This window comes from Pyrus communis, chromosome 3, assembly GCF_963583255.1.
Source record: "Pyrus communis chromosome 3, drPyrComm1.1, whole genome shotgun sequence".
Lineage (NCBI taxonomy): Eukaryota > Viridiplantae > Streptophyta > Magnoliopsida > Rosales > Rosaceae > Pyrus > Pyrus communis.
Window position 1 is genome coordinate 8416222 of NC_084805.1, and position 70672 is coordinate 8486893.

At 38.6% G+C, this 70672-nt stretch overlaps 5 protein-coding genes and 1 long non-coding RNA gene across 7 annotated transcripts; 5 read left to right on the forward strand and 1 right to left on the reverse strand.

Moving 5' to 3' along the window:
- Positions 1-2229: 2229 nt before the first annotated feature.
- LOC137727385 (kinesin-like protein KIN-12D) lies at positions 2230-16282 on the forward strand. Its single transcript, XM_068466252.1, has 38 exons — positions 2230-2363; positions 2473-3157; positions 3348-3503; positions 3605-3688; positions 4059-4178; positions 4289-4402; positions 4485-4577; positions 4690-4850; positions 4987-5061; positions 5150-5237; positions 5323-5381; positions 5493-5556; positions 5654-5719; positions 5803-5991; positions 6362-6466; positions 6562-6797; positions 6873-6942; positions 7040-7105; positions 7288-7332; positions 7420-7499; positions 7637-7715; positions 7830-9470; positions 9571-10041; positions 10318-12924; positions 13024-13131; positions 13214-13335; positions 13441-13528; positions 13677-13751; positions 13900-14142; positions 14237-14335; positions 14590-14664; positions 14748-14806; positions 14889-15000; positions 15085-15195; positions 15310-15480; positions 15589-15654; positions 15757-15876; positions 15998-16282. The coding sequence occupies exons 2-38, from the start codon at positions 2474-2476 to the stop codon at positions 16136-16138; spliced, it is 8943 nt and encodes a 2980-aa protein (XP_068322353.1). The 5' UTR covers positions 2230-2363; position 2473; the 3' UTR covers positions 16139-16282.
- Positions 16283-17695: 1413 nt separating this feature from the next.
- LOC137729355 (probable N-acetyl-gamma-glutamyl-phosphate reductase, chloroplastic) lies at positions 17696-22395 on the forward strand. Of its 2 annotated transcripts, none has more exons than XM_068468287.1 (14): positions 17696-17924; positions 18165-18314; positions 18634-18741; positions 19013-19099; positions 19194-19244; positions 19353-19424; positions 19679-19798; positions 20055-20115; positions 20216-20296; positions 20506-20585; positions 20681-20770; positions 21386-21514; positions 21631-21760; positions 22189-22395. In XM_068468287.1, the coding sequence occupies exons 1-13, from the start codon at positions 17871-17873 to the stop codon at positions 21736-21738; spliced, it is 1191 nt and encodes a 396-aa protein (XP_068324388.1). In that variant the 5' UTR covers positions 17696-17870; the 3' UTR covers positions 21739-21760; positions 22189-22395. The 2 variants fall into 2 exon arrangements, with proteins under 2 accessions (XP_068324388.1, XP_068324389.1); XM_068468288.1 differs by having other exon boundaries at positions 18165-18218.
- A 1322-nt stretch (positions 22396-23717) lies between these two features.
- Positions 23718-28825, forward strand: LOC137728723 (uncharacterized). The gene is made up of 7 exons (XM_068467472.1): positions 23718-24139; positions 24899-24972; positions 25063-25248; positions 25354-25443; positions 25528-25599; positions 26717-26833; positions 27718-28825. Exons 1-7 carry the CDS (start codon positions 23929-23931, stop codon positions 28555-28557), a joined length of 1590 nt encoding a protein of 529 aa, XP_068323573.1. The 5' UTR covers positions 23718-23928; the 3' UTR covers positions 28558-28825.
- A 43-nt stretch (positions 28826-28868) lies between these two features.
- On the reverse strand, positions 28869-33293 carry LOC137728725 (serine/threonine-protein kinase SRK2E-like). Its single transcript, XM_068467474.1, has 9 exons — positions 32603-33293; positions 31390-31464; positions 31214-31315; positions 31081-31134; positions 30777-30983; positions 30489-30581; positions 29654-29758; positions 29478-29576; positions 28869-29295 (listed from the first exon to the last, which is right to left on the reverse strand). The coding sequence occupies exons 1-9, from the start codon at positions 32777-32779 to the stop codon at positions 29005-29007; spliced, it is 1203 nt and encodes a 400-aa protein (XP_068323575.1). The 5' UTR covers positions 32780-33293; the 3' UTR covers positions 28869-29004.
- Positions 33294-65669: 32376 nt separating this feature from the next.
- On the forward strand, positions 65670-68732 carry LOC137729416 (pentatricopeptide repeat-containing protein At2g15820, chloroplastic). Its single transcript, XM_068468361.1, has 2 exons — positions 65670-66322; positions 66500-68732. Exons 1-2 carry the CDS (start codon positions 65711-65713, stop codon positions 68381-68383), a joined length of 2496 nt encoding a protein of 831 aa, XP_068324462.1. The 5' UTR covers positions 65670-65710; the 3' UTR covers positions 68384-68732.
- A 31-nt stretch (positions 68733-68763) lies between these two features.
- On the forward strand, positions 68764-70362 carry LOC137727367 (uncharacterized). The gene is made up of 6 exons (XR_011067787.1): positions 68764-69147; positions 69242-69333; positions 69606-69653; positions 69734-69791; positions 69881-69992; positions 70074-70362. It is a non-coding gene; the product is annotated as an uncharacterized lncRNA (long non-coding RNA).
- Positions 70363-70672: the final 310 nt, after the last annotated feature.

The window sequence follows — 70672 nt, forward strand, 5'->3', positions numbered from 1 at the left end:
TTGAAGATGTTTTTGAGGATAAGCATAAACAAAGGCACATAAGAAATTAATGTTTGTTTGCTTATTTAAAACATCACAGTGAATAAATCTAGAGTTATGAGCAAGCACATTCATATTAATATTACAATTGTTCCAACAAAGGCAAAGACCCCCTGCCCTTCCCTCCCTACTAGCAAAAAACACATTCGTGAATCTCTTAGACAATAAAGCATTAAGCCTTCTATCAAGGTTGGATCTAGGTTTGATAATACAAAAAACATCTAAACAACAAAGACAATTAAATTGCGAGGCAAAATCAAGTCAACCCCAACCCTTACAGTTCCATAATAGTGACTTCATCAATCAACATCCTCCAAATTGTAGCTAGGACCCGCTCCACCTTTATCCTCATTTCTAATCCTCTTCCTATTACCTCCAACTTGAACTTGCTCAAACTCGCTTTCCTCAGTTTCCATAAAAACCTCATCAGTATCCAGTGACTTCTTTAACTCCATTTCCTTTGCTTCCACTATTCGTAGTAATTAATGGTTATTTAATGAAATTTTCAAATAGCAAGTATACCCCCACATGTTTTACAAAATTACTATATTTGCCCCAACATTATTGTCTTTGACAATTATTATATCACATTAAATGTCATATCCTTTTTAGTCATTTAACATAATTAAAGCAATTTATATAAAAGTTTACCAAACACTTAGACACTTTAACTAAACAAAGTTTACCAAACACTTAGACACTTTAGCTAAACAAAGTTTACCAAACACTCAACAACTTTATTTCACATCTGTTTATTCTCACAGCACAACAGAAACATTTTTTTTTTTTTTTGAAAGCACATCAATACCAAACTAGCCCTAAGTTGGTCACTCAGTCAGCGTTAGACCGGGGTGCGATGTCATGGAATCTGGTTCCTATTAGAGCAATTCCACCCCTAAAGATTTTGCGCCAGCACCCATCTCATTTATATACTCAAGTGAACAGTAATAGACCCTAGTGAACAGTAATAGGCCAAAACATCTCCACCCCTAACAAAAAATAGCCTAGTCAATTTTATTAAAATATTATTAATTTTTATTATAAAATAATAATTTGGTTTTTTTAATTTCTGACTTCTTCTCTCTGACTCCCTTCTTCTTCTCTTTGACTCCTGTCTTCTTTTTCTTCTTGTTCTTCCCACTTTTCCCACTTTTTTCTTCTCTCTGTACACTGCGCCGTCGAACCTACCCTACTTTGAACATGGACACCCACCATCCTGGACCTGCGCACACCGTAAACCCCCAAAAATCAACACCTACATATTAAAAAATTCATCGAAAATATACAAAATGGGAAAAAAAAAAATTTCAGTTGCAGGAAGATCCGAGTTAATCAACCGATCGACGATGATTCGAGTTGCAGGAAGATCACGATTTGGAAGGGGGACATGGTGTTAAATATATGGATTTATCAGGGGAAGGGGGTTGATGGGGTTCCAGGGATCGGGATGGGGTTCCAGATGAGAGAGACGGTAGCCATGACGTTAGCATGGCGTCAGATGAGCCGTCTCCTTCCTTTGTTGATTTTAGGTCGGCCTGTGGATTGGCTTGGGCTAGGTGCCAGTCTATTCCACGGGCTGGAGTGGATTGGCTGAGTCTCAGCCTATTTTTTCCACTGGGTGCCGGCCTCTTTTGCTTCTGGTGGAAGTGCTCTTATTGAAGATGTTAAGTGGACAACGACCAAATTTGCTTGCATTAACTAGAAACATATTTTTAGAGAGGCTAACTTTGTGGCGGATGCTTTAGCTCGCCAAGGCCTTCTTATTAGTGATTGTCATATTTGGGATCATTGCATTCCTTCATTTGCTCTTCATTCTATTTAGATTAATTATGTAGGGAATGGTTGTGTTTGGGATTTTCCCTTTAATATATTTTTTCCTTGTTTGAAAAAAAAAGAAAAAAGCAACCGTATAAATCCCAAAGCTCACGGTCAAAGGGGCATGTGGCACGCCGCACGTAGCCGTTGAAATTTAAATTTGCTGTCATAATTAACGACCCCGCTCATATTCCATTTTACCAAAAAGACCCAGCAATTCAAATCCCAAAACCGCGAGGATGCCCCAATTTCAAATCCAAGATAAATCTCAGCCGTCCCTCGAAACCTTCGAACCCTTTCTGCTTTTTTAAACTCAGTTCAAAATCTCAAACACCTTTCAAATTTTCACAGTAGAGAACTAGAGATAGAGAGGGCGAAAGATGCTCGATTTCAGAACCAAATGAGCTATTGAATCAACACCCACTTGTTTTTCCCTCCAAAGATTCGTCAGGCTAATCAGTTTTCACAATTCGGAAGCTTCAGATTTTGTTTTTTAATTCAGCGTTCAGGTAAAATTTTACATAATTTCAGCAATAAATTCATATAAATATTATATGTATCGATCTGTTCTCTGACCAAACCCCATTTTCTTGTATTTGTTGAATTTCTGGGCATTAGGATGTTAAGGGATTTCAAATTCCTGCGTTCGAATTCCGGGAGGAAAGAAGAGGCCGAGAACGTGCCGGTAAACCCGAAGGACTCATCGGCGATCCGAATTGGCTCGGAGTCGAGAGCTCCGTTTAACCCGATTCAAGATCCGGTCCAGCAACCCAAGCCGGAACAAGAGGTGGGTATTCGGAGCAGGGTTGAAAAGACACCAACAAAGGCTCCCAAGGCCAAAGTTTCCGATCCGGCGTTGCCTCTTCGGACTCCCGACAGGTATGGTTCCCGGAAGCGATTCGGGTGGGCCCAGAAGACCGAACCCAGTAGTACGACCGCCGGCGATTTGCACGAGGACGGGGCTAATTATTCGACCCAAGTGAGTAGAGGAGGTGGTGGTGCTGGAAATGGGGGTTTGGGAAGTGTGACTCCTCGGGTGACGAGGACAGTGGGTAGAGCTGCTTCGAGTTATTCGGAGAGTAACTCGACGCAGACAACACCGACCAAGAGTGTTTCTAAGCCTCCGAATTCAGGTTTTCGGAATAAGGCTGATGGAAGTGTTGGTCCTCGAGTGGGGAATTTTGCTTCATTGTATAAAGGGATTCCTATTTCTTGTGGTCCGTCTACGGTGGTTAATTCAGTCGAAGTGCCTCACTTTGATCTCAAGGAAGATCCATCTTTCTGGATGGATCACAATGTACAGGTAAAAAGCTCAGTTTTTAATCCTATTTTGACATACATTTATTGTTTCAATAGTGGGTTTTTGTTTAATGGTATTTAGGGTTCAATGCTTATTCGTTTTGACTGATTGAAAAAAGTGAACTGGACACGTTGAGTTTGCCAATTTTCAGCAGTTTGGAAGTTATACTAACATGATTGTAAATGTTATTCAGGTTCTCATTCGTGTGCGTCCTCTCAACAGCATGGAGCGTAGTTTACACGGTTACAACAGGTGTTTGAAGCAAGAAAGTGCTCAAACAATTTCCTGGATTGGGCAACCAGAAAGTCGATTTACATTTGATCATGTAGCCTGTGAAACCGTTGACCAGGTGTGATTTGGGACCAAATTATGGTATTATTGTCTTCTTTTTCTTACTGTTCTACTCATTTGCGCTAGTTACCTGTGGTTTTAACTTTTTGAGTTTTGTAGGAAATGCTTTTCAGGATGGCCGGTCTCCCCATGGTGGAGAATTGCTTGTCGGGATATAATAGCTGCATGTTTGCCTATGGTCAGGTAATAGCATGGAGCTGTTTAATCATAAAAAACTGTTTGTAATGTGAAGTTAATGCGACCATGAAAACCATGCTCAGAGTCTGCTGCATTTGCCTGTTATTGTGTTCGATTTACATAAAGACTGTCAAAGCTATGCAAAATCTTGTATTAGAAAATTAAGAAGGCTTAAATCCTTCTTAATTTTCTCACTTTGATGTCTGAACTTTTCTTTGTCATGCAACTAGATGGAGGTGGAGATATCTCTTTGATGCTTACCTAGTCCTGTTTGTTTAATCTAGTTTCTCCATTCATTCTGTCTAGTATATAATTCCTATTCTTGCTTCAAATGCTGAAACCAGCGTGTTAATAATATTTGGGCTTCGATTTGCAGACAGGAAGTGGAAAAACACATACAATGCTTGGGGAGATTGACGATTTAGAAACCAAGCCCAGTCCACATCGTGGAATGACACCCCGCATTTTTGAGTTTTTATTTGCAAGGATCCAAGCTGTAATATTATTTAATTTTTAAATTTCTATTTCCACTTTATCTTTTTGGTTATATGTGAGAAATGCTTAAATTTCTCACTATCTGCTTTTACTTCATCTTTGTATATCCAGGAAGAGGAAATTCGGAGGGATGAGAAATTAAAATACAATTGCAAGTGCTCTTTCTTAGAGATTTACAATGAACAAATTACGGATCTCCTTGATCCGTCATCTACCAATTTGCTTGTAAGCTGATTCTTTTACAAGTGCATGGCCTAAACCATCTTGATGTATTTCTCATTTGTTATTATTTATTTTTTGTTTTAAGCTGCGGGAGGATGTTAAGCAGGGTGTTTACGTAGAAAATCTCTCTGAATTTGAAGTCTATACTGTGAGCGATATCCTCAGGCTTCTCATCCAGGTTCCCACTAATTGATCATTTTCTTGCTAATTTAGAGCCAGAGTTTTTTTCTCTTCATAAATGTACGTATGAAATCATGTCACTGACTTAAATTGTTATTTGTTGCACACAGGGTTCTTCAAATAGGAGAGTTGCTGCAACAAACATGAACAGAGAAAGTAGTCGTTCGCACAGTGTCTTTACTTGTGTAATTGAGAGTAGGTGGGAAAAAGATTCCACAACTAACCTACGGTTTGCTAGACTAAACCTAGTTGATCTGGCTGGTTCAGAAAGGTACGGTATCAGGCTCACAGTTGTCGATATATGTGTTTTTGTGTGTATATATCTAATTACATATATATCCTTCTACCGAACCGGTTTTTAAGGCATTAAATATTAATCCAAGTCCCAACCTAATAATTTTTTGCAGGCAGAAAAGTTCTGGTGCGGAGGGTGAGCGGTTGAAGGAAGCTGCTAATATTAATAAATCACTATCTACACTAGGGTAATTTTTTACTCTCTTGGTTCTATGTGTATTCATGTGTTTCTTGTTCTAGCCTTCTTAATGATAATGGTTAATATATCATGTGTAGTCATGTTATAATGGTTCTAGTGGACATGGCACATGGGAAGCTGAAGCATGTACCTTATAGAGACTCTAGATTAACCTTCCTACTACAGGTTAATTGTAATTCCATCTTCTATGCCTTAATCAACTGTTAACTTTCTTAGACATATTGTTAATCTGCATACCAAATAAATGCAGGACTCACTTGGTGGAAACTCAAAAACAATGATCATTGCAAATGTCAGCCCTTCTATCTGGTTCGTTTTTTGCTCGATTTTATTTTAGATAGTGTTAGAATCACATCAAGCCCCAAAACTTTCATGAAACTTTTTGTAACTTTTAATAATATGATGTTCTTTTGGTTACAGTTGTGCGGCTGAAACACTGAATACCCTTAAGTTTGCTCAGAGAGCAAAACTTATTCAAAACAACGTAAGTTTCATATTATAAGCAATGGTGACTAGGCAGTATGGTTTAATGGAATCATCCAATTTATTGACCTATATATTTCTTCTTTTTCATTGTACAGGCTGTGGTGAATGAGGATGCTACAGGCAATGTCATGGCCCTACAACACCAAATACGGCTCCTAAAGGTGGTACTGATCATCTTTGTTCTTTTATGTTCTCTTATACCAAATAACTAAAAGTTCAAATCATGGCATGCTTTTTGGAACAGGAGGAGCTTTCCATTCTTAAGCGCCATAATGTCTCCCGATCTTTGTCGTTTTGTTCGACCAATTTTGAAGACACACATAAAGTACGAAAAATTGATTGTAGTGAAAACGTGTGTGATATGGACTTAGAGTGCGATGATGATTTTCTTGAAATTGAAACAAAAGGAACTGTCAGACTTTCCACCAAACAGGTACGCTTCCTTTTAACTGTCTAGAAATGGCCATGCTAGTTTGTTTGGGTAAGTTAGAAGTATCTGCTATTATTGACTGGAAAGTTGAATGAACCTATGTTTGTTCTATGGCTGTTTCATCTCTAGCTTCATGTTAAATAGCTGGTGTTTCATGTTAATATCATGACGGGGTGAACATACTATCAATTGCTTTGTTTACAAGCATCCCAAACAAAAAGAAAAACAATTAATCATCTTTAGATTTAAATTTTCCCATTTTAGTTCTAACTTCTGAGACTGCTGTACTACTGCTAAGTTTACCATGAGCCATGTCACCAATTGTCTTTTGTATTGCGAATCATCACACTGTCTGAAAATTATGGTAAATCAGTTAAAATCTTTGGAGACAACGCTTGTGGGTGCCTTGAGAAGGGAGCAGATGGCAGAAGCTGCACTCAAGCAACTTGAAGCTGAAAAAGAGCAGCTGAACCGTTTGGTATTTGAGGAGTCTTTTCTTAAGATTATTATTTTTTTCTTTATTTTTTTCTCCTGTAAATTGTGGCTGAACTCCTTAGCTCTCATTGCTCACAGGTTCGTCAAAGAGAGGAAGACACCAGGGGCACTAAAATGATGCTAAGGTTTCGAGAAGACAAAATTCAGAAAATGGAGTCACTTCTTAGTGGTTCTATTACCGTGGAGTCTTATTTACAGGACGAGAACAGAGCACTCTCTGAAGAGATTCAGCTACTTAAATCAAAACTTGATAAGAATCCTGAAGTCACTCGGTTTGCATTGGAGAACATAAGGCTTTTGGACCAACTTAGAAGGTAGTTTTTTCGTAATTTAATCAATTTTTGACTATCCTATCAGTTGAATTGATATTTCCACTGTGGAATTCATAGGTTTCAAGAATTTTATGAAGAAGGGGAGAGAGAGATACTCTTGGATGAAGTTTCTAAACTGCGAGATCAGGTACTTATGGATCCAACTAAGATAATTTTTTTCCCCATTTGAGATGTTGTTTAGAGGCAAGCAATATAACAAAATAAATACAATTTTTATTTTTCAGTTGCTACAATTTCTTGATGGACACTCTAAGCAGCATAGCAACCCAAATATTAGTATGAAACCTCAGGTTGGTTCCTTTAGCTCTATATTGTAGTTCCTTATGTTTCAAGTTTCATTCACTATGGAATATATGGTGGCGATTCATCATGCATTCCCTTAAGGGCAGGCTAGATATTAATATACGTGTGTTTGGTATATTATTTCTTTTTTTTTTTTTTTTTTCTAATTATATATCCTTTACTGATTCAGGAAACAGTGTGCATGGACACAGATGGTGATCCCCTCAATATGGAGGTTGAACTCAGTCGTGCCTTACAAGACATCTAAATAGCCCCCTTCGTTATTTTACTTATACTCACATGCTCATTTTCGTGGTTTCAGTTGAAAAATACTCTCCATGAGTTAGAGGAATGCAGGCGCAGCTTAAATACTTGTTTGGAGGAAAATGCAAAACTCAATAGGTTAGAAAAATTGGCCTTCCTGTTTTCTCCCTTATATCAGCATCCCTAACTATAGAAGTAATATCATCTTATTTCTCACTATTGAAGTAAAATCATCTTTTTTCTTATGCGATTTTTTTCTTTTTTGTATTTTGCAGAGATATTGAAGATCTGCATACAATGCTTAACAAGCTCAAGTCTACACCCATTGATCAAAATGACTGTGTAGCTTTAAAGGTATTTGTGTTTTAAAAATAATATTTGACTTGAGTTCCTTAACACTATGGAAAAAAGAAAAGGGAAGCTGTAAATTTACTTTAAGGCTTCACTAAGTCCACCTTTTGATTTCAGGTGCTTAATGCTGTTCCCATTGAGGAGGTGGAACCGAAGCTTGACCCTCGAATAAAACATGCAGAAGAAATTTTAAATTTACAGCTGGAATTGGATATAGTGAATATCATTTTGAGAGAAGAGAGGACTTCTCAAGAGGAGAGGGTATATTTCTTAAATAAAGATCTTCATCTGGCAAATGAAGAAATTTTTGTGATAAGCAAACAGCATGATGATGCAAGCCGCCAATTGGAGGAGGCTAAATCGGTTATTGAAGCTCTCGAGTCTCAGCAACTTCTGTCAATCAATGAGCTTGAGGACCTGAGGAAGCTTTTGAGTGAACGGGAGCTTGAATTGAGGGCTCTAAAGGAACAACGGACCCTTAAGGAGTTTAGAGACTTATCACCTTCGAACTGCTCAAACAACCATGACTCACCATTACAGGGAAATTTGAAGAGGATGCATGATTCCCTTGAAAAGGCCAAGAGATTGAATACATGGTACCAAAGTGATCGTGCATTTCAAGTGTCAAATGAAGAAGAAATGGATGAAGTGCGTAGGCAGGTTGAGGCTGAAACTGCAGAGGTGATCGTCTGTATGCAGGAAGAACTTGGCATGCTTCAGCAGCAAGTTCAAAATAGCCATTTAAAAGATTTGGAGATGAACAAAAATGTAATGATTTTGGAAACGGAACTGAAGGAGGTGCGAGAAAAGTTGTACATGTTGAACGAAGATAATGGACGGTTAAGTAAAGAGCTTGAGGAGAAAGATGGGAAAGTAAGAACGTTGTCACGAGAGTGGACATTATTGTCTAGTGAGATTGAAAAAGTTCTGTCTGATGGGTGTGAGGAACTAGATGGTGCCTCTGATCAACTTAACCTTATATCCAATTCCTTTCCACAGAAAAGGATTTGGCTCTCAGAACAAGTTGGAAGGACTGTACGAATCATCTCTGAAAAGGAATATTTAATTGAAGAACTGAGGAGCTGTTTGGAGGATGCAAACAACAAGAAAAATGAAGTGGAGTGCATGCTGAAGTCTATGAGAGGAGCAACACTGGCTATTACTGAAGCACATGAGCAGGAGTGTTGTGAAAAGGAGAAAGAAATGCTCATGTTGACAACAAAGTTGAATGCAAAGTCATCTAGAGTGGAAAAGCTTGAGAATCGAGTGAAGCTGCTTGAAGATCAGATCAGGAAAACATCAGTTTGTGCAACAGTTGCTTTCGTTGTTGTGGATAAATTAGCAGAGATGAATCGTAGTAACGAAGATGCATTAAAGTGTAAGAATATTCAGCTTAGTGAATCAGAAGACTTGATCTCAACAAAGGTTGCCATTCTCAGTGATCAGGAGACTGTGATAGCAGAAGCAGAGAAAAAAGTTCACTCTTTATCTGGGGAAGTTGAAGAGTTGGAGAGAACCTGTGCTGATCTAAGACAGGAGCTTTCTGAGGAGCGGGAATGTGCTTTCACTATACAACAGAAGCTTGAAGATGTCGAAGAGAAAACCATTTTGATGGCAAGGGAGAAGCTAGCTGAGCTAAAAACTGGCGTATCCACATTGAGGTCATGCATGAATACAAATGTGGAGCATCATACAAGCTCTGAAGGGAAGGATTCACAATTATCTTCTAAGTCTTCCAAAGGAGAGGGTGGTGGATGGGTAAGTTAGCATTTTGTTTTCTGATAGCTTGATCTTGAGGTTTGGGTCTATGTTGTAGAGGAAGAGTGTTCTGTTTTGTAATTGCTATACCTTGTTGCAGATAGCTACGGAAACAATTCTAGACCAGAATGGAAACAAACAGTTTGTTGAAGACCTGACAGCTGATAAGCCTGATATGTCTGAGTGCACTCTCAAAGTGCGGAAGAGTATGTGTGCCAATAGCACTCGAGAAGATTTGAAGTCTGAAAGACCTTCCAAGGCTAAGGCTAGGAGTGGTAGAGATGTTACCATTTTGCTTTTGAAAAGGGAAATAGAAACTGCCCTTGATAGCTTAAAAGAGGTACAAGCTGAGATGGACAAGCTACGTGAAGAGAACAAACTGATGTGCAAGTCTGAGCAACAGAGTCGCGAAAGCATGAAATATCTCAGAACACAGATCATTAATCTGCATTCAACTATGAAAAACTTAGAAAAGCAATCGAAAGTGAAGTTGGAAGCTCAAGATCATAAACTGGAGGTATGTCAACAGATGGTGCAGGAAGCTGGCTCCCAATGGTGCCAAACGAAAGAGGTAATCCATTGCATTTCCAATTTCAATTATTTGTTGTTTCTTGGTTAAGCTATACCCTATTCTCTGACAAAGACTTCTGCTTATCATGTGTGTACGAGAAAAGCAAAAACAACCTTATAAGATAGTGATAATTTCTGCTGATTCCTGAATCCATTGTCCTTTTCCAACCTCTTTTGTTTTCACATGTTCGTAATTGTAAATTTATGTCAAACTCACTCGTATGTATATTTATCCATTCAAGGAATTTACCATCTACTTTTGTGTCTCCTCTCACAGATGATGGAAATGGAATTTGATGATGCAAAGTTAGTTGCAGCCCAGAAAACTGCTGAGGTCTCTTGCATTCTTCCTAAGTTTGAGGAGGCTCAGGATATTATAAAGGAAGCAGATAATATGATCAACAAGCTGATGATATCTAATAAAACAATGAAGCTCGAAATAAAAAGGTTGAAGAAACTGGAAGCCTCATTAATCAGTGATAAGGATATGTTACTAAATGAGGTTCAGAGCTTGCAGTCGATCAATTATCTGAGCAGTCAACGATTTGCAGAAGTTGAAGACTTGCTTACCTCGGATATAATGGAAACAAAGGCTCTGGTTGTAGAGCTGGAGGGTATGCTAGCAGGGATCCAGGCTCATTACAACGAAAATTTCTTTCTTTTAGCCTCTGATTTTCAGAGTGTGAAGTCTCTCCTTTCAAACTCCTCAAAGTTAATCCGTTCATCCGTCGAGGACATCTGGTCTGAGATAATTGTGAAGGATTGTGCAGTGTCAGTGCTACACCTCTGTCACATGGGAATTTTTCTGGAAACAGTGACTGGGCTGAATGCAGAGAATGGTCTGCTTCAACATGGAATTTGTGAATCAAGTACTTTAATAGCTGATCTGAGACAACACAACGTTAGGTCCCAAAGGGAGCTTGAGATGTGTCAGATTCTTAAGGGGAAATTACTGGCAGACATTAAGAACAGTTATGATCATATCTCAAGGAGAGAAGAGGAAGCTGGGAAGCTTAGTACAAAGCTCAACACTTTCGAGAAACAAATATCAGAACTTCAGTTTCAAGAGGAGTTAATGCTACAGAGGTCTAATTATATGGGATCTCAGCTTGCTATTCTAATGAAAGAGTTGGACTTGAGTAACTCCAATTTTGGAGCATCCCTTCTGAAGCAAGAGAAATTTCTGAAAGGTAAAGAGGAGGCATTCGAATCTCAAGTTGAGTGTTTCATGATAGAGTGGTGCGCGAAAGACTTTGAGTCACTTATCTTGGCATCAGAGTTAGAAGATATGGCTAAGCACAAAGCTGATATGGAGAGAGAGCATATCACATGTTGTGTGATGCTCGAAGACTTCAAGAGAGAAGTAATTTTTTCAAAGGTTGATACACTACTGAAAGGACAGTTCTTACTGGATGAGGAAGTTGAAGTTGCTTGTCTGCAAACGGAAGCACAAAAGGAGAGGCAGCATCTATTGTCACAGCTGAACCAAAGCAGTTTAAGGATTGCACAAATGAATGAAGAAAAGAAGGCTCTTGAACAAGAAATTATGTTGCTAAAGGATGTTTCTCTTTTAAATGATGCCTTGAAAGGTGAACTTGGTGAAGCTAAGCAAACAGAGACGAAGCTTTTGTGCCAGGTTCAAGCTCTAGAAGCTGAATACCAGAAACTAGGGGACGATTTAAACACTAAGGAAATGAATTTAGAAATTTCTGCCCATCAGTTTTCTGTCCTTGAACAGGAAAACCAAACGTTGCAGAATGATATTCTCACATTGCAAACCTCATCAGATGGACTTCAAGATGTGCTAGAGAAGAAAAAGGCAGAGCTGAGCAGATTGAACTGCTTGGAGATGGAAAATGAGTCGCTTAAAACTGAGATAGAGAAGTTAAATACAGAAAACAGCATGGCTCTTAAACATTTGGAGCAGAAGAATTCTGAGTTTTCATCTTCATTAAGCCGTATAAGTGTCTTCGATAAAGAAAACTGCAGGTTGCAAGATGAAATTTTCTCTTTGGAGATTCACATTGTTAATCTGGAGACTCATCTAAGGGCGAAAAATGCTGAACTGGATGAACTCCTCACCATTTCAAGTGCAAAAGCTAAAAAGTGTGTTGATTCAGTGGAAACTTTGGATTCAGCGAATAACAGATCATGTAATATTATAAAGGAAGAAGGTTTCATGATTGTGGACAAAATGTCTCAAGAACTATGTGAAACTGGAGAGAGAATATCTCAGTTCATAGAACAGGTCGACTGCTTAGAGTGTCAGGCTAAGGAGCTGGTGTCTGAAAATTTCTCTCTTCGGGCTGAGTTACTGAGGAAGGATGATGTTCTTAATGGCTTGTTATTCGATCTGAGTTTGTTGCAGGAATCTGCATCTAATAATAAGGATCACCAAGATGAAATTGCGGAAATGGAATCTTCTTTGGAGGCTCTAGAGGATGAGCTTTCAGCAAAATCATGTGAGCTTGAAGAGACCATGGCTAATAGCCAAATGCTTGAAACTCAATTGCAGGAGAAAAGAGATATAATCTCCGCTCTTGAGCAGGGTTTATTGGAAGAGCGCGAGTCTCTAAAATTTCTGTCCCATGAAAACTTGGAACTGAGAGCTCAAGTTGAAGATGCTTTGGCCACGAGAACTTCTGTTGAGAAGGAGTTGATAGAGAAACAGAAGATTACTGAGAGCTTGAAAATGGAAGTCCTTGAAATGAGTAATGCTCTTGACCAAATGAATGACTCGAATGAATCCTTGAGGGACAATTTGAATGAACTCGCTAATGAAAAGGATCTTCTTCACACTGAGATGCTTCAGTTGAAGGAAAAGTTTGAAGGAGAACTGGCACGAGCTGATGAAATTGAAGCAATTGCTAATGAAGCACAACAGGTATATGCTTGTTTTGCACAAACATTTTATGAACTCTTTTTTTTCTTTCTTTAAATCTGTTTTACTTCTCCTCATTCTACTATGCTTCAATAATTTCAGATAGCTGAATTAAGAAAAATCTATGCTGATGACAAAGAAACAGAGGTGAAGCTGTTAGAGAGGTCCGTTGAGGAGCTTGAACGTACTGTAGATGTGCTGGAAAATAAGGTAACAATTGGATTGCGAATCTTGTTGGAGTTTTGTATCTGATTCATCATATCAACACCATGTCTGTGGTATTCCTTCGTAGGTTGATATTGTTAAGGGAGAGGCTGAACGACAACGATTGTATGGGGAAGAGCTTGAATTGGAACTTCATGCTGTAGAACACCAGATGCAGAATGTTGAAAATGCTAATGCTGACATGAAAAGGTATAGAGCAGATCCTCCCATAATTTTCTTCAAATGCACAAACACACTCAACTGTTTTGATAAATATACATTATATCATGAACTGTAATTTTCTTGTTAAAACAGATATTTAGGTGAGAAAGAGAAAGCCCTTCAAGAAGCCCGACACAATATACAAATACTTGAGAAGGAATTAGCTGAGAAGGATGCAGAGGTATGTTGACCTGTACTACAGTTAATTCCAACCTTAATCTGAGGTTGCCTTCTTAAACAGCGGGTTTTTCTAATGAATGGAGTGAGGATCGAGTCACATCTGTTGTGATATAGTTTTGGAGTATCATTGTTTTGTTTTTTCCTGACAGATTGCCCAATTTAAAGCACATATCTCTGAGCTGAATTTGCATGCAGAAGCACAGGCTTGTGAGTACAAACAGAAGGTATCCTAAAAGATTAAATTTCATTGTCTAGTGTAGAAAGATTGCCAGTTTACATGCGACTTGACATATTTTTTGTTTTCCGCTTACATTTGTTTCAAATATGCAATTTCATAATTATTCAATTTTGTACTATAAAATGTGGAAACAGTTTAAAGTATTGGAATCTATGGCCGAACAAGTCAGACCTGAAAGCCATTCAACTCATGCCACAAGCTCTTCATCAAACAAGTCAGAGAAACATGCTGCAAAGCCTAGAGGCTCTGGTTCCCCATTTAAATGCATTGGCTTGGGTATGGCACAGCAGATAAAATCTGAGAAGGATGAGGATCTTACAGCTGCAAGGGTGCGCATTGAAGAGCTTGAATCCTTAGCATTCAGTCGACAAAAAGAGGTAGGCCTTTAATGTCCTACTTGGTTCCTACAAGCTGTTGTGTGCATTCTTCTACCACAAAATGATTCTGTTTGTCCTTTTTCGTGTGGTGCAGATATTTGCTTTGAATGCCAGATTAGCTGCTGCTGAAAGCATGACACATGATGTGATTCGGGACTTACTGGGAGTCAAATTGGATATGACTAGTTACGTGGTATGTTACATAGTTCCAAGCTGCTATCCTAACCAATAATGTCATTACTATTGTATGACTTACAATATAACAAAGAGTTATATTACTGTTCCTCTAAAAGGATATTATGTGTTTGATGTTCGTACATGATACTGCCAGTACCGAGAAAACAGAATGAGAAAAGGAAAAATGTATCCGAATCTTCACTTGCAACTGGGACTTTATGTAAACTGCTATGATGCTCAACTGACCTTTATCTTTTTTGTTAATGCTAGTCACTATTGGATAATCAACAAGTGCAAAAAATAACGGAGAAGGCTCGGCTTCATAGTGTGGAATCTCAAGAAAAGGTATTCAGCTTTGATTATACTGATACTCAGATAGATACTTTTGTTTTGTGTTTTCTTATGTTTGGTTTTGGTCTTTCATTCAGGAGCAAGAGGTAGCTAAGCTGAAAAAACAGCTGAGTGAATTCATTCAGGAAAGACAAGGGTGAGCAACTCAAAACTTCTGAATCGAGTTAGTGATTGTTCTATCATTCATATATTTAAGTTTCTGCATGCTGATATTCCAGGTGGCTAGAGGAAATTGACCGAAAACAGGCTGAACTCATAGCTGTGCAAATTGCTTTGGAAAAACTTAAGCAGCGAGATCAGTTACTTAAAACCGAAAATGAAATGCTGAAGGTTGAGACTGCGTTTTTGATATATTATTTCTTGAAGTGAATGTTCATCCTTTTTATTGTTTCGCTTACTACATTTACTGTGTAGGCGGAGAATGTAAATCATAAAATGAGGGTGATGGAACTTGAAGGAGAAGTAGATAAGCTGTCGGGTCAGCAAAACCTCCACCAGCGAATTCATCATCATGCAAAAATCAAGGCAAGACATTACCGATATTCTTGCTAACGAAGTCTTGCTAACCTCTGCTTCTGTATTACCTTACCCATCATTCTATTCCATTTCAATCTGAGTGGGTTGTCTATAATGTAACAGGAAGAAAATCACAAGTTAAAGGTACAAAATGAAGAACTTAGCAATAAGCTCCGTAGGACAGAAGTTATTCTTTCACGTGTCAAGGAAGAGCTTGCTTGCTTTCGTGCTTCCTGTGGGAAGAACCCTTGTGTCGATTTTGATGAAGAGCAACGATTGGGTGCAAAACTAAAGGTTAGTGTTGTCTTTTGTGTGTGTGTGTGTGTGAGAGAGAGAGAGAGAGAGAGAGGTGCCATCAAACCCATAGTTTGATGCTTAACAATATAAGTGATTCCGCTACAGGAAACTGAGGAGGAGAAGTTGCAACTAGCACAGAAATTGTTAGGCCTCTGTAGTAGCGTTTTGAAGGTATGTTAACGGTCATTTGGCACTTAATAACCATTCACTCTTGTAAAATAAAAAAGTCAATCCAGGACCCGGACTTATATCTCCTTTTGGAATAACTTTCAGGCTGCTGGAATAACAAAGCAATCGACACATATAAACCCGTCTGCTGCTGAAGAGGCGCTCGAGCAAATCAAGAACAAGATTACTTCAATGGACAGAGAATTGCAGGATTTGAAGTTTAAGGTATATAAAACTTAATCTTTAAGCTTGTTTTTCGTATTGCTTCTGAGTTCCCAGTGTTTTGTATACACAAGAAAGATATACATAACCTGCATGCATGATCCCAATATTTTGTTTTCCACAGAACAAAATAAGCAGTGAAAGAATTCGATTGTCGGAGCTCATGCCGCAAACTTCACCATTAAGCTCAAGGAAGGATGAGAATTCTCAAACTCCGAAAAGAACGTCCCAACAAGCTCCGTACTTTTCTGCTTTAGATCGATGACTGTGTTCTTCATGTAAAGAATCAGAGTCTGGTTAGCTTTCTGCTAACAATTCTATGACTACAAAATTGCTGTACATTGTTCTTTTGTGTTTGTAAATAAAGCTGCTGTGAACATATGAGTTAATATACTGGATAATTTGTTCATGTACTTCACACTTTCACAGTCAACAATCAACATATATATATTGGATTAAGATTTTACACGTTAGAATATCGGTGAATTTGATACATTAAGTTGATATTACAAAAATCAAATTTTCATCTTTTGCAACCACTGGAGTCGTGAGGTTGACGATGTTTTGCGTTAAGATTAAGATAGGTTAAGCATTCGATTCTCTTTACTTTAAACAAAAGATCAAACCTATAGCGAAAACCAATAAAAATATAGAAGAGAAGTTGAGTCACATTTAGCTTTTGACTTCACTTTAAATCAAGCTTTTTAAGTGGGGTGAAGTTGCAAGAAATTGGTATATCAAATCGATTCTTCCCTCCCATCTCATCTCCTCCTTGTTGCATAATGCATGTAAGAGTTGTTGGACAAATTGATGAAAACAACGACGGAACCCAAGAATTCTCTCTAACTTCCTCCACAGCTCTGAGACCTTCAAAATAGTTGTCAAGTTTTGCTACGGTGTGAAGATCGACCTGAGAAGTCAACCATGTTGGCGTGCAAAAGGAGCGTAAATGGTGGTATAGACATGAGTGGAGAAGATGAAGGATCAAAAGCAATAAAGAAACTAAAATGAATCTCATTAAATATGTGACACAACTTCAAACCATTAGATTTCTTTGAAGGTTGACTTACCAATTTTTTTTTTCAATGGCCTAGCCTACTCTGAAGTAATGGTAGGTTTGGTATGGTTATCGTACCAAAACTTCCATACCTATTACTGTACCAAATTTTTGGTTTACCATGCCAAACTTTCGGTATATTGAAATTTGGTATGCTAAATAGTTCGGTTGACATGGTATGGTAATCACAATTACCACTTTGTTAAACATATATATTTATAGCACATTAAACATAGTTATGGCATGGTAACTGATAACATCATCTGGTTTGAAGACATGTTTATGGTGCTTGGCAAAGGTGAATCCAATTATTTTTTATTTACAACATCCAGATCGCACTACTTTTTCCATATTACAAGAAGGTTTATAAACACAATGAACCTTAAAACAAAAGCAATTAATAGAGATGAATGAGTGTGGAGTCGACGGCACCTGAGTTGCTGAAGGGTTTCTTTTCTTTTCTTTTTTTTTTCTTTCCTGTCATTGGTTTGGTCAGGTGAGGATCGAACCAAACAAATATTATAAATAATTTTAGAAACATATATATTGTATAATTACGTGTTATATAATTTATAAATTCTATACATATGATTATATTTTTGGGTACAATACGATAATATTATAGTTATAATATTGAATACCAAAATCGTATCATAAAATTTCGATTTGGTACAATACCATACTATTATTAATTGACACAAAATTGATACTGTAAGATGAAAATTCGGTTGACATAATAAGTAAAATCCACCATGATCGGCCATCATTGAATTAGGAAAATACTCATGACTTATATGAAATTAGTACATGAAATTTGATAAATAAGAAAACTAATATCAGAATAACGCTCTAAGAAAAACCCGTTTTGGTAGAATTTGGCAATCCTCTGAGCATCTAATCCTTCAAGGCTGCTGCGTTGTAGCAAGTTTCCGACAGAAGAATGAACTCTGCGACTTTCAGCTCCACTTTTCTCCGAACCGGCTGCCTCCGCAAGGTTTCTACTCCTCAACCTACTAGCTATTTGTTTGTCCCCAGAAATGCAGCAAAAAAAAAAAAAAAACCCCTGCATGGTAAAATTTCAGTGAATTAGAAACTTTGGCTTGTTGGGTTGAGTGTACGATAGTTAAATCTTGTAAAATTTCTGTGAATTAGAAACTTTGATTTGTTGGGTTGAGTGCTTTTCATCGTACAAGACTACAAGTTGAAGTTTATCGTTGAAGTTTTGAAATTGCAGGACTTGCAGGACGGGGTGAACAATTTGAAGGCCGATACGCGCAATGCAGGGAAGGTGTTTGTTAAATGTTATGTGAATACGAAAACCCAGAAAGCAGAAAAGGAAGTTCGGCTTGGTGTTCTTGGAGCCAGTGGTTACACTGGTTCTGAGGTATAAACCCTTTTTTAAGGGTGATTAGCTATAATAAACATATTTTGACATTTTTGAGCAGAAATGATCAGTCGTCCTCATATCATTGTTGTGTTGTCGTTATGCCATTGTTTTGCGGTAGATATATCGTTATTGAAAAATGATATTCAAACCAAATGTCAAAATATGTTTATTGCTTCTAATTGGCCCTTTTTAAATCATTCCTTCCTTCTTGTTTTTTAATATATTGTTAACTATGTATGAGAATTGAATTGGGTAAGATACTGAGATACTTTTTAAACTGCCTTGTAATGAACTGAGATTATCTTTCTTTTGGAAGATTGTTCGGCTTTTGGCAAACCATCCTCACTTTGGCATTACCTTGATGACGGCTGATAGAAAAGCTGGACAGTCAATAGGGTCGGTGTTTCCGCATCTAGTTTCCCAAGTAAGTTTTGCTTATGATTAATCTGTTTTCTCTTAGGGCAAAGACTTGAATTAAGATATGATGAGGGTTGGGGTAATTCATTAGTAGCTGTCATTCTCGTTCTCCTTGTATCCTCATAAACCTATGCTTCATATGACATCCAACCCTTTAGTTTTATATGTTGTAATGGTCAATTAATGGAGTTTCAATCGTTTGATGGTGTTACATTTTATCATGGCATAATATTTAATGCTTCAGAATTACTTTGGTGGACTTTTATTTGTGTTTGCAGGATCTACCAAAAATGGTTGCTATAAAGGATGCTGATTTTTCTGATGTGGATGCTGTTTTTTGTTGTTTGCCACATGGAACCACACAGGTTGTTTCTTCTTTCCTCTATAGTTGTCAATCCTTTCTCATCTGCATCTGCTCCTCAATTTCTAACTTGCACATGTTTAATGTTTCAATTGCAGGAAATTATCAAAGGCCTTCCCAAGAGTTTAAAGATTGTTGATCTGTCTGCTGTATGCATAGGATGATTTACAGTGCTTTTGGAATTTGTTGTTGGCATTCTACTGTATATTTAGCTTCCAAACTTTCTCATTTTAATGTTTACGTGATGGTATTTTCAGGACTTCCGTCTACGAGACATATCTGAGTATGAAGAATGGTATGGTCAGGCACATAGCGCACCAGAGTTGCAGGTAGGATAGTCTCCTTTTCTTATCAAAACTTATATGGAATTACTAAGTCCACCAACCAATACTCTAGGAATAAATTGAAACCTCAACTTTTGATAAAAAAAAACAAATATTGGCATGATTAATTTGTTGTCATAAAGTTCATTTTGGTTTCGTAGAAAATGTATATACTAATAAAACTCAGGGACCATCTTGCTCTTATTTCTTGAACTTTTGGCTCTGCTAATTGTAAAAAGTGTTTATCTTCTTGGTTTCAGAAAGAAGTTGTATATGGTTTGACAGAGATTTTGAGGGAGGAGATAAAAGGTGCGCGCGTAGTTGCGAACCCTGGTTGTTATCCAACTTCTGTTCAACTTCCACTTGTTCCATTGATCAAGGTGTGTGTGAGTATGTAAGAATGTGGCTGAAATACAAACCTATATACAGATAGGAGAGCATTGTCAACTTCCACGTTTTGCTCTGCTAATTGAGATGTAAGAATGTGGCTGAAATACAAACCTATATACAGATAGGAGAGCACTGTCACTCATTGATAATCTTTAAAGGCAATACCAAATGCTATGTCTTGACTCTACACTCTAGAAACCATAATCAAGTATGCCTTATGGTTCTCGTATTGCATTTTCCTCGCAGGCCAATCTCATTGAATCTAAAAATATTATTATTGACTCGAAATCTGGTGTTAGCGGAGCAGGTTAGGATTGGATTGCAATTTGAAACATTTCCATGCAAAATTTTACTCGATATACTCTTAGTGCTCCATTGTTGACTTCTACAACCTGTTAATCGTCCAGGACGTGGTGCCAAGGAGGCAAACTTGTACACTGAAATAGCCGAGGGCATATATTCTTATGGTGTTACTCGTCACCGTCATGGTAAGGTTTTGAATTTTAAAAAATTTATATTTTAACTTCTCTGACAGAAAAAACAATTACTAGATATTCTTGGTACTTACATGAAATTATTTATTTGTGGAAGGATTCTCATGAATTTATGAAGAGCTAGAAACTTTAAACACTAAAGATCATGTGTGTTTTTTATTTAATTGCATAAGGTAGTGACCCAGATCATTTTTGAAATTCAGTTCCGGAAATTGAGCAGGGACTATCTGATGCTGCAAATTCAAAAGTAACCGTTAGTTTTACTCCACACCTAATGCCAATGGTAACTACTACACTCATATGCACTTAGAGAATCCGTATTTTCCGATTCATTCTTTGCTAATAAAGGACTAAGCACTATTGTATTTTGTCGTTTAGAGTCGTGGTATGCAATCAACTATCTATGTGGAACTGGCTGCAGGGGTAAATTTCAAGGACTTAAACCAACAGCTGAAGTTATCCTATGAGGTATGCTAGTTAATTTTTTCTTCTGCTGGTTGGGTACTTATCTGATCGGTCTCTGATAATCAGGGTGAATTAAGGTCACTGCATTGAGCTCTAAATGCAGGCACTCTATCAGAAAGTTTTTTTTTATCCACCACTTGCAGTAGTTTGGTTTAATAATTAAAAGTAATTGATATTCCTGTCAAGCAAGAACTTTCCTTCCATAAATTCCCACGAGATCTTAGATAACAATTACCTGAATTAGTTAGCAGTTATTTGCATTAGTAGCTAGACTATCACGGCTTAACTATCTGCCGGAGTTATGTGTTACCTGGTTACTAGGATTGATGGTTGAATTACTTTTTCTTTTGGCTGAAACACTCTTGTGTAAACAGCCAATGCCAAACCACAAAATATTGAGTGTGGGACTCCTAGTTGTACTTATCTGATTAATAGCACATAAGTCGTATATTTCCTTTGGCCCTTAATCTCCTTGCAGTGTAGCGGTAGCAGTAGGAAGCACTTTATTCTTGTGTATATATTGCTTAGATGCCTGTATCATATATGTTTTTCTCTACTCGTATTGGTGTGATGGATGAAAGTATTGGTTATTCTTTTCTAACTTTTTTCCATTTTCAGGATGAAGAATTTGTAGTTGTATTGGAGGAAGGAGCTGTTCCTCGTACTCATAACACTCGAGGATCTAACTTTTGTTTCATCAATGTCTTTCCTGATCGAATTCCTGGGAGAGCAATAATCATTTCTGTTGTATGTTTTATGTTCTCCATCCTTGTGTTTGTGAAAATTTAGGCTTCCAAGTTCCATGTGAGTCTGATCGTATTTTATTATCAGCTGACAGTCAAGCTTTTGAATTGTTGGTGCAGATTGATAATCTTGTCAAGGGAGCTTCAGGCCAAGCCTTACAGAATCTTAATCTGATGATGGGATTTCCAGAAAACACGGGGCTTCTTTATCAACCCTTGTTTCCTTAGCATATAAGTTCATCGCACATGAGTAAGCAGACGAGTCTAAACTACGACTTCCTTTTTGGCTAGCTAAACTCAATTTTATCATCTCGGTGTTTTAGCTCTTGTCCATTGTTTACCGCCATCCCTCCATTTTTGGCTTCTTGTTATCCTAGTAGCTTCTCTTCTGCATTAGTATGATCACCATCACCATTTTGGCTTGCTCCTTCATGACATCTTGTATAATACCATAACAACGTTGGGCAGGCTCTGTCGTTCATCGTTCGTTGTCAGAGTCTCAAAAAATAGTGCTATTGAGAATATCTCGACTTTCATTTCCTCATTCATATTCATATAACCTGAGATGGAATGCTTTTCTGTCTTTTTTTTATTTTTTTTATTTTTGGTACTTCTATGATTGTATCTGGGCTTCTACATTACGTTGGCTGATAAGTTGCAGTCCATTGATTGTTGCAGGTAGTTAAAGTGTTGAAAAAGTTGTTTGCAAGAGCTGCTTGACTATTTCTAGGACTTTACTTTGGTTACACAAGTTTAGAGTTACCTTTTGACCTCCAATGTTTGCAGATTTTAATTCCAAATTGTAATTTTGCGGGTAGAGTTGTTTAATGCTGATTTTAATTTCTGGTTTAATTAAATAAGTGAAGGTAACTATGATTACCGTGTCAACTTGGAGTTGTAGAGCAGGGATATTATCTAGAGTATCCTATACTCCGGAGAACAAAATTTTCGTAATTGGTATGCTTTTACTCAAAAAAAAAAAAAAAAAAAATTACTTTCGCCAATCCCCACGGGGTGGTTTAGTAGTTGGAGACGAATTCCAGGCTTGAATGACATGTTTTGGGTTTGATTCTTGCCCTTGGTGAATCGCACAACGGTGGCTAGGGGAGGCTGGGGGAGGTTGGATTGCCTCTGTGAGTCTTTCTGGTCTCCGAAAAGGTGGACTGCCGTGGTGAAGCCACAGTTGGTCCCCTTTTTATTAGGGAATAACATTGTTTTCTCCTGCTGTAACCTTGGTGGGATTGTGAAATATATATGAGCTCGTTTGGATGTGATTTTAAAATGATTGAAAGCGCTTTTGGTGAAAAGATTTTTAGAACTAATCATGAGTAAAAATGCAAGTAAATCTTGGAAAAGCACTTAAAGTGCTTTCTGGAAGAATTACAAGCGGGTGATTCTTGCAGAAAACACTTCAAGTATTTTTGGAACCCAAAAATATTTTCTCTAAAAGCGCTTTTAGATATTTTAAAAGTACATCCAAATGAGCTATATGTTAGACTTATTTATCCAAACACCTTATGTGCTTTTACCGTAACGCTTTCCTTATGCTTTCATCTTTGTATCTGTCTCCCGTTACCTCCTTCCGTCAATTGTTAACTTGTTGCATGCGCATTTTACCAATTTCAGTAATAAAATAATGCAAATTGTTAATTAAAAAAAAAAAAAAAAAAAAAAAAACCTCCCTCGTCTCCTTTATTTTTGGTATTTCTTTGAGTTCGTTAATAAATTCATGTAGTGAAACTGTGTTTGAGGGTTCAGCTTAAAATCAAATGAGGCATGAGTGAGAAATAATTTTTAGTTGCGGTAACTTTGAATGATTGATTAAATTAAAATTTTAATATAATGGTATTAACTTAATAATATAATTTTGAATAGCTGGTGTTTGGAATGATAAAATTGTAAACTATTAGCTAATAGAGAAAATACATGATTAGAAAAGGATGAGGGGTAAGAAAAATCGAAACTCCAAAGGATATTTTGAGTTGAGTATTTGGGTAAGATTTAATTTTTCAGACAAAAAAAAGTTGAGCGGAGACAACTACCTCCAATGTGTATGGGTTAAAGTCCAAACCAAACCCAACTGATTACTCTTCAAAAAAAAAAAAAAAAAAACCCAACTGATTAATTTATTTATTTATGTTTCGGTTTTGAGTTTACAAGAACCGAACCATAACGTGTGCATCCGCGATAGGGTAATACCGAAATTGCACATATATCTGGAGACCTGTGAAGCGGTGCGTTTTACCTGGAGAGGCAACGGTCCCGATCGCGGGGTGAACCGTTAACCAATTCCTTCCCCAATTCCTTTCCTCCTTTCGTCGCTGCCCCCTTCTCTCTCTCTCTCTCTCTCTCTCTCTCTCTCTTCTCTCTCTCAAATTTGTGGTCGAGTCATTCACTGAGTCACAGAGCTATTCCGCCATGAAAGAAGACCAAGACCAATACCGAGAAGCCGCTACCGGCGAAAAGCGAAAGCTGGAAGACAGCAGCATCAGCATCCTACTGGCCAAGCAGAAAGCTCAGGAAATCGCCGCCCGACTTGTTAGCGACGCCGAGTCAAAGCGTCCTCGACTGGAGGAGGAGCATCCCTACCGCCAACCCAGCCCCGTCTTCAACCCTCCTCCTTACCCTGGTACTACTTCTTTATCCCTATACTTTCTACTTTCTAGGGTTTTAGATTTTTCTTTTATATTTATTTTAATATTCTATTTTAATTATTAATATATTATTATTATTATTTGCTTCCATTGTTAATTGAAAATTACAAAAATTGAAAGGAAGATAATTGTAATCCCTAGCTCAATATTTTTGGAGATTTTAGGATTGAATTAAGTGTGAATGTGGGTGAAGAGGAATACCACTAGACCGAAATATTAAGTAGCAAGGTCGTTAAAACTTTAGGTTTAGGGAATTTCAGTGATAGTGAGTACTTGGGGTTCGGGCTTCGCACTACTTTCAGTTTTCCCTGTTATGACCCCAAAAGTTTAAGTAGTTAACTACTCTGTGTAAACACGAAATTGAAATTTCGATATCTACACTCTGCTCCATGACTTCTTGAGATTTCGAGGAGTATTGTTGCTTCTAGATAATTGGCCTTGGTTTCCACGAGTGCTCAATGCCCTCTTGTTTACTTAGGGACCGTTGTGCATGTATCCAAATTGTTGTATTATTCTGTGGAAGGAAATGCTTAAAGTTTTCATTTTTGTATTCATATGATACAGTAGTTAAAAATAAGGTATCTGCCTATTTCTTGTAATTCATACACATTATACAGATCCTCTCCCGTTGCTTTTAGAATTTGTGGTGTTTATTTTTATACAATTATCCCTTTTTAAAGAAGCGCCTGAGACCTTTTCTGGTCTTCGCCTTTCTAACTAAAAAATTGGTTCAGTTTTTACTCCGCAATCAGGACAGTCTTATGGCTCTCCAAGCACAAGCAAGAAAATAACTATACCAAATGGGAAGGTACTTTGTTGGTTTCTTGCTGCTCGGAATTATTTCATGGCATAACACTGATGATATTTCTTTTTGTTTTTTTGGTAATTCTACCTTTAGGTTGGGGTAATTATTGGAAAACAAGGAGAAACGATAAAAAGTCTACAACTTCAGTCAGGGGCCAAAATCCAGATAACCCGGGATTCAGAAGCTGATCCTACTTCTCTTATGAGGGATGTGGACTTGACCGGTACGCCTGAGCAGATCAGTAGGGCAGAACAACTTATCAATGATGTCCTAGCAGAGGTAAAACCTGATGTTTATATTTGTTTTGCATTGATGTTCTTGCTGTTTCATAAATCCAAAAGGTATCAGTCTCTAAAAAGGCGTTCTGATATTTTTGATGTACAGGCAGATGCAGGGGTTCCATCTACAAATCAGGGATTCAACTCAATGCAACCTGGATCAGAACAGTTTATAATGAAAGTACCCACTAATAAGGTTAGATCATTAGTAGTTATTTTTCTATATTTGATGCACATGGTAATGTACTAATGTTCATATTTGCTTTCATGATTGTCGTAGGTTGCTTTGATTATAGGCAAGGGAGGTGAGACGATCAGGACTATGCAAAGCAAGTCAGGAGCTCGTATTCAGGTGAGCACTTTCACTTTAAAGGAGGAGAGAGGGAAGGAGAGAAGGGGGTTGTTGGGGAGAGAGAGAGAGGGGGGGGGGGGGGTGGGGGAGGAGAAGTCATTGGAAGTATATTAATATGGACTTCCACTTATACTATCTTACAAATCCATTGGCATTGGTAATATTTTATTTTCAAATTGAATTTATAACAACATTCTCAAAATAGTAAATGCAATTATGAAACTTGGTTCTTATTTGCATTCTTTACTGTGTTAAGGTCAATTTGATGTTTTCGAAAATTGAGGCTTTTTGGCCCCAATTCTAAAAATTTGGTATGGGGCCCAAGATTGCTGGTTTTTTGGGTGTGAATTGATATACTAGATTCCAGTACTCATTTCTCTTGTATAATTTTTCTTTTTGAAACAATCCTAGAAATGATCATATGTTGTTTTAAAAAAACTGAACCTCCAATTATTCGGGGACAAGGTCCATTAAAGAAAAGTATGAAAACCATAATAAGAAATATGTAAATATGTTCGTTTTTTATCCGTGCACCCACACATATAAGCTCTACGGAAAAAGAGCTAAACCCAATGACATGAAGTATGCAATACAAAAATGTGGATTGTATGTTTACATAGTGATATTTTATACTCGAAAAGAAATACAAGATAGTTGAGTTCATTTACTCCAACTACATATTCTTTTCAAAACCCTTAATTTTTAGACTTACAGAGTACCTTATTTCTTAAGTTTTGTCTTTAATTTTCATGAGATAATTAAATATAAAAAAATATAATTGTACTGTTATTATAGCCCATGTATGACCATGGTTGAACCTTAAACCTTGACCCTCTTTCTATTTTTGCTCAATGATTGGTCTGGCTTTTAGCATTGCTTCTTTTAGTTGTAGGTTTGTATTTATGTTAAATGTTTATCTGCTATTTTTAATCCTAAAGTTGTCATAGGACTTGAACCTTTCTGCATCATATTGGAGATTATGGTCTTCAGTAAAAACAGCATAGGCATTTTTGCAGGATGGCTATCGTCTCACACATGGAACAAGTCTCGCATGCTATTTCTCTCTTGTATTCTTGTATCTTATCTCCATTATATTTAAGACATAATTTTGTTTCAGGTGGTACCATTGCATCCTCCTCCTGGTGATATGTCAACTGAAAGATCAGTACATATAAATGGAACGGCAGAGCAAATTGAAGCAGCCAAAGAATTGGTCAATGAAGTAATCAGTGGGGTGAGTCATCAGTGCTTGTTGGTACCTCTTTCAGTATTCGACCTTTTTCCTTTCCTAAGTTCAATAAAAATTAAAATGCACAAACCTATAAAGAACTGGCATTTCTTTCTTTTCCAACAATTGACCTTTTAATCTGATGAACAAAATCTTGTTCGGGTTAGCAAGGTCAGATTTCCAGGAGTTTTATGGTCTTCATGAATCTTGATTTTATGCACTCTTGCCATGCTTGAAGTGAGATTTGAATCTTTGTACTTAATCTAGCAACTTTTGCCAGTTTTATGGGAAAGAAGAAAAAATAAGGTTTCATAAGAGATGGATAATTGCACAGCTTGTCAAATAGGTTTAGATGTCGTGAAAGATTGGCGACTAACTTATTGTGGTTATAAATGTGGGAGAACCCTAGAACTGATTTGTTTTGTGGTTTGAGTAATTGAGAGGTGATAAATTTTTTTGAAAGCATTCCTACCTATTGTCCGTCTTTGTTTTAAATCCCAAAGAAAGTGGTGGATAGAATTGAAATAATCACAAGTTTCCTTTGGGAGGGAATGGGGAAGGCAAAAAGGAACACTTGGTAATTCAATGATTTTTTTCTCAAGCCATACGTATGTTTGGTTGGGCTACTCATCATATTTCCATCACTTTGTACTTTATTTTTTCACTAATTTTTGCTTATAATCTTTCTTTTATATACGTGAACATATAATTGAATGTCAGATATCATGGTCTAAATTCGAACCTGGGTTTCTGTTTCTGGTCAACTTCTGCTCGTACTGGCTTGTCTAGCATTCGAAACATTCAGTTCCCATTACCTTTCTCATGATGTCCTTTCCTCAAAACTAATCAAAATATTATCTTATTTCAACACCTTGGTTTCACTTCTGCAGAAGCATATGGTAAACTCCTCTGGAACGAATAGTTATGTCCAGCAGTCTTTCCCCCCTGGTAGTTGGGCCCCACCAGGACAGCAACAGCAGCCGCATTATGGGTACGCACAACCAGGAAGTTATGCACCTCCTGCTTCATACTACGGCAACTATCCTACACAGGTAGCAGGTTGGGATCAGTCAAACCAATTAGCCACCTCTCAACCACCTCAGGATGGTAGTGGATACAATTACTATGGACAACAACCTCAAAATCCTAGCTACAACTACAATCAGACACCTCCCGTTGCCAGCCATGGTTATGATCAGGGGTATGCTCAGCAGCCACCAAGTTATGGAGGCCAAGCTCCAATATCTGATTACCAGCAACAATATGCAACTTCAGGGTATGGACCACCTGCGGTGCCATCCATTGGGGATGCAACTGCTTCCCAAAGTACCCAGCCTTCAGCTGCTTATCAAGTTCCTTACAGCCAGCCAATGGCAAACCCTCAAGCTGGGTATTGGACTCATCCAGGCAGCACAGGCCACCAACCACATCCTGGTTATTACCAAGCAGGTTATGGAGGGCAGCAGGGGGTCGAAGACCCTTCTGCCGCATCTCAGCCTGCAGCATATGGACACGGTGAGCACCATCAGCCAGACCCTTCACATTATGCCCCAGCAGTGAATCCTCCTACAAACAACGGAGAGTCACAGCATCAGCAAGAAGACCATTCAGAGCTTCCAACCAATGGATACGAAGAGCCATCAGGTTACGGAGCTGAAAGAACCGGTGACAAGAAATCAGATGGAGAGGCGTTGGCCCCAGCAACAGAGACCGTTGGTTCTGAAAGCTGATACTATAGCTGGTAAAGGATGTCGTCTCTTACAGTTTTCCCATATGTTCTCTCGCTTTTTCTAACTTGGAATGATTTTTGATACTTGCTCTCACATGCCATCTGTGTGGCTGCAGAACATTATATTTCTAGTCATAAAATGTAGGAATATCTTGACAGCCGTTTATTATGTTCGCATGTGATGATGGTTAGCCGTCAACCGGCTTTCCATGATTCGCTGTTTTCGGGATCACAAGTTTTACGTTGAATCTAATTTCGTAATATTCTCAGTTCCGGAGGTCCATGAAATATTTGTAACGGAGTGGCACCGTATGAGCTATGAAAGTAAATTTTTTTGTTGTTTGTAACAACAAAACAATACAGATGAAGTGAAGCATGCCCACTAAAAAGGAGAGACAGAAACACAGACAGAGGGCGAACCCTCCGTTGCTTCAAGACATTGTACCAATTAAATTGCATAGACTATCTCTCCGCTGCTGTCGGTGTCAATGTCGGGATCAGACTCGAGGTCCTCCTCCATGTTATCTATGTCCAGGCTGCCAGCAAGATACTGGTTGAGACTGTTGGCCCCGGCCGCAGGTATTTTAGCCTCGGCAATTATCTGCATAATCTCATCAAGGCTTTGCATGGGTTGATCCGGCTCTTCAAACTGGTTGTTCATGGTGTTTTCAACCATTAGATCTGCAGGAAGGTTCTTTAGAAACCATTCGTGGTTCCTAATCTCGGGGTTGGTTATCCTCTGTTGCACACAAAAATCGAAACAGAACATTCTTCTTTAACCCCTAATCAAACACGGGGAAGCAAGCTAATGAAGGCACAACTAGTGAAGCTTAAAGAAATATAGTATTATGCACAAATGCCGCTTGTCCGGCAATGCATTTATTGCATTAATGAAAGTATGATATGAAGAATATCACGCACCTTCTCAGGCTCAGCTACGAAAATCCTTGATATTAGATGGCGGCACTCTGCAGATATATGAACATAGTCAGGAATAGAGTACTGGACATTCCTTATCCGCTGCACAAGAGGAAAAACCTTAGACTTAAGTATCATAGCTACCAAGTTTCGGTAGAAAATACGGTTCAAAAAGTTACATGTATTGTCTTGAGGAAGTTTTTAGGCTCCCCAGGATCTTCAAATGGGTATGCACCCACCAACATGACGTATAAGGTCACCCCACAAGACCATACATCTGCAATCTGGAAAGGTAGATCAAAACGGAGACTGTTAGCGTGATTGTGCAGAAATGTACAGTATTTATGCCACTAAAAAAATATCATTGCACGTATAGAATCAGTTATGCAGGATCGAATTCCAACGCTGAAACTTCGTGGGAGTGGTGACTGGTGAGTAATCAAATTGCCAGCATGAAACTGTTTTATTTTTCGCTTCCCTGAAATTGCATTTGCTTCAGGTAGCAACTCCACCGAAAACAAGGATTAAACAAGCAAAAAAGGTTGGCAAATACCTAGATGTAAATTTCAGATACCCAAAGATTATAATTGTGGATTCAATACAATCTTTTCTTGCTCATCCATGGATCATGGTGTATTAGACTTCTGCCAGATGAACTCATATCTGACTCCGTGTGTGAAATGGTGGACTTGTTTTGAGCTGCATGGGGTACCTACCAGACTGGGAACTGATTACGGTTGTGGTTGGAGTACTCAGAGTTTTGAGAGAGAAATGGCACAGCTTTATATGCTCAAACTATAGGATGGGAGTATATACAGTTAGACAAAACAATTAAAAGTTGTAAGCTAAGTTATATTCCAGAATGTCTTAAGCTTAGTTTATTATATGCAGATACGAATAAGAAAAAAAGTGAAACAAATTAAATCAAAGTGGAACAAATATAACCAATTAACCAACAAATTATCCTACCTGACTTTAAATAGATTCATCGATGTAGATGAAAAGTACTATTACCTTTCCATCATATTCTTTCTTGAGTAACACCTCAGGTGCAATATATGCAGGGGTGCCAACGGTCGATTTTGGTTGTGAATGCAGCACCGAGGACTGGAGAAAAGAGACCACGCGTAATTAGATGGATATGATAAATATAGACAGTAAAACTAGCAATGAAAGATAGCTGACGCTTAACCATTATCACAAGAGTAAAGAGGCAGACAAATTGCTGTGCAGTATCTACCAGTTAAAGAAGAACATAGAACATGCATTTTCCAAACACATTTCTGTTTTGAGTTTAATCACCAGAGATCTGTCATAATTTAGCACCGGACTCCTGCAAAATGAAGGCCTCTGTGCATGCAGAGAGAGAGAGAGAGAGAGAGAGAGAGAGAGAGAGAGAGAGAGAGAGAGTAGTGCCTTTGAGTAGCCAAAGTCACATATTTTTAAACGAGGAGCTGGACTTCCATCTAACAATGTGTTCTCCAACTTCAAGTCTCGGTGGCACACTTGCTTCATAAAGAAATACAAAAAAAAAAAAAAAAGCCACTCAGAAATCTAGTAGTAGGTATAAAAGAATAAAATAAAGATAAACAACGTATTCACATACCATTGCATGACAGTAACTGACTCCTGATATAAGTTGCTGGAAGAAGAAACGCGCCTGCAAACACAAGTGTATTAGAAATAGGTAGCACTCGTTACTATAAACAAAATCAATGTGTTGGATTAGAATTTAGAACCTCATGCTCACTGAAACGCCCAGCGTTGCATATCCGCTCAAAGAGCTCTCCCCCAGATGCATATTCCATCACAATAGCTAGATGAGTTGGTGTTAATATTACCTAAAATCATAAAGTAAAGAAACTGAGTTCCATGGTGAAATTAATGTGTGTTTAGATGTTAATATTTAACAGACCTCTTTGAACCAGACAATGTTCGGATGCCTCAACGACCTGTGGTTTATAATTTCCCTTTGTACATTTTCATCTATCTGTCAGACAAAAGTATAGAAGTAGGGTAAATCAACGGTAAAAGGAGAATATTAATTGGAATTACCAAGCCCTACAACGGCCAATACAAACCATAATATGAAAGTAAAATCTTATCTTCGCATAAATGAAAAGATCTCAATCAGGTAATGTTTGCTGCTATATGATTAATTTTAAGATCAAATTCAAGATTCAGTCACACTATGGATAAGAAGAACATAAAATAAAATTGTTATTAAGCGGTTTAGAAAAAAAATGCAAGCATGCGATTGTTAAAACCCATCAAGCCAAAGTCCTTCTGCTTCTGATTCACTAATGAGAACCATTAGTCTGCAGTCCTCAAATTCCCATTCAGCAGACAATCTCCATAACAAAAAGGTAAAATTCGCAGTTTAAATTTCACTGCTTATTCCTTTTCCATGGTTTATTCAATAATTTAACAGACGGCGCGTATTTTTTCCTTCCATCCTCCATTAAGTTGTTGAGTTCAGCTTTTCACCAAACACAGTCCTTAGCACTTGAATTTAAATCCAACTAAAAACAACTAGTTTAAAAACACTTCAGTGGGAAAAGAATACGTAATCAACTTCGAAAAAATCCCATTCGAAATACACATAAAATCCAAAAACAATTTGGGAACAATCAGAAGAGGAAACGAAACCAAACAATCAACCATAAACTAGAAAACACATCAACCTTCACCTATAAACCAAATAATTTATAAATAAAAAATGCCCAGGAAAGCAATCAACTCCTAAAATACAGAAAATTCTGAATTTGTAAGACGCCGACGTATCCCTTCACGCAACGCACAGAAAACACACACTCTCTCTATAAATTTATCTCGCTGGTACGAATTACCCAAGTCAATCTGCTCAATTCGATTCCCATTCTTCCAACAAATGATTTAAGCCTCAAAACCCATTTCAAAAATGATATATAAATATGTATAAATATATACATATATATACATTACAAAAAGAGGAAAGTGTTATTTACACTTCAAAAATCTCTATCTACACTCTCATCGTACGTATATTTTTCTTTCCTAATATAAAAATGTTAGAGTTAAAAAATGTGATTTTTGGAATGGTAATAACAATTCCCTAAAAAAACGAAGAGAAAAATTGAAAGACTAACCTTCTCACCTCGCTCTAGGTATTTCACAGCAACAAGCTCACCAGTCTGCTTGTCCCTCATAAGCCGTGCAACCCCGAAATTTCCCGACCCAATATCCCGAACCAGCTCGTACCGGTCGCTGTCGTGCATGATCGGCATGTCCATGGCTGGCCCAACTGTGAGCACAGACCGATTCATATATCTCCTCCCTCCCTCCCTCTATATACATCAACACGTTCTGAAAAACCCAAAAAGCAAAAACCCAATTAAGTCCCTCCCTTTCTCTGATTCTCTCTAATGTGAGAGAGAGAGAGATGGGAAGGGCAAAACAGTGATCAAACCAACCGAAGGGGCGGTAGTTGAGGTCAGGTGGCAGTGCCTGGACCACTGGATTGATGGGAAAAGCTGGTGGGTGGAGAAAAAGACTGAGATGTGTTCGTCCCCGTGAAGCTCCCACCCAACTCAGAAATGGGGGTTTCTCTGATTTATGTCAAAAAATTTCTGGATGTTTTAGCACACTGATTGGTGTTGCAGAGGCGTTAGGATACAGCTCGTGAATCCAACTATCTACCCTTCTCGCTCTCCTCTCTCTGAGTGTGTGTTTCCTTCAGCTCTCCTTGTGCTGTGTGTGAGAGAGAGATTGTTTTTGTTTTTGGTGGTATTTATCTGATTCCTTTTTTCGGAAAAGTATTTTCTAATTTGTGATTTTTTTACTTATGATTTTATCCATTCCACTCCAGAGTTCAAGACTCCATCAGGAGACAGATCATATCTATATCTTGTCTTAAATTCAGTGAACTTAGTGATGGGTGAATTACTTGTTTTATACCTAACATCCTCCTACTCTTGTCTCTCAGTACTATGATCTGGTAGTTAAAAGTGAGAGATTTTAAGTTCGAATCTTATGGATGACGAATTTGATATGAAATTAGGTTGTTTATTGTGTAGTTTTGCCAAACTTTCCTCCCCTTAATATAAAAATATCAATGTACTAAGAAAAAAAATCCCCCTAATCTCTTGGGGTAGAGGTTTTTTTTTTTTTTTTTTTAATTTTTTTAATTTTTTTGTAAAAGTGGAAGATTTAACGAAAAATCTGCAGTATTATTTACTTTAAGGAAGAATAACTTTTTATTGAATTACCTTTGTACATGTGTTAAACAATATTTATAATTTTAAAGAAGAATAACTTTTTACATTAAAAAATCATGCATTTTCTTATTTACTAGCATTTTTGCATGCACGTACGCGTGTCTAAAAGACCTTTTTTTATCACATTTTTTCAAGCTACCATGACCAAACAAAATGGCGTTAATATTTAATTACACAACGTACTTCATATTTTTTCAAGCTATCATGATCAAATGAGGTCTGTTTTGATACATGAATCCAAAATGAAAGATGAACAATATGTACATACAAAAACATATTCTACTTGCGACGTGATGCTGCCATTACCAAATCATGCTCTCTTTAATCATGGTATGTTTTAATGTATCAAGCAAAAAAAGATATGAACAATATGTACATGACATAACGTCTACTTGTGATGTCAAAGTTATGCTTGCCGCCCATTTGTTTGGACTTGATGTTTCAAATTTTCATGGTTAATCTGCAAGTAATAATGATAAAATAAGAAGTTTAACTAATTAAGATGTGAATAATGCACTATAATGTACCATCATAGATATAAGGGTTGCAAGCAATTTGCATAAGCACCAACAACTTGGCACAAGTTTTTATAGATGAAAGTCATTTGACATGAAATTACAATTTGAAGAAAACAGTACAAACGTCAATTGAAATATATATTTTTAAATCACATAAAATGTTAGATTTCGTTTGCATGTATTGCAACATCAACAATTGAGACTAAAAAAAGTGCAATTAAAATTTGAAAAACTTAACAGAAACTTATCCAAAAGATACAATGGAGCACATAGAAATTAGAACATTTGAATTTATATATGGGAATGATAAAGTGTACATAAAATATTGGAGAGAAACGAAAAAATAGAATTGTGCGTGAAAATTGGGAAGTTACCGCTTGGTAGTGGACGGAAGTTTTGATCTAGTAGGAGTTGAAATTGATTAAATGGGAGCAATTCAACGGAGAGAAGATACAAGGATTCTGTAAAAGCATGAAAATAGATGACAACTAATAGTAAAGATAATAAGTCATGTGAGAAAAATTAAATACAGAGAGAAAAATAGTGAGTGAGTAAGAAACTTTTCCAAGTATCTATTTTAAACGGTATTTCACATATCATAATACAATTGGAGGAAAAATGTCAAAAATATGTGGTTAATGGGGAGATAGTAAGTTGATGTGATAAAAGTTAACTCACAAATTAAACCCTGTAGAAAATGTGACCGGGGTACGAGTAAATATAGATCGTTCTATTGCGGCAATTAAAATGGCTGTTAATCAACACAAACTAAAAAACTAAATTAAACAAACAATGAAACAATGGGGGATTCAAATGAATTATACTAAACTAAAATGAAATTAAAACAAAAGTAGCAAGTAAACTAAGTTGTGAGTGAGATATGGATGAAAGGCTAGCTAAAGATTGTCTTGCACACTTGAAACTTATGCACACAAATTGATTTTTCAGTTATTTTTCCTACGAACCGTGAAATGACTGCTCCAAATTAATTGTGAACAACTCTAATTATCTCTCATATTTTTCTAAGTTCATTAAATTGAACTCAACGTCGCAACCAAATGATTCCTTTCAAGTTCCTTAACTATGAAAAGATAGAAACACATATCAAAGATCATTAAGTTTTGTGAAAATCATAAGAATTGATGAAGCATTTGTAATTATGAATGTCATCATACTCTTGCAAAGGATTTAAAGTAACTTAATCAACGTCCATTGATTTTTACTACTTGTGAGTACAAGTTCATAATAATTAGGTGAAATTCACTTATATTGTAGTATCAAATTCTAGCATGCAAACTAAGTGTGCACCCTTAATAGACATACAAAAATAAGTTATCAATAAACCATTAAAGTAAATCACATTCACATTTTATGAGACAATAACTAGATGTAATCAATTCAAATAAAACATATCTTCATGGCTTTGAATTCACCTTTAGCTAAAAAGAACTTACTTACACATATTCATCATAATTGAAAAGCAACTCATAACAAAATATTGAAACTAAATAAAACAAAGATAGAAAGAACTCTGAATTCTAGCAATAGTTGAATGTAGAGAATTATGGTAGAGGGGTGAGGCAGAGATGAGAAGGTGATGTAGGTGAAGGAATTGTCTCTTTGTGCAAGAGAGTTTGGATTATAGTAGGATTTTAGGGTCTCGTTTGGTACGCCGTATAACTCAATGGATAGGACTAATAATACAGAGCCTAGTGTTTGGTGTCCATTTGTATTACATAGTCATTGAAATAAATAATTCGGCCTCACCTATTTTATGCGGTATACGTCGGCTTACTTATACTCTCCAAAAGCGATGTATTATTTAGTTGAGTACAATAGAAAAGGGTCATCTCATTGCACTCTTTGCCTCTCACGCGCACTATCTTATCTGAATTTCAGGTATGTCTTCTCTTACTCCTTCGTCTGAACCGGGTCCTTCTGTTCTTCCCAGGTTTCACCCCCTTCTTCTGTTCTTCCCTCATCTTTTTATTTTTTAGAACTTTAACAAAAAGCTTCCGATACTGTTCACTTTAACGAAAAACCACATTTTTACACTAAAAAGTCAATCCTGGTACTATTCACCTTACCCTTTATTTTGTCCTTATCGTTAAAACTCAAAGTTTTCAAGCCCTTTTCATTAGTTTTCCTTTTATTTTTCTTGCAATTCTCTTTTAATTGATTGAACCTAGTTATTGACACACCCCGATCGAGACCAGGGCGTGCTGGCCGTCACGTGAGAGTGACGTAACCATGTGCACGGTGCGGAAGCTAATAAAATAGTAATATAAATAGTACGAATAAATAAAAACTAGCATACATAAGGTAATAGAAACAAGTGCTAGCGTAAGTGAGACACAAATTCAGAGCAATAAGTCTACAGCAGTCCAAAAGAAAAATAATGCGACAACAGTACACCCGAAGGTGACCCTACGCTGGTGATCGTCTGTCAGAAATGCCGGGAAAGCCCTCTGGGAAACCACCGAACCTGCTAGACAACTAGAACCTGGAGGGGCGCAAAACAAAAGCGTGAGTGGGCAAAAACAAAGCTTTTCGAAAACCATTTAATAAATAAGTTCTAACCCCTCGCCGTAAAACCTGTATACTTCCCAGAAAATAAACATATATACGTATATAAATATACCAATCATGCTCAATAATATGCCATGTCGGAACCTCATAATGAAATGCAAGTGCTTAGGTATAAATCATGTCAATAACACATAATCTGGCAGCCGGAGTCACCTAACGTGACATGTACGGCTGAATCTAGAGCTCAAATCTCAATCTCAATAACTAAACCTGCCCACGAGTCGGAACCACCTAAAGTGGTCTGTACGACAGGCCTGGGTGTAACATATAAACGCTCTAGTGCTATGATCACGTGAAGGCTGTGCGAATAATCGTGGGTCACCTACGAGTCGGAACCACCTAATGTGGTCTGTACGACAGGACTGTGCACCTAACTTGGATCCAAGCTGAGCGTGTGGTGCGGGAGGTGAACATCACGTGAAAGACTGTGCCCTACTCTGGGCGGGAGCACTAACACCGGGGGTGCAGGTTATGAGCTCTCTAAGCATCTCGAATCGCTACTGAATGTAAACATGAATAACACTTACCTGGCACTTACCTGTGCGTCCACAGCACCTGATATGCATATGTCTATATATATATATATATATGCAACTACTAATGCTACCAACGATGCATGAATAACGATAATGTAATGCATGGCATATGGCAAATAACAATTCAAATTAATTTCTGGGAAAATATAAGTATATAGGTATTTACGGAAAACCAAAAGCCCACTCACTGGTATGTGGAAGGGTCGTAGCCCCCCTGCCTCGAGTGACCACGCTCGTCCTCGGGATATGTATCACCTATATGCGAAACAACTATAAAAACGTTAATTTTAAAGCATGTAACCCACCATTCGTAATAACTTCTCATACAATGCTCAAATGGGGCAAATGAATATACCAACGTGCTCTACTCCACCTCAGGATCACACCCAAATTTTTAGAAAAATTTTCCACCGCCGCACGCGCCCCCACGCTCTGGCCACGCGCAGGCACGTGCCTGGCACGCTGACGGCATCAACTGACGCCGTAGGGAATATTCCGTCAGTTTTGACAGATTCCGTCAACGGTGTCAGGAATATTCCGTCAGACTTGACGGAATATTCCGTTTCCTTCTCCGGCGCCGAAAAACTGGAAAATTTTCAAACGTTTATATCTCCTTTGTTTTTCACCCAAATTTGACAAAATTGGTACCAAAATGAAGCTTAGAACTAGGGGAACACAATTATACCACTTTTAAGGGTTAAAAACCACGAAATCTCACCTGCCAAAACAATCTAACTCTGGCCAACTTCGAAACCAGTGATTCCGACGTCCAAATCCTTCAAACGAACCACTCCGAGCCTCCTTGGGACCTCACCAAGCTTCCTACAAGCTTCAATTTCCCTAAAACGTGAAAAATCACATGTGCATGAACAGTGTTCGAAATCGAACATTATGGTTTCAACGTGAAAACGGTAGTGTTTTTACTTGAAAATGGTACGGTTGGACTCCCATGAGCCTCACGAGCTCGAATATGGCCTTGGTTTCCTCGATCTGTGGGTGTTTGATGGGTTTTGGGCGTGTGTCCGTACGTATATGGTGAAAGGGAAGGGAAATGGGGCTCGGGAGGATCACAGGGAAAGGGACAGAAAAATGTGGAGTATGGGAGTGTGTGTGTGGCTCCAAACATGCCAACCAAACTCAAAAACAACAAATGAACGTAAAGAAATCAAACTAGGGGCAATTTCGTCTTTTCACACGTACGTTAAAATGTTTCTGGGACGGGCTGTCACAGTTATTGTTTTCTCTCTAATTATGCAATTGTTTTCTCGCAGTTTCCATGATCTATTACCCCACCTCATAGAACACTCACTTTCCTACCTCCCTGCTCTCCTCCCTATTAATATTTTGCAGATTTCTCGCAACCACTCTCTCTCCCTCCTCCTTTCCTCCCCTCCTCCTCCTCCTCCGCCTAAATCCTCCCAACCCCCAACCCCCAACTCCCTCATCTACCCCTACCAAAAAATCCACCTCGAATTTTTATACAAAAACCCAGAATATGTATTTCTGTAAGGAGGAAAACTGATTGATTAATGATGAAAGATAATTGAATCAGCGAAATGTGGATAGTGAAAACTCAAAAGCCAGCCACCCCTACACGGATACATCCTACTTCCATTTCAGATTTGGTTTGTCGATCTTCATCCCCGCTGACCTCCGCCAACAACAACTGGGCAGGCAGCCATGGTATCCAAGTTTGTCCATCTTCGCTCCAGAATCATCCCAATTTCGATCTTTTCCTGCATAGTCAGTGTACCCCAACGCCTTTAAGTCGGCGCCAAGGGTCACCTCCGTCAAATCTAAAAATTGGTTGGTTGGGGTTGGGGTATGGTGGTGAGGGAGAGGTGAGTCGTGTATGGAGGGAGGACAGAGGGAGGGGAATGATCGATGTATTCAGGTTTTTAGATTTTTTTATTTTTATTTTTAATTTGTTTTATTTTTAAATTTTAATTTTTTAATATCCACGTGAGTACCATGTCACCAGTTAACGACAAATTTAACAGCAACTTAACGGGGGTATGAAAGTGTCCCAAAATCATGACTTTAGGTACCACTCTGGGATGAAAAAAACTTCATGTACTAAATGTTGAAAACCAAGAAACTTGAGAGTAGTAAACTGAGATTAACCAATAAAAAAAAATATAAAAACAACAATTTAAATAAACATAAACAAAACTAATAATTATCCGCCATAATATATATATATATATATATATATGGGATAGGATCAAGGGACAAATATTTTGACAAACATTTTTACACTTCCTTGTAGCTTTAAGATTTTATAACATTCAATAGTCTAGATTAAGAGTGATAGGGAGAGTTTTAAACATTAAATGACTTGGATGATAATGTGGATTATAACTAATAAAGAAAACATTAATCTAAATTAAAAATTAATATCTAATAGGATAAAATTGAAAAAACCAATAATTGAACTTTGAACCTAGCATTAAAAAAAAAGAAAAAAAAGAAAAACAAAAACATGAAAATACTGTAACCTCCATCTCCCTCTCTGCAATGCCTTGAATGAAATCTCATCTTTCATTTTATAAAAAATGAACCCTAATAAATAACAAAAAACGAATGATCTAAAAAATGAACCCTATAATATAAAAAAAAAGAAAAAAAAAGAAAGCGCAAACGAATGAAATCAAGTTGTTTGTTTGATTCGAAAAGTAAAAAAAGTAGATAAATAATCAATGACCTAAATCGACAAAACTAAAAAGATTTTGCAAAACCTAATTTAATCACCCTACATATATGAACAATAATGTACGGTTTAGGGTTTTGTATGTTTTGCTTACGTAATGAAGATTCAAGAGACTAATAGCTTGATTCGTTGTAGAAGGCATCGAAATTTCATATCAATCCTATGAAAGTTGCAAACCTCATCGGCAAAGAGGGAGATAGAGGTTACAATACTTCGAATCAATAGAGTTCTACCTCATTTCTTGTTTGCACGCTTAAAACTAGGGTTTCTTCCTTTTTAATTTTATTTTTAATTACCTTCCATATTTTATGCTTTTTGAATTTTATTTTTATGTTTAATATTAGTTAAAATCCACTTAAGCATCCATGTCATTTAATGAATGAATATGAACCTTTGGATGTTTTGTAATCTAAAGGTTTAAAAAAAGTGTAAAAATATTCGTCACAATGTTTGTCCCTTGATCCAATCCCTATATATATATATATGTTAATTATGTTTATAATCTTTTACTGATTACACAATTTGTAAGAAAAAAAAAATATACCTACATTTGACTTCCATTTCATCTTCCTTAATCAAGCACCAATCCTTCGTCAAAGGAATATTTTGAGGATTGTTGACCTCAAAAGCAATAAACTTTGAAAAATGGCCTTTATCCAAACTTATGCATTTTCCGATGGAATCAAATGAACAATTATGTTTTTCTATCCATTTTGGGATTCCACAACTCCGAGTTGTCCGTTGAGGTATTGCTTTTGTGATGCATATTTACAAAAATAAAACCTACATAAAAGCTGTAAACAAAGATCAATTTTCAATTTATGCATAATATTTGATAAGGTACCTCAAGTCAAGATTCAAAATACAAACTCGATTTAATAACATAATCAAAATTTAAACACAAACTGAATGTAATACAAATAATTTAAAACGTACTGGTTTCAGAATGTTGCTCCTCAAATTGTTCATCCATGGTGAATGAAGCGAGTAGGAGAAGGGGAGAAGGAGAAGGAAATAAGGAGGAAAGGAGAAGGAAATGGGGAAGGAATACATCGGGAAGGAGAAGACACTGGGGAAGGGAGAAGGCAACATCGCAAGGAAGAGATAGAGGTTTAATTACGTAGAATTGGTAGTATTGTCGATTAAAATTGACATCAATCTTTTTTTGTAAAAAATATAAAAAAAATTTATCCAACACACTTTCCTATTGCCGTCAGAAATAACCGACAACACTCTTTTCCATGTAAAGAATGGGGGGAAATATCCCACCCAAAATTCCCTCCAAAACTTTGTCACAATTTAAAAAAATAAAATAATAATTGTTTGGTTTAATAAATAATACGTATTAAATAGAATATGTTTAAAAAAAAAAATTATTTGGTTTAATAGATAATAACCCATGTAAAATATGCGATAAAGAAACAAAAAGATAATTGTACAATGAAAATGTCATCACACAAACTAAATATTGTCTAATCAATACTTAAAAAATATAAAAAAAAATTTAGCACAAATTACTTTTCCCACTTCAAAATTTAGGCACAAATTTAACGGAGATATATATTCTATGAAACTAGTTTCAACGATTTAATTGTCAAACTTATTTGTATATTGTGATAGCCTGTCCCGAATTATTTTTATCGACGATATGAAATGTCTAATTTGCCCTTGGATGTTGAGACGTGTTATGTGTGATATGTTTTTGGTTGTGGTCCAATTCCTAGTTTTCCTAGACTTTTGGAACTATTTAGGATTTAGGTTTTATTCTTTCTTTGTTTTGGTTGGCTGCAAACTGGACCACACACATACTCACACACCCAAGCATCCTGTTGACTCTCTCTCTTTCTCTTTCTCTTGGCTTCCATCCACTGTCCGTACAAGTTGTACGGTCACTCTTTGAACTCAGCTCTCAAACCATGGATTGACGTCGAGGAGGTTGCCTTTGAGTTCCTTGCAAGCTCAGGAACCCATTGACACCTTTGGTTGGACGTGAAACCTTCGTTTTCTCGAGAAACCAAGAACCCCGATTTGGAGTACTATTCATGCACTCGTGATCGTGAAGTTTTCAAGGATTTTTAAGGTTATAGGGAGCCTTAAAACATCTTCACAAAGCTCGGGGAGTAATTTTGAAGTGATTTGGATGTCGGGAAGCCCATGTTTAGCGAGTTACAGGTTTGGCCGGAATATCGAAGGTTTTTCAGGCAACTTTCCGTTGGTTTTAGGTCCCCCAAAGTGGTATAATTATGTTCTTCTCATTGTAAGCTTCATTTTGGTACAAATTTCATGGAACTTGGTTGAGAAATGAAGAAGATATTGAAGTTCTAAGTTTTTCCAGTTTTCGGTGACTCAGACGGCGGCTGGCGGCGGCTTCGGCGAGGATCACCGGAGAAGACGAAGAATATTCCGTCAACTTTGACGTAATATACTAATGGCGTCAGGTATATATAACGGTATATTCCATTTTTGGACGGAATATTCCCTAATGCTGTTAGGGTTTCCGTCCGTGTGCCAGGCACATGCCTGCACGTGCCCGGCGTGTAGATGGTCAAAATTTTTTTCTAAAAATATGGGGATGTTCGTGGTGTTGAGTAGGTCACGTTAGTATATTCAAACACCCCATTTGAGCAATGTATGAGAAGTTATTAGCTAGTTTCGTTTATGTGCTTTAAATTAACGTTTATTTAGTTGTTTTGCATATAGGTGAAACCTATCCTCAGGACGAGCGCAATCAATTGAGGCTTGTGGGGCTATGAACCTTCCACATATCAGTGAGTGGACTTTTGATTTTCTGTATTTACCTATATACTTGAGATTTTTCCCAGAAAATCTATTTAAATGAAATTATGTTGAAATGCCATATCTATTGATTTATGCTTAGACTATGAATTTGTATGATATGTGCATAAATGTGATTTGATGCTGTGGACGCTCAAGTAAGTACCAGGTGAGTTGTATATTGTTTATGTTGATTGATGATTATGTGAGATGTGTTGAGAACTCATAAACCTGCACCCTGATGTTAGTGCTCTCGCCGAGAGTTAGGGCACAGTCCTTCACGTGATGTTCACCTCCCGTACCATATGCTCACCTTGGATCCAAGTTAGGTGCATAGTCTTATCGTACAGACCACTTTATGTGGTTTCGACTCGTAGGTGACCTGCGAGGAAGTACACCAAGTGTGTGTACTTTATTTTGTGTCTCAGGTTGTTGAAGGATCCAAAGTGCAAGGAAGTACACCAAGTGTGTGTGGTGTGTGCTCTATGCAAGGGCACGTCAATGATCAATGTCCTCAATTGATAGAGAATGGAGGATGGGAAAGTGCCAATGCCATAGGTTATCAAGGCCAAAATCCACAAAAGAATGATCTATACTCAAATGCATACAATCCGTGATGGAGAGATCACCCAAATTTCAAGTGGAAGAAGCCTCAACAACCCCAAACTCACGACAATGGAGGAGGATTTCGACCACCCCCTGGGACACAATCTCAACATACTCAACCAAATTTAAGTTTGTCAATGAATAATGATAATGTTCTTCAATTACTAACTACCTTGTCGCAGGGCTATCAAAATCAAGCAAAGGAGATGAGAGAATTGAAGAAACAAATAGGGCAAATGGCGGAATTCATGGGCCAATTCAGAGAGAAAGGTAAATTGTCTAGTTCAACAATCGTCAACCCGAAGGGAGGTTTTGAAACCGCCAAGGCAATCACGTTGAGAAGTGGTAAGGAGGTTGGAACCACCCCAAAACCGTCCAAAACAAGCCAAGAAGAGGACATACTGCTACAAGAAGAGGATGAACAAGGAGCAAAAGCCATGGCAAGGGTGGAACAAACCTTGCCGTAGCCACCTATTATCCCAAAACCGTCCAACACCACCAAGGTAAGTCCAAATTGGACTTTGTCAAGTTCTATTCCACTAAATGTGCCATTTCCTAGCAGATTTAGGCAATCAAAGAAAGAAGAGAATGAGAAGGTCATTCTGGAAACCTTTGGGAAAGTTCAAGTCAATATTCCGCTCCTTGATGCAATCAAGCAAGTTCTAAAGTACGCTAAATTCTTGAAAGAGGCACAACAAGGAAGAGGATTTCGAACAAAGAAGTGGTCCAGGTAAGTGAGAATGTTTCGGCAGTGTTACAAAGAAAACTACCACCTAAATGCAAAGATCCGAGTAGTTTTACAATTCCTTGTGTTATTGGAAATACTAAGTTTGAACATTAGGAGCTTCAATTAATGTCATGCCTTACGCAATTTATGCATCTATGAATTTAGGGGAGCTTAAAAACGATGGTGTGATTATTTAATTGGCCGATCGTTCTAATACCTATCCAAAAGGAGTTTTAGAAGATGTTTTGGTGCAGGTTAACAATTTGATCTTTCCGGTAGACTTTTACGTGCTTGACATGGAATATTCAACCCATTCTACACCATTGCCAATCTTACTTGGGAGACCTTTCATGAAAACAGCCCGCACCAAGATCGATGTGTTCAAAGGGACTTTAACGATGGAATTTGATGGGGAAGTTATTGATTTCAATCTTTCTGAAACTATTAAATATCCTAAAGATGATCATTCTTGTTTCTCTATTGATATATTTGATTCATTGGCATAGGACTTTCTTGATTCGTTGGACAAAGACCCACTTGAAACAACAATTGCCGAAGGATTGGGTTTAACACCCAACCTGGCCGTGCATGATGATGAAGTTAGCGAGATGGTGGCTGCACTTGAATCATCGCCACAATATCAAAGTAAGCCCCCAAACCCAATTTCAATTCCCATTTCTACTAACAAGTTGTTACCTTCAGTGATTTAAGCACCCGTTCTTGAACTTAAACCATTGCCAAGTCACTTGAAGTATGTCTATTTGGGAGACAAAGAAACGTTGCCCGTCATTGTTTCTTCATCACTCACGGCAATGAAGGAGGAGAAATTGGTTCGAGTGTTGAAAGAGCACAAAACAGCCATAGGATGGACCTTGGTCGATATTAAGGGAATTAGCCCTACAACATGCATGCATCACATACTTCTAGAGGAGGGGGCTAAACCAACTCGAGAGGCTCAACGTCGACTCAACGTCGACTCAACCCTCAAATGATGGAAGTCGTGACGAAAGAGGTTATCAAATTACTTGATTGTGGAGTGATTTATCCTATCTCGGATAGCCGTTAGGTTTCACCAATTCAAGTTGTGCCAAAGAAATCCGGAGTGACGATGGTGAAGAATGCCGAGAATGAGCTTGTGCCAACACGTATCCAAACAGGTTGGAGAGTTTGCATTGATTATAGAAAGCTCAACGCCACCACAAGGAAGGACCGTTTCCCTTTGCCGTTCATTGATCAAATGCTTGAAAGGTTAGCCGGTCATTCTTTTTATTGTTTTCTTGATGGTTATTCGGGATATAATCAAATTATCATAGCTCCGGATGACCAAGAAAAAACCACTTTCACGTGTCCCTTTGGTACTTTTGCTTATCATCGCATGTCATTCGGTTTATGCAATGCACCTGCTACCTTTCAAAGATGCATGGTAAGTATATTTTTAGATTTTGTGGAAAAGATAATTGAAGTTTTCATGGATGATTTTAGTATATTTGGTGATTCGTTTAATGATTGTTTACATAATCTCACTTTAATCTTAGAACGATGCATTGAAACTAACCTTGTTTTAAATTGGGAAAAATGCCATTTCATGGTAAAACAAGGCATAGTTTTAGGGCATATAATTTCAGCCAAAGGGATTGAGGTTGATAAATAAAAAATAGATCTTGTACGCTACTTACCCTCTCCTACTTCGGTTAGAAAGGTTCGTTCTTTTCTTGGACATGCAGGATTCTATAGGCGATTCATCAAGGACTTTTTAAAGATTTCCAACCCCCTTTGCTGACTTCTCCAAAAGGATGTACCATTTAAGTTTGATGAGGAATGTGAGAAGGCCTTTAAACACCTCAAGGAGATGCTCATTTCGGCCCCCATCATTGTTCCACCATATTGGAGCCTTCCTTTTGAGCTTATGTGCGATGCCTCGGATTATGCATTAGGAGCTGTTTTAGGCCAAAGGAAGAACAAACAGCCACATGTCATCTATTATGCATCCCGGACCTTGAATGATGTCCAATTGAACTACTCCACAACGAAAAAAGAATTTCTTGCTGTTGTTTTTGCTTTAGATAAATTTCGTTCTTATTGACTTGGTACTAAAGTTATAATTTACACTGATCATGCAGCGTTAAAGTACTTACTCACCAAAAAGGAAGCCAAACCAAGGCTTATTCATTGGATGCTTCTACTTCAAGAGTTCGATATCAAAATCTGGGACAAGAAAGGAAGTGAAAACGTGGTGGCTGACCACTTGAGTCGTATGGTGCATGAAGAAGAGGCCGTGCCTATCCCAGAGACATTCCCAGATGAGTAGTTGATGTCCATCGAGGTAAGTGAGCCATGGTATGCTGATTATTTGGTGTCTAAACAAATTCCAAGCAACCTAAATAAACACGAACGTGATAAACTTAAAAGGGAGGCTCGGTTTTCTGTGTGGGATGATCCTTATTTGTGGAAATATTGTGCGGATCAAATCATTCGTAGGTGTGTGCATGAATCGGAGTTTAATTCAATTTTAACGTTTTGTCACACTTATGCATGTAGAGGTCACTTTGGCACTCAAAGGACGGCACGTAAAGTACTTGAATGTGGTTTTTATTGGCCTACTATATTTCAGGATGCTAGAACTTTTTGCATAACATGTGATCGTGCCAAAGAATCGAAAATATGGGTCCAAAAGACCAAATGCCGCAGACACCTATCTATGGTGTTGAAATTTTTGATGTTTGGGGTATTGATTTTATGGGTCATTTTCCTTCATCTCATGGTTTCCTTTATATTTTACTTGAGGTTGATTATGTGTCGAAATGGGCGGAAGCAAAAGCCACCCGTACTAATGATTCCAAAGTGGTTGCAGATTTTGTCAAAACTAACATATTTCCTAGATTTGGAATGTCAAGAGTTCTTATAAGTGATGGAGGGTCCCATTTTTGCAATCGAACCATTGAAGCTTTGCTTAAGAAATATAACATCGCACATAAGGTGGCAACACCTTATCATCTTCAAACAAGTGGGCAAGCTGAGGTTTCTAATCGGGAAATCAAGCAGATTTTGGAGAAGACCGTTGGGCCAAACCGGAAGGATTGAAGCTTGCATTTGAATGATGCATTGTGGGCATATCGTACGGCCTACAAAACACCAATTAGAATGTCCCCATTTCAGCTCATCTATGGGAAACCATGTCATCTTCCCGTTGAATTGGAGCACAAAGCACATTGGGCCGTCAAAACGTTCAACATGGACATTGATGCCGCTGGAATCCAGATGAAGCTTTAATTGAACGAGCTTGAGGAGATAAGGCATGAAGCATATGAGAATGCTTTGATTTACAAGGAGAAGTTAAAGGCATTCCATAACAAGATGATTCGTAGCAAGATATTTGTTCTAGGGCAGAAAGTGCTACTCTTCAATTCCCGCCTTCACTTGTTTCCAGGTAAGTTACGTTCTAAATGGATTGGCCCGTTTGTTGTTACTAATGTATTTTCTCATGGTGCAGTCCAAATTCAAAGTTTAAAGACTGGGCAAGAATTCAAAGTGAACGAACATCGTTTGAAGCCATACTATGAGAACTTTGAAGAGCATGTTGTGAATGGTGCAAGCTTCCATGCCGTGGGCCCCAATGAAGCTTAAGAGGAAGGATCGTCCGGCTGGAAGACGTTAAAGCAAGCGCTTCTTGGGAGGCAACCCATGCAAATAAAGAAGAACTAGGAAGATCTAACACTCAATAACCAGATTTGCGTTCCTAAACCCTACTCTTTATTGCTTTTACTTTGCCATGTTTGTCGTGTTTGTTAGTTGTGTTATTTGGTTGTTTGTTTGTGAGTCTATGCTTAAAACATTGAGGACAATGTTTGGTTTAAGTGTTGGGGGGGGGGGGTTAAATAAAGTGTTTTTCATGAAAATTCATGGGATTTTATCACCTATCACTTCTAAGTTGTTATTCACTGTTTTGAAGTGTTTTTAGTATGTTTTGAAGTGTCTTTATGGGTCTTAAACAGAAAATCCGAAAATTTGAAAAAAAAAAAATCGAAAATGAGTGTTTTAAAAACCCAAAAAGAGTTGTTTTTGTTTTTGTGTTTGTTTGTGTCTTAGGGTACCTTCCAACACAATGATGAGGATTTGGTTTTTAATTGCATGACTATTAAAGAAAGTTACAAACATGGATGAAAGTTTGATATGCTCTTTGGTTTACGCTTAGTTGTAGTTGTCATTTATAAATTCACATGTAATCACAAAAAGGAAAAAAATTAGTTTTTGTAACATGCTTGAAGGAAGAAACTCAAACTAATGCTACAACCCTGAGAGACTTGAGCCTAAACTTTATTTGGAGAGTTATTAATCTTGATGTTCTTGTTTTCTAAAGTTGTTGCATGATCTCATCATTCTTTGCTTGGTTACTACTTAGAATGTGTTTCATCACTATAGTTCCAAATACTAGAACTCATGCCCATTTCATTCAAAGCATAAAATTGATTAGCCTAACAAATAATAAGATGAAGTTGTTTTGTTAAACTAGAGCCAAAAAGCCTTACCCCTTTGCATATGTATTGTAGGTTTAACCCCTTTGAGCCTTACTTCGCCTAATTTTCTTTGTTAACCACATAATCCTTACCTAGCCTAGATTAGGACTATCCATACCCTTGTTCTTAAAGGATAGGAAAGCATGACTTAGAGGGAATTCCTTTTGTTCTACAATTTGCAAAAAAACAAGTGTGGGGGAAGGGATTTTCATTTGGAAACCTATAAAGTTGTGTTAGTGTGCCAAAAGAAGAAGAGGGGCACGAAGAAAAAAAAAGAAGAAAAAAAAAAGAGAAAAAAACGTGAAAAAGAAGAAAAAGAAGAAGAAAAGAAAGAAAAGGAGTTGAAAATAAGTGAGAATGAACTCATAAGTGTTGAATGTTGAAGAAAGGGTCCAAAAAGTTTGAATATGGCCCTAAGTTTTGTGTGAATCTTCCCCTGGTGTTCAAAGTTGATTTTTGCATTCAAAAGTGAATTCTAAGTGTTTATTTCATTACTTTGCTTACTATTGCTTTAAGAACTTTTGTTTATCCTTACCTTTCTTTGTTAGCCAATACCTTAGCCCCATTACAAACCCTTTAACTTCAATCTTGATTGTTATGTGTTTTAATATGTGGAGTTTAAAATTGGTTTGAGCATATGGTATCCCTGATTCTCGCGTCTAAGTAGTGGCATTCCATTCTTGAGATCATACATATAATGTTAACAATTCTAGAAAGTGCTTTCTTTGATTATACATATGTGAGTATTAGTCTACATGTTTACATCAATCTTCTAACATATACTTAGTGTAGGGAGTGTAGTCGGAAAATCTGTGTAGAAATAGAGAGTATATCTGGTGAGGAATTGAGGGATTCTCTAAGGCATGTTACTACATTCAAAATCATGTTTTAATAGATTAAATGGGAGCTAGTGCGTGGCAACTATGGTTAAGTATATGCTCAAGGGTAGGGATAACTAAAATCTATGTGAGTGGTGATCTTTAATCTGTCATGTTGCATTGGAAATCCCTGAGGCAATTGTTGGAAGTTTTATATTGTGTTTTGTTTGCTTTGTTTATTTTGTTTTGCTCGAGGACTAGCAAAAGCTAAGTGTGGGGGAATTTGATAGGAGCATATTTATGCTACTTAGTTATGTTGTTTCCTTGCATTTAGTTAGTTAATTACTATTTATTTTAGTCTTTTAAGCTATTTTCGTATGGTTTTAGGTCCTAATGGCAAAAGGAGCATGGATTGGATAACTTAACTTTGGAGCAAAATGGATGGACGAAATCGAAGTCAAGAAGGGCTAGGAAAGGCTACAAATTTGGAGAAAGAAGTTCTAATGCAAAGAAGATAAGGAAATAGCAAGGAATAAGGAACCTTATCCAACCTTATCTTATCCTATCCTAACCAACCTTATCCCTACCTAACTCTAACATTATCCTATCTTATCCTATCCAAATCAGGTTGTGCCTTAAATCTAGCTAATTAGAAGGGATTAGTTATACATTTAAACACCTAATTCAGATTTAGAAGCCTAATCCCTTTGTATGCCGCATGTAGGCCATTCCTTGTAGGTTTAGGAGTTGTAATCCTTCCTCTATACCTATGTCGTGTGTTCTTGTCCCTTTAGGTTTAGGGATCTGCCCTAAATACTCTTTCTAGAACACCCTATCTTCCTCCTATATCCTTCTAGAAGTCCCTAAAACCTTGCCGTGTATCCCCTATTCCATTCCCTTTTGGTTTCTGCCAAGACTTAACCATTTTCCCATTGGATTGTGCAATCCTTTTCCTTCAGAAATTGTGCATAAATTAGCCTATAAATACAACCCTATGCCGCACCATTCAAATCATCTATTCACTCATTCATTCATTTATACTTTCAACCATCAAACATCACAATTCACCCTACACCACCCTAGTGTCGCAAGCAAGGAAGGAAGGAGAAAAAGACTTGTGCAATCTGCCATCCAAGGGAGTGCTGTGCATGCCATTGGAGTGTGGAGCATTTCTTGGTTCTTTCTATCCTTAGTTTTAGTTCAATGTTTATGTTAATTTGGTTTTCAATTATGATGAACATGTGGAACTAATTTCTTTTTAGTTAGAGGTGAATTCGAAGCCATGATTATATGTTTTATATGAATTGATTACGTCCAGTTATTGTTTCTTAAGGCATGAATGTGATTTGCTTATCTAAGTTATTAAAACTTGTTTATGTATATGGGTTGGGGGTCGACACTTAATTTGCATGCATGAATTTGATGCTAGAGTATAAGGGAGTCTCACATAATAGGTATTCACTTATATTCACAAGTAGTGGAGGTTGCTAGTCATAATCGAGTTAAGTAAATCCTTGGTATGAGTCTCATGCGTTTCATAGTGATAAATGCCTTGTCAATGCTTATGGTTTTCACAGAACTTAATGACTTTTGATATGTATCTTTATTATGCGTTTCATATAAAGGACGTGAGAAAGATAATTTGATTGTAATGCGTATTCATTCAATTCAATGAAATAAGGAAAATTTGATGGTTAGTTGTGCGATGCAACTAACTTAGGGCGTTGTCATTAATAGTCTAAAGGAATAATAACTGGAAATTGGTTCATATGCATATATCATGTGTGGAGAAGGACCCTCTAACTAGCCTTTCATCCATTTATTTCACTTAAATTCGTTTTTCCAAAGTGTTTTCTACAAATTTTTTTTTTTTTTTTTAAGTTTTAAATTTGTCAAAAACAATCCCCCTTTCATTTAGTCTTATTATTTGAGTCAAAATCTGTTTTCTTTGAGTCATTTGAGTCAAGTTAAGTCCTATTTTCGTCCAAATCACTTGTTAGGTCTAGAATTGAGTCTTTTTGATTGTTGGTTGCTGTTTTAAGTGTCTTAAGTTAATTTTGAGTGTATAGAGTCTAGTTTAGTGTTTTTGAGTCTTATTTGTATTGATTAGCATCCCTAGTTAATCCCTGGTCTAGAACGATCCCTACTTACATAACTACTACAATTGTTTCAAATAGGGTTTAATTTGTGTGTCAAGTTAATTTTCACATCAGACCATTTAAACACGACCTTGAAAAAAAATATAACTATAGTAAAAACAAATTAAACAAACCAAAGATTATCAAAATTATGCTTATCTAATCGTGATTATTTTTGTACATCTTCATTGCACACCCCAACCGAAATCAAGGCGTGCTGACCGTCACGTGAGGGTGACGTAGCCATGTGCACAGTGCAGAAGCTAAGATAATAAATAAAAACCAAACTACAAAACAGAGTAGTTAACAAACAAGTGCAAGTGTAAGGGTGATAACAATATGCAGAGCACAGAAAACCTAGTGTTGTCCAGAGGAACAAACACTAACTAAACACACCCAGAGGTGGTCCTACATTGGTGATAATCTGTCAGATACGCCGTGGATTGCTCGTAAGCCACCACAAGAGCAAACCAAACTAGAACCTAGAGGGGCGCAAAACAAAAAGTGTGAGTGGGCAAAAAACAAAGCTTTTCAAAATCATTTCATTAACAAAAGTTCTAACCCCTCACCGTAAAACCTGTATAGTTTCCCAGAAAATAGAATATACACATATATTGGAAACATGTTCAGAAATATGCCATGTCGAATGCCTCCACATAAAATGTAAGTAATCCAGGTAATGTCAATCAATGCAAGTAACATGTCAGCCGAAGTCACTTAATGTGATCTATATGGCTAAATCCAGAGGTCAAATCCCCAACTCACTAATTATACCTGCACACAAGTCAGAACCACCTAAAGTGGTATGTACGACATGACTGGGTGTAAATAAATATGCTCAAGTGCTACGATCGTGTAAAGACTGGGCGAATAATCGCGGGTCACCTATGAGTTGGAACCACCTAAAGTGGTCTGTACGACAGGACTGTGCACCTAACTTGGATCCAAGATGAGTGTGTGGTGCGGGAGGTGAACATCACGTGAAGGACTGTGCCTTACTCTAGGTGGGAGTACTAACACCAGGGGTGCAGGTTATGAGCTCTATATGCATCTCACATAACCTCTAATTCACAATCATAAACCATAACTTACCTGGTACTTACCTGTGTGTCCGCAACACCAATCATAAGTATATGTAACTACTAATGCATAATTAAAATAGGCAAAGACTATGCATGGAATTTAAAACATATAAACATTCCATTTCATTTTCTGTGAAAAACCACAAGTGTATAGGTATATACGGAAAACCAAAAACCCACTCACTGATATGTGGAAGGGTCATAACCCCCTTGTCTCGAGTGACTGCGCTCGTCCTCGGGATAGGTCTCAGCTATATGCGAAACAACTATAAAAACGTTAATTTAAAGCACATAACCAAAACTAGGTAATAACTTCTCATACAATGCTCAAATGGGGTGTGTGAATACACCAACATTATCTACTCAACCTCATGAATATCCCCATATTTTTAATATAATTTTCTGATGTCTCATGCGCCCCCACGCACCGGCCAAGGCACGGCCAGATGTGCCGGCCACGCGCAGGCATGTGCCTGGCACACAGATGGAATCCCTAACAGCGTTAGGGAATATTCTGTTCAAAAGCAAGCATATTCCGTTAAAACTAACTTGACTCTGTTAACTGCCGTTAGGAATATTCCGTCAGAGTTGACGGAATATTCGCCATCTTCTATGGTGAGTTTCGCTGGCCACCACCGTCCGCTGCCGTCAGCGCCACTGTTTGTAACTCGAATTCTCGCTGGAAACTGGAAAATTTTCAAAACTTCATATCTTCTTCATTTCTCAACCAAATTCCATGAAATTGGTACAAAATTAAAGCTTACAACGAGTAGAACAAAACCTTACCACTTTGAAGCCTTAAAACCAACGGAATCTCGTCAGAAAAACCCACGATATTCCGGCCAAACCTGCAACTCACTGAAACTGGGCTTCTCGACGTCCAAAACACTTCAACTTTCTTCTCTAAGCTTTGTGACCCAGAAGCTCCCTGTGACCTTAAAAACTCCTAAAAACTTCACGATCACGTGTGCATGAACAATGCATGAAAACTAGGGTTAGGGTTCTCGAGGTTTTCGAAGGTTTCAAGTCTCACAAATGGTATAGATGAACTTAGGAGCTTGCAAGGAGTTCGAATCTTACTTTCTAGACATCGATTCGTGCGTGAAAGGTTGGTTTTGAAGTTCGTCTATACACTTTCAAAGGAAATGGAAGAAAATATGAGAGAAAGAAGAGAGAGAAAGGTCCACGGGTGTGTGTGTGTGTGGGTGTGTGGTCCTAGATGAGTCAACAACCAAAAGCAATAACTAAACAACACCCCACAACACCAATTAACGTCCAAGGACATTTTAGTCTTTTTGCACCTACGATACAAATAATTAAGGACGGGCTGTCACAACCTACCCGCCATAATAAAATTTCGTCCCGAAATTCAAAACAACTCAAACTAACCACTAGTAACCATAGAACAACCGAAGATACAAATCTCTCATCCGATCTTCTGTCTCCCAAGTAGCCTCCTCCGCTGAGTGATTCCTCCACAAAACTTTCACTAAACTCACAGTCTTGTTCCTCAGAACCTTTTCCTTCCAATCCAGAATCGTTACTGGATCCTCGTCATATGTCAAATCCGGATTAATCTCCAATGGTTGAGGAGGTATCACATGCAACAGATCTGTAACGTAATGACGAAGTATGTACACATGAAAAACATTATGCACTTTAGCCAGCTCAGAAGGTAACTCAAGCCTATAAGCCGCTTCACCAACTTGCTCGGTGATCATATACTGTCTGATATACCTGGGACTTAGCTTGCCTTTCTTTCCAAACTGTACTACACCTTTCCACGGTGAAAGCTTCAGAAACACCTAATCACCAATTTCATACACTCTATCAGTAGCATGCCGGTCTGCTAAGCTCTTTTGTCGATCCTGGGCCGCTTTTAGGTTAGACTTAATTACCTGAACATTTTGAGTAGTTTCCTCTACAATTTCTGGACCCACTAAAACTCTTTCTCCGACTTTAGACCAACATAAGGGTGTATGACAAGATTTACCATACAGTGCCTCAAATGGTGACATGCCGATACTCGAATGAAAGCTGTTGTTGTAGGCAAATTCCATTAAATCCAACTGCTTGTGCCAAACATCACCAAACTGCAACACCGAAGATCTCAACATATCCTCCAACGTCTGAATGGTCCTTTCTGATTGTCCATCTGTCTGAGGATGATATGCTGTACTATAGAGTAATCTCGTACCCAAAGCTTCCTGAAAAGCCACCCAAAATTTAGAAGTAAATTTTGGGTCACGATCCGAGACAATACTCACTGGAACACCATGGTACTTCACAATCTTCGATAAGAATAATTCAGCTAATCGGCCCAAAGAATACTTTTCCCTCGCTGGAATAAAATGCATTGACTTAGTAAGCCGATCACCTATCACCCAAATGCGGTCAAAACCATTATGTGTACGCAGAAGCTTGTACACAAAATCTATAGTAATGTTTTCCCATTTCCACTCTGGAACGGGAAGCGGCTGCAACAACCCAAATGGCTTCTTCCTTTCAGCTTTAACTTGTTGGCAAATGGTACACCTACTCACATATTCAGCTATCTCTCTTTTCATACCCAACCAATAATAAAATGGTCGAATGGTATGATACATTTTAGTAGCTCCTGGATGCATCACATAAGCTGAGATATGCGCTTCATCAAGAATTGCTTTCTTTAATTCCAAATTATTTGGCACAAACATTCTACTCTCCTACATAAACATGCCATCTGATTCTTGAACTCTGAAGTCTTTCTTTTTCCCTTGATTCCTTGCTTGAATTATTTCTTAGGTCTCTTCATCAACCATCTGGGCTTCAAGTACACGATCAATTAAAATCGGCCTAACTTGAAAATTAGCAAGTAAGGCTACATCCTGATCTTCTACCTCTAATCGCACTCCAGTTGATCTCAAGTTTGCCAGAAGAGGAACACGACTTGCGTACAACCCGTTAATACAACCCTGAGATTTTCTGCTAAGTGCATCAGCTACCACATTCGCACGACCTAGGTGATAATAAATCATGCAATCATAATCACTAAGTAGTTCTAACCATCTCTCCTGACAAAGATTAAAATCCCTCTGAGTGAAAAGATATTGAAGACTCTTATTATCCATAAAGATCTTGCATTTTTCTCCATAAAGATAATGTCTCCACATCTTCAAAACAAAGATAATGGCCGCTAACTCCAAATCATGCGTAAGGTAATTCAACTCATGAGGCTTTAATTGTCGTGAAGCATAAGAAATCACCCTACCATGTTGCATCAGCACATATCCCAGACCATTTAAGGAAGCATCACTGTAGACTTCGAAATTACCACTATTATTCGGGAGTGCCAAAACAGGTGCATGAGTGAGACAATACTTCAATTGCTGGAAACTCTGCTCACAATTATCATCCCACTCAAATTTAACATCCTTCCTCGTTAACCTCGTCAGTGGTAAAGCAATCACTGAAAAATCCTTAACAAACCGCCAGTAATACCCTGCTAAACCAAGAAAACTCCTCACCTCAGTGACGGTCCGTGGTTGCTCCCACTTCTCCACTGCTGCTATGTGACATCCCACTTCGTCCAGGGGAATGATCCTTAAATGTATATTCCCATCCTTACCTAGCACGAGGCTTTTTGGGAGCTCACTGGCTTCGGGTTCCGTAGGAACTCCGAAGTTAAGCGAGAAGGGGGCTAGAGCAATCCCATGATGGGTGACCCACTGGGAAGTTGCTCGTGAGTTCCCAAAAACAAAACCGTGAGGTAATGGTAAGCCCAAAGCGGACAATATCGTGCTACGGTGGTGGAGCAGGCCCGGGAAGTGGTCCCACCCGGGCGGGGATGTGACATGCTACCTTTTGAGGATCCACCAAAATACCTTGAGCATATATGACGTGTCTCAAAAATGCCACTTGATCTAACCAAAATTGGCACTTGCTAAACTTAGCATACAGTTGGTGTTCCCTCAACCTTTTCAACACAAAAGTAAGATGTCGAACATGCTCAGATTTAGACTTAGAGTATACTAGGATATCGTCAATGAAGACAATGACAAACCTATCCAAATAGGGCTGGAATACTCAGTTCATCAAATCCATAAAAGCAGCTGGCGCATTTGTCAATCCAAATGGCATTACCAGAAACTCGTAATGACCATAATAAGTCCTGAAAGCTATCTTAGGGACATCCTCACTACTGATCTTCAACTGATAATAACCAGACCTCAAATCAATCTTGGAAAATACACAAGCACCTCGAAGCTGATCAAACAAATCATCTATACGCAGCAATGGATAACGATTTTTAATTGTCACCCGATTCAATTGCTGGTAATCAATGCATAGCCTCAAAGTCCCGTCTTTCTTCCTCACAAACAACACTGGAGCTCCCCAGGGTGAAGTACTAGGCTGAATAAAACCTTTATCCATTAATTCTTACAACTGGAATTTCAATTCCCTCAACTCAGCAGGAGCCATTCGATAAGGAGTCAAGGATATAGGATTAGTACTTGGAAGCAAATCAATGGTGAACTCCACATCTTTGTCTGACGGCAATCCAGGTAAATCGTCAGGGAAGACATCAGGAAAATGCCTGACTACCCTTACGTTCTCCACACTACTAGGAGCAACATCGTTCAACACTACATGAGCTAAGTATCCCTGGTAACCTTTTGCTAACAACCTTTTTGCTCGCACAGCAGAAATAACGCTATGTCTCACCCCACTCTGCTCACCCACAAAAGTAACAACAGGTAATCTAGGATGATGGAAGGTAACTGTTTTCCCGTAGCAATCTATATTGGCATGATTAAAATGCAACTAATATGTGCCCAAAATCACATCAAAATCAACAATATATAACGGGATAAAGTCTCTAACGGGATAAGGTTAGCTGGCATAACAACATCCTCCACCATCACTGGACATCCTGGATACACACAATCAACATAACATCTCTCACCTCTAGGCATAGCAAACTCTAAATCATATCCTAAAGGTGTAGGGTGAGGTTGCGTCACTTGAGCAAATGTATGAGAAATAATAGAATGTGTAGCACCACAATCAATCAATACTCCACCAAAATAACCAAGGATATTTAACATACCCATGATCAAGTCTGGATTATTTTGAGCATCCTGCAGAGAAATATTGTGGATACGCCTCTGGGTCTACTGTCGTCCATCACGACCTCTACTAGTCTGACCACCTCGACCCTGCACATTACGCCCCTAACTAGGCTGACCAGACTACCTTGAAGATCTCGCACTACTAGCAGTAATCTCCCCCTGCTGAGGCTATCCTCCCTGGTACCATTGAGATCTACCTGCTGGAATGGAAGGATACATCATATAACCACCTGAAAACTGAGGACACCCACTCTGAGAATAAGGATCCTGGGGATACAGATATTGTCCTGGAGCATAAGGAACGACATCACCCTGATAATAGTAGGCACCACCACGACCCGTCTGACCATAATTACCAGGCCCTAGGACTTGTTGGATTGGCGCATGTGGTGGTAAGAAAGACTACTAGGGCCCCTACTGGCTTTGGGGATAATTTGCAGCTTGATGTCCTATCTACCCACAAGTGAAACAACCACTGCTGCCTCTCTTGCACTCTCCAAAATGCCGATTGTTACACCTGCGGTAAAACGAAGCTCTACCTTTACTAGTATCACCCTGTCTCTGGCCTCTAGGACCCTCAAAAAATCTACCACCTCTTCCCTGACCAGTGGCACTAAAACCACCGCTGGAAGAACTGGAATTAGTCTCACCTCACTTAAAACTCTGGGTCTTGCGAGGTCCTAGAGATGTCTAACCTTTGCCTTTGTCGTCTTTTCTTTGATTGCCACCTTTTTCTTCCTCCTTACTCTCGCTGGGCATGTTCTTAGAATCCTCAATCCTCAACAGAATCTCATAGAACTCTTGATAAGAGTTGCAAGGAGTAGTGGTCGCCATAGAACGCCACTTCTTCTTAGTACCCAATCGAAAACGACGAAGCATCTCACTTGGATTGGCAGAACCTTTTGATAATAACGGGATAAATCAGTGAACCTCCGATAGTACTTATTCACCGTTAACTTCCCTTGCCTTAATTCAGTAAACTCTTGCTTCTTACGATCAATGTACTCAGGAGGCATAAACATTTTCCTAAACAACTACCTAAACACTTCCCAGTCAGTTCTTTCCTTTGGGGTCAAACGATGGACCTCCTGTTCCCACCAGGATGACGATTCCTTACCCAAGAACCATGATGTTGTCTCAACCCACTTTTCAACATGAAGATTCCCCTGATTATGCAACACTTGAAAAGTCTTTACAATATGGTCTAGCCACCGCTCAGCTCCCTCAAAACCCTCGTGGCCCTCAAACTTATCCAACTTTAAATTATACATGGTCTCCAGAGGAGTTCTCTGGGGAGGGCGGAGCGCTAACTGAATAGCGGTAGAATAGCTTCCCTCAATTGAGCTATATCGGGGAAACTAAGCTCAGCAAAGCGACGTGGTTCCCTGCGAGGCGGCATAGTTCTGACAGAAGACACCAAAACAATCAGAACACTGACAAAATATGCAGAACTGCCAAACCTAGGCTCTGATACCAAACTGACACACCCCGACCAAAATCAAGGCATGCTGGCCGTCATGTGAGAATGACTAGCCATGTGCACAGTGCGAAAGCTAAGATAATAATAAAAGTACGAAAAAATAAAAACCAAACTACAAAACAGAGTAGTTAACAAACAAGTGTAAGTGTAAGGGTGATAACAATATTCAGAGCACAGAAAACCTAGTGTAGTCCAGTGGAACAAACACTAACTAAACGCACCCAGAAGTGGTCCTACACTGGTGATAATCTGTCAGATATGCCGTGGATTCCTCGTAAGCCACCAAAAGAGCAAACCAAACTAGAACCTAGAGGGGCGCAAAACAGAAAGTGTGAGTGGGCAAAAACAAAGCTTTTCAAAATCATTTCATTAACAAAAGTTTTAACCCCTCGCCGTAAAACCTGTATAGTTTCCCAGAAAATAGAATATACACATATATCGGAAACATGTTCAGAAATATGCCATGTCGAATGCCTCCACATAAAATGTAAGTAATCCAGGTAATGTCAATCAATGCAAGTAACATATAAGCCGGAGTCACCTAATATGACCTATACAGCTGAATCTATAGCTCAAATCCCCAACTCACTAACTATACTTGCACACGAGTCGGAACCACCTAAAGTGGTCTATACGACAGGACTGGGTGTAAATAAATACGCTCAAGTGCTACGATCAGGTGAAGATTGGGCGAATAATTGCGGGTCAGCTACGAGTCGGAACCACCTAAAGTGGCCTGTACGACAGGACTGTGCACCTAACTTGGATCCAAGATGAGCGTGTGGTGGGGGAGGTGAACATCACGTGAAAGACTATGCCCTATTCTGGGCGGGAGCACTAGCACCAGGGGTGCAGGTTATGAGCTCTTTATGCATCTCACATAACCTCTAATTCACAATCATAAACCATAACTTACTTGGCACTTACCTGTGCGTCCGCAGCACCAATCATAAATATATGCAACTATTAATGCATAATTAAAATAGGCAAAGACTATGCATAGCATTTAAAACATATAAACATTCCATTTCATTTTCTGGGAAAAAACACAAGTATATAGGTATATACGGAAAACCAAAAGCCCACTCACTGATATGTGGAAGGGTCGTAACCCCCTTGTCTCGAGTGACTAGGCTCGTCCTTGGGATAGGTCTCACCTATATGCGAAACAACTATAAACACGTTAATTTAAAGCGCATAACCAAAACTAGGTAATAACTTCTCATACAATGCTCAAATGGCGTGTGTGAATACACCAACAGGATCTACTCAACCTCACGAACATCCCCATATTTTTAAAATAATTTTCTGACGTCTCACGCGCCCCCACGAGCTGGCCAAGGCACTGCCAGATGCATCGGCCACGCGCAGGCACGTGCCTGGCACACGGATGGAATCCTTAACGGCGCTAGGGAATAATCTGTCTAAAAGCAAGCATATTCCGTTAAAATTAACCTGACGCTGTTAACTGTCGTTAGGAATATTCCATCAGAGTTGACGGAATATTCGCCGTCTTCTCCGATGAGTCTCACCGGCCGCTGCCGTCCACCACCGTCAGGGCCACCGTTTGTAACTCGAATTCTCGCTGAAAACTGGAAAAATTTCAAAACTTCATATCTTCTTCATTTCTTAACCAAATTCTATGAAATTGGTACCAAATTGAAGCTTACAACGAGTAGAACAAAACCTTACCACTTTGAAGACCTAAAACCAACAGAATCTTGTTGGAAAAACCCATGATATTCCGGCCAAACCTACAACTCACTGAAACTGGGCTTCTCGACGTCCAAAATGCTTCAACTTTCTTCTTCGAGCTTCGTGAGGACCTCCTAAAGCTCCTTGTGACCTTAAAAACTCCTAAAAACTTCACGATCACGTGTGCATGAACAGTGCATGAAAACTGGTGTTAGGGTTCTCGAGGTTTTCGAAGGTTTCAAGTTTCACAAATGGTATGGATGAACTCAAGAGCTTGGAAGGAGTTCGAATCTTACCTTCTAGACATCGATCCGTGCGTGAAAGGTTGGTTTTGAAGTTCGTCCGTACACTTTCAAAGGAAATGGAAGAAAATCCGAGAGAAAGAAGAGAGAGAAAGGTCCACGGGTGTGTGTGTGTGGGTGTGTGGTCCTAGGTGAGTTAACAACCAAAAAACAACAACTAAACAGCACCCCACAACACTAATTAATGTCCAAGGGTATTTTAGTCTTTTCACACCTACAATACAAATAATTTGGGACGGGCTGTCACATTCATACCAATTATAGCAAAAAAAAAAAACATAAATAAATATTTGTGTTATATTAAATATGTTAAGTTTAACGAATATATTTAATTGACCATATTCTCAGCTTGATGGTGAAGTGCTTTTGTATGAGACATCTTGGTCTTAGGGTCGAAGGGGATGTGCTTCTGTTGTTGCCTTTGAATGTAATTAACAAAACATAAATATTTAAAAAGTATTTGAAAACAATATAATATAATCCGATAGAGGTAGAATAAAACATTTGAAAGTATTTGCGTTGGATATAACCACCAGAGTTAGTATAAAAATGTCTAAATATTTGTGTCGTATATAATTGCTAGAGTTAGTATAAAAATTTGAAATAATATAATATAATCTGACACATTACTTACTCATGTCTGATATAACAACCAGAATTGGTTAAATATATTTAAAAAATAAATATGGAAAAGTTAAAGGCCTGCTTCATTATTCTTGTCGGAAAGTAGTGAACTAATGTCGAATATAAGCGACAGTAGTACTTTGTTATCCGATACTATTTAAACATGTTGTCAGAATATTTTACCTGATAATAATAGTATAAAACTGTACCACTCTTGGACACGTTAAGCTAATTTTGTAGTAGTGGCCCGATTAATTTAGTTAGTACTATCTGGTGACTATTTATCCTAACCGACTGAAATAGTTAGTACAGTCTGAGTTACCAAACGAGACCTAGTAAACCAATTGAAGAGTATTTAAAGCTCATTAGGACTCTTTCATTCAGTTGGAGATATGATATGATAAAGTGCACAACAACTGCTTATCTCTTGGTAGTGTTTCACTTCAACTAAGACTCCTCTTCATGCAACTTCTTGTCTTTCAAGCTTCAAGTTCAATTCTTCCAAATTTTGGCACATGTGTAACACCATTTAAACTCCAAAACATCCAGCTCTTGTGTCACATCCCGGCCTGGGGGACCACTTCCCATGCTTGCTCCACCATCCTAGCACGATATTGTCCGTTTTGGGCCCCGACCACGTCCTCACGGTTTTGTTTCTGGGAACTCACACGAGAACTTCTTGATAGGTCACCCATCCTGGGAATGCTCTCGTGCACTACTCGCTTAACTTCGGAGTTCCCATGGAACCCAAAGCCAATGAGCTCCCAAAATGCCTCGTGCTAGGTAGGGATGGGAATATACATATAAGGATCACTCCCTTGGGCGATGTGGGATGTCACAATCCAACCCTCCTTAGGGGCCCGACGTCCTCGTCGGCACACACGCGACCAGGGTTAGGCTCTGATACCAATTTGTCACATTCCGGCCCAGGTGGGGACATCCCGGGCTCGCTCCACCACCGTAGCATGATATTGTCCGCTTTGGGCCTCGACCACGCCCTCACGGTTTTGTTTCTGGGAACTCACACGAGAACTTCCTGATGGGTCACCCATCTTGGGAGTTCTCGTGTGAGTTCCCAGAAACAAAACCGTGAGGGCATGGTCGGGGCCCAAAGCGGACAATATCATGCTACGGTGGTGGAGCGGGCTCGGGATGTCCCTCTGGGAAACAAAACTGTGTGGGCGTGGTCGGGGCCCAAAGCGGACAATATCGTGTTACGGTGGTGGAGTGGGCCTGGGATGTCCCCGGCCCGGGAGGACCACTTCTCGGGCCTAACTCCATCGTAGCACGATATTGTCCGCTTTGGGCCCTGACCACGCCCTCACAGTTTTATTTCTGGGAACTCACACGAGAACTTTCCGATGGGTCACCCATCTTGGGAATGTTCTCGCGCGCTACTCGCTTAACTTCGGAGTTCCAACCGAACCCGAAGCCAGTGAGCTCCCAAAAGGCCTCGTGCTAGGTAGGGATGAGAATATACATTTAAGGATCACTTCCTTGGGCGATGTAGGATGTTACAATCCACCCCCCTTAGGGGCCCGACGTCCTCGTCAGCACACCACCGCCAGGGTTAGGCTCTGATACCAAATTATCACATCCCGGCCCGGGCGGGACCACTTCCCGGGCTCGACTCCACCGTAACACGATATTGTCCGCTTTGGGCCCCAACCACACCCTCACGGTTTTGTTTCTGAGAACTCACACGAGAACTTCTCGATGGGTCACCCATCATGGGAGTGCTCTAGCCACCTTCTCGCTTAACTTCGGAGTTCCTATGGAACCCAAAGCCAGTGAGCTCCCAAAAGGCCTCGTGTTAGGTAGGGATGAGAATATACATTTAAGGATCACTCTCCTGGGCGATGTAGGATGTGACAATCCACCCCCCTTAGGGGGGTTAGGCTTTGATACCAAATTGTCACATCCCTGCCTGGGGGGACCATTTTCTAAGTCCGACTCCACCGTAGCACGATATTGTCCACTTTGGGCCCCGACCACGCCATCACGGTTTTGTTTCTGGGAACTCACACGAGAACTTCCCGATGGGTCACCCATCCTAGGAATGCTCTCGCGCGCTACTCGCTTAACTTCGGAGTTCCAATGGAACTCGAGGCCAATAAGCTCCCAAAATGCCTTGTGCTAGGTAGGGAAGGGAATATACATTTAAGGATCACTCCCTTGGGCGATGTGGGATGTTACACCTTGTGCAGCATGCGCATCTTAGCTATCCAATCCAAGTCCAACACTTCTATTTGCTCTTTAATCTCCAATTATCAACTTTACCAACTGAACCTACAATAAAATGAAAATAACATAAAATACTATAACAAACGGAGATTAACTAAATAAATACAAATAAATAAGATAATAAAGTCGCACAAATATGCTTCTATCATAAGCATATTATATTTTATGATCTTGGTGAGGAAAGGTGAAGTTCTAACTCAAAACAAAACATATATCAAGTATAAACGATAATTCTTCATTGCTCACCAAAAATTAAAATTAAATTTTTTTCTCCTAAATATTCATGGCAATTTCAGATTAAATACCAATTTTAATAATGGTTTTAAGGGAAAAAAAAAAAAAACAACAACTATAAGATCATCTCCAACCTTTGGGTTAAAACCTAAAATTTTTAGCCCATAAAATTTAGGTTTTAACCCAGAAACAGTTTTTTTGATCCAACCCTTTTGGGCTAAATTTTTACCCTCCAGATTATTAAAGAATGAATTTAGGCTATTTAAAAAAAAAAATATTATGTGGACTATTATAAATTAATTTTATGAATATTTTAACCTAAAAATATTTAAATTCTGATAAACATTGAAAAATCACTAAATTGACACATGAAACTCATGAAACACTATGGAAGAAAACGAAACATATGATAGAGATGTATAAACACAAAACACAAGAACAAACACATGATTTTGGAAGATGGTAGAAAGAAAAATTGGAAGAATTGTAGGAGAAAAGTAAGTTTTGTGTGGATGTTTGAACAAATACATATGTATTTATAGAGTTTTTGGGTGAATTTTTGAGTTAATTTTTTTTTTTTTTAAATTATTTTAGCTGTTGGATTTAAATTTGGGCTGCTAGATTTGATTATATTCGATCTCAACCGTTGGATTAAATAAACATATAAATATAAAACTAAAATAAAGTTTGAAAGTGGACCGTTGGATCAACCAATAGCCCATTTGAATCTGGCCACATGATCAGAAAAAGAGCTGTTAGGCTCACCAATGTAAGGAGACAAGTGGGTGACAAGCCCACATGGGTGGGGCCGTTTCGTCTGCTAGGCTTGGCGTGCGTGCGTCCAGGCGGCCTGGTGGTGGGCTTCAAATGCTTGTTTTCACTCTAATTTGTGGTTCCATCACTACCTTTGGCCTAAATTTTGGCATTTATTTTTTTTTGAGTTCTAACACTTAACACCATTTTAACACAAGAGTTGAAATGATATGGGACGAATAAAAAGAAATTTTAAGACTTACTTCAAGGGTTGAAGTTGGTCTAATAGAATGTTAATCGACAATTGAACTATTAATTTATATGACAAGAGCGGCATTCTCATTTTTGTACTTGACGGTGAAAAGTGAAATTAACCCAAGTAAAATTGGTGAATTTGGGAATGGTGGGCTTTATGTACAAGTGAAGCCCAATACTTGGCCCCTTTATTTCCAATCTAATTACGGAAATAAAACCCTCTGAAACTCGAAATCCCCAGCTCCAAGAACCCCTATCAGAAACAAGCCATGCTTCTGTGCAGAGCTCCAGAGTTCTCACCCTCCACTCTCTCTCTAATCCACTCCTCCTCCTTCTTCTCCACTCTCTGTTTCTCTAACCCTAATCTCCTCTCCATGCGCTCTTCACTCTTCCCTCCTCTCTCTCTCCTCCGCTCCCTCACTCTCTGTCTCTCTCACAACCAACACCACCACCCTCCTACCCACCCATTCTCCAGGCACATATCCAGTTTTCCGCTCTCCACCACCAAACCCTGCCGGTTCCACGCCCTTCCTTCTTCCAGTACTTCCGTTGAACACGTTGCAGGCAAGGCCTCGGACCCAGAGGAGAATTGGGATTTGAGCAATGTCGCGCAGAGCGAGGTTTTCGATGTTGAGAAGTGCTTTGCTTCCGCCGACTTGAAGCACCTGGGGGCGCCGAAGCTTGAGGTTTCAGAGCTGGAGGAGCTCCCGGAGCAGTGGCGGAGGTCGAAGCTGGCGTGGCTGTGTAAGGAACTGCCGGCGCATAAGGCCGGTACCTTGAGTCGTATACTCAATGCGCAGAAGAAGTGGATAAGGCAAGAAGATGCCACTTATGTTGCCGTGCATTGTATGCGGATTCGGGAAAATGATGTCGGGTTTCGGGTAAACTAACTAAAGTTTCAGTCTTTATGTGCGCTTTCAGTTCGTTGATATTTGCAATGTGTGTGCTTTGATTGAACAATGACTGTGATTTTGGCAATGTCGTTACGAACCTTTGTAAAATTAATAATTATATGAGCATTTGGCGGACTTAGTAAAGTTTATTGAAAATGTCTGTAGGTTTACAAATGGATGATGCAACAACACTGGTATCGTTTTGATTTTGCTCTTGCTACTAAGTTAGCGGATTACATGGGTAAGGAGCGAAAATTCTCGAAATGTAGGGATATATTTGATGATACAATTAATCAGGGGCGTGTTCCTAGCGAATCTACATTTCATATATTGGTTGTAGCATATCTCAGTGCCCCGGTTCAAGGTTGCTTGGAGGAAGCATGTGGCATTTACAATCGTATGATTCAGCTAGGAGGTTATCAGCCCCGGCTTCACTTGCACAATTCTCTCTTCAAAGCCCTTGTCAGCCAACCTGGAACCTCTTCGAAACACTACCTTAAACAGGCTGAGTTTATTTTTCATAATTTGGTAACAACTGGACTCGAAATTCACAAGGATATTTATAGTGGATTAATTTGGCTACATAGCTATCAGGATACAATAGATAAAGAGAGGGTGGCATTGTTAAGAAAAGAAATGCAACAGGCTGGAATTGAGGAGGGCAGAGATGTGCTTGTGTCTCTCTTGAGAGCTTGCTCAAAAGAGGGGGACGTGGAGGGAGCAGAAAGTACTTGGCTCAGACTTTGCGATCTTGAAGTTGGTCTCCCACCTCAGGCATATGTTTATAAAATGGAAGCCTATTCAAGGGCTGGAGTGCCTTTGAGAGCCCTAGAGATATTCAGGGAGATGCAAGAGCAGTTGGGTTCGTCCAATGCTGTCGCATATCATAAAGTCATAGAGGTCTTATGTAAGGCTCAAGAAGTTGAACGTGTCGAGTCCCTCATGACAGAATTCATCAACACTGGTTTGAAGAATTTCATGCCGTCTTATATTGATCTAATGAACATGTACTTCAACTTAGGCTTACATGACAAACTGGAATCAGCCTTCTCCCAGTGCCTTGAGAGATGCCGACCCAGCCGTACTATTTGTTCTATATACTTGGATTCTTTGGTGAAAGTTGGTAATCTTGCTAGAGCTGAGGAGATCTTTGGCTTAATGCAGAGTGATGCGGCAATCGGTGTTAACGCTCGGTCCTGCAACACCATATTAAGTGGGTACCTGTCATCTGGAGATTATGTCAAGGCAGAAAACATATTTGACCTGATGTGCCAGAAGAAGTATGACGTTGAACCACCATTGATGGAAAATATTGATTATATCTTGAGCTTGAGCAGAAAGGTGGTCAAGAAACCTGTAAGCCTGAAGCTGAGCAAAGAACAACGAGAGATTCTAGTAGGTCTTTTGTTGGGTGGTTTGCAGATCGAATCTGATGAAGACTGGAAAAATCACATGATCCGGTTTGAGTTCAGTGAGAATTCTAGCACACATTCTTTGTTAAAGAGGCATATATTTGATCAATACCATGAGTGGCTACATCCTTCTTGCAAGTCCAGCGAGAGTACAGAGGACATACCATATAAGTTCTCAACCATCTCACATTCGTATTTTGCTTTCTATGCGGAGCAGTTTTGGCCAAAAGGCCGAAGAATGATACCAAAGCTAATCCATCGATGGTTGTCACCATGTGCGCTTGCATACTGGTACATGTACGGGGGCCACAAGACTCCATCAGGAGACGTATTGTTGAAGATAAAGGGTAGTGAGGAGGGTGTTGAGAAGATTGTCAAATCCTTAAAGGCAAAGTCCCTGGATTGCAAGGTGAAGAGGAAAGGGAGAGTGTTTTGGATAGGTTTTCTGGGAAGTAGTTCTACCTGGTTCTGGAAATTAGTAGAACCTTATATTCTAGATGACTTGAAGTATGCTCTAAAAGGTGGCCAAATCTCAGATAACAGCAGGGTTGAAACCGAAAATGTCAACTTTGGTAGTGGGTCTGATACTAATGAAAATGCTTCTGATTATAGTGATGATGATGATAATAATTTGTAGCTTCTATAAATTATTGACCATTGTGTTCGGTAAGCTAGAAGACTTCTCTACCAACTCAAGGCTTTTCTCTTCAAGATACATACCTGGATCCACAAAGAGCAGATGAGTCTTGATATTTTTGTAATACTATCTTTACTTTATAATCAATCTCCTGTTGTTTCTTTTTGTCCTAGAGTGGCATTGTCTCTTTCTGTGATTATTGATGTAGTGACTGTTTTTCTAAATAGGTTTGTATATCTGGCAACTCTTACTCTTATATTTGAATGAGTTTCCGTCTTGGCTCAACATATTGATTCTGACTATAGAAGAATGGAGGAAATAATGAATAAACAGTAGATACTTGTCCTTTCACATTGCATTATTTTTTATGAGTAAAATTTTCCATTTCTGACCTATTACTCTTGCCTCTTGAAACAAAAGTTCGTCCTCAGATCCTGCACTCGAAATTATTGGGCTAGTACCAACTGGACACCCACAACCCAACGGCCACATACCCCTGCACCACATTCGGCCCACTCCAAAATTCAACCAAAAACCTGTGCGTCTTCTTTATGTTCTTTCTCTGCAGTGCTTAATCTTTCAGCCACAAGTTCTTCATTAAGCAAGTCAGAGAAACATGCCACAAAGCCTAGAGGCTCTGTTTCCCATTGAAGTGCATTGGTTTGGGCATGGCACAGCAGATAAAATCTGAGAAGGATGAGGACCTTACTGCAAGGGTGCACATGGAAGAGCTTGAATCCTTAGCATTCAGTTGACAAAAAGAGGTAGGCCTTTAATGTCCTACATGGTTCCTATGAGCTGTTATACACGTTCTTTTACTACAAATTGATTATGTTTATCCTTTTTCGTGTGGTGCAGATATTTGCTTTGAATGCCAGATTATCTGCTGCTGAAAGCATGACACATGATGTGATTTGGGATTTACTGGGGTCAATTGGATATGAATAGTGGTATGTTATACAGTTCCAAGCTGTTATCCTAACTAATAATGTCATTGATATTGTATCGTGCACAATATAACAGAGCTATATTACTGTTCCTCTAAAAGGATACTGTGTGTTCGTACATGATACTGCAAGTACCCAGAAAATAGGATTGAAAAAGAAAAAATGTATACGAATCTTCACTTGCCACTGGGACTTTATGTAAACTACTATGCTGCTCATCTCACCTTTACCCCTTTTGTTAATGCTACTCACTATTGGATTATCAACAAGTGCAGAAAATGACGGAGAAGGCTCAGCTTCATAGGGTGGAATCTCAACAAAAGGTATTCAGCTTTGATACTGATACTTGGATAGATACTTTTGTTTTGTGTTTTCTTATATTTGGTTTTTGTCTTTCATTCAGGAGCAAGAGGTAGCTAAGCTGAAAAACAACTGAGTGAATTCATTCAGGAAGGACAAGGGTGAGCAACTTTTACCTCAAAACTTCTGAATCAAGTTAGTAATTGTTCTATCATTCATATGTCTAAGTTTCTGCATGCTGATATTCCAGGTGGCTCGAGGAAATTGACCGAAAACAGGCTGAACTCATAGCTATGCAAATTGCTTTGGAAAAACTTAAGCAGCGAGATCAGTTACTTAAAACCAAAAATGAAATGCTGAAGGTTAGACTGTTTTTGATATATTATTTCTTAAAGTGAATGTTGATCCTTTTTATTGTTTTGCTTACTACATTTAGTGTGTAGGTGGAGAATGTGAATCATAAAATGAAGGTTATGGAACTTGAAGGAAAAGTGGATAAGCTGTCTGGTTAGCAAAAACTGCACCAGCGAATTCATCATATCATCATGCAAAAATGAAGGCAAGATATTACCAAATTGTTAATGAAGTGCTAACCTCAGGTTCTGTTTTATCTTACCATCATTCTATTCCATTTCAATCTGAGTGGGTTTTGTCTAGAAAATCACAAGGTTAAAAGTACACAATGAGGAACTTAGTGATAAGCTCTGTCTGACAGAAGTTAATTCTTTCACGTGTTAAAAGTACACAATGAGGTGGAATAAACTCAGATTGTGAGAAATTAAAAAGGTTGGCAGATTCTTGGGGTTGTGAGGTGGGTAGATGGCCAATAAAGTATTTGGGTCTCCCTCTTGGGGGTAGGCCAAGAGCACTTACGTTTTGGGATCCAGTGGTAGAAAAAATGGAAAAAAGACTTCAAAATTGGAAGAAGGCCTTCTTATCCAGAGGAGGCAGATTAACTTTGATTCAATCTGTTTTGGGAAGCTTGCCAATCTACTACATGTCCTTGTTCAAAATTCCTTGCGGGGTGATTGGACGCCTAGAA

Bases quoted from the DNA above. Each gene is read 5' to 3' on its own strand.
- LOC137727385 (XM_068466252.1), top strand. From the start codon at position 2,474: ATGTTAAGGGATTTCAAATTCCTGCGTTCGAATTCCGGGAGGAAAGAA. The intron at 13,336-13,440 runs GTATAGAGCAGA...TTGTTAAAACAG, and splicing joins GCTAATGCTGACATGAAAAG to ATATTTAGGTGAGAAAGAGA. The intron at 13,529-13,676 runs GTATGTTGACCT...TTTTCCTGACAG, and splicing joins TAGCTGAGAAGGATGCAGAG to ATTGCCCAATTTAAAGCACA.
- LOC137729355 (XM_068468287.1), top strand. From the start codon at position 17,871: ATGAACTCTGCGACTTTCAGCTCCACTTTTCTCCGAACCGGCTGCCTC. The intron at 18,315-18,633 runs GTATAAACCCTT...TTCTTTTGGAAG, and splicing joins GTGGTTACACTGGTTCTGAG to ATTGTTCGGCTTTTGGCAAA. The intron at 20,586-20,680 runs GTAACTACTACA...TTTGTCGTTTAG, and splicing joins CTCCACACCTAATGCCAATG to AGTCGTGGTATGCAATCAAC.
- LOC137728723 (XM_068467472.1), top strand. From the start codon at position 23,929: ATGAAAGAAGACCAAGACCAATACCGAGAAGCCGCTACCGGCGAAAAG. The intron at 24,140-24,898 runs GTACTACTTCTT...AAATTGGTTCAG, and splicing joins CAACCCTCCTCCTTACCCTG to TTTTTACTCCGCAATCAGGA. The intron at 26,834-27,717 runs GTGAGTCATCAG...TCACTTCTGCAG, and splicing joins TCAATGAAGTAATCAGTGGG to AAGCATATGGTAAACTCCTC.
- LOC137728725 (XM_068467474.1), bottom strand. From the start codon at position 32,779: ATGAATCGGTCTGTGCTCACAGTTGGGCCAGCCATGGACATGCCGATC. The intron at 31,135-31,213 runs GTTCTAAATTCT...TTGTGTTTGCAG, and splicing joins GGCGTTTCAGTGAGCATGAG to GCGCGTTTCTTCTTCCAGCA. The intron at 29,296-29,477 runs GTGCGTGATATT...TGTGTGCAACAG, and splicing joins TCGTAGCTGAGCCTGAGAAG to AGGATAACCAACCCCGAGAT.
- LOC137729416 (XM_068468361.1), top strand. From the start codon at position 65,711: ATGCTTCTGTGCAGAGCTCCAGAGTTCTCACCCTCCACTCTCTCTCTA. The intron at 66,323-66,499 runs GTAAACTAACTA...AAATGTCTGTAG, and splicing joins AAAATGATGTCGGGTTTCGG to GTTTACAAATGGATGATGCA.